General features: G+C 46.2%; 7 protein-coding genes and 2 pseudogenes across 13 annotated transcripts; 4 read left to right on the forward strand and 5 right to left on the reverse strand.

The window, feature by feature from the left end:
* Positions 1-2001: 2001 nt before the first annotated feature.
* Positions 2002-13042, reverse strand: LOC120646468 (annotated as a pseudogene).
* Positions 13043-13058: 16 nt separating this feature from the next.
* LOC120646017 lies at positions 13059-21206 on the forward strand. The gene is made up of 15 exons (XM_039922720.1): positions 13059-13074; positions 13685-13810; positions 17123-17211; positions 17297-17399; positions 17486-17616; positions 17709-17981; positions 18372-18553; positions 18891-18934; positions 19440-19499; positions 19593-19724; positions 19808-19962; positions 20037-20315; positions 20399-20529; positions 20677-20736; positions 20830-21206. The coding sequence occupies exons 3-15, from the start codon at positions 17179-17181 to the stop codon at positions 20951-20953; spliced, it is 1707 nt and encodes a 568-aa protein (XP_039778654.1). The 5' UTR covers positions 13059-13074; positions 13685-13810; positions 17123-17178; the 3' UTR covers positions 20954-21206.
* A 265-nt stretch (positions 21207-21471) lies between these two features.
* Positions 21472-29193, reverse strand: LOC120646018 (annotated as a pseudogene).
* A 1875-nt stretch (positions 29194-31068) lies between these two features.
* Positions 31069-32670, forward strand: LOC120646019. 2 transcript variants are annotated; one of them, XM_039922721.1, is made up of 5 exons: positions 31069-31486; positions 31684-31748; positions 31834-31918; positions 32099-32245; positions 32355-32670. In XM_039922721.1, exons 1-5 carry the CDS (start codon positions 31219-31221, stop codon positions 32480-32482), a joined length of 693 nt encoding a protein of 230 aa, XP_039778655.1. In that variant the 5' UTR covers positions 31069-31218; the 3' UTR covers positions 32483-32670. The 2 variants fall into 2 exon arrangements, with proteins under 2 accessions (XP_039778655.1, XP_039778656.1); XM_039922722.1 differs by having other exon boundaries at positions 31858-31918.
* A 6309-nt stretch (positions 32671-38979) lies between these two features.
* On the reverse strand, positions 38980-44545 carry LOC120646020 (putative disease resistance protein RGA3). 5 transcript variants are annotated; one of them, XR_005664256.1, is made up of 4 exons: positions 44244-44474; positions 44037-44095; positions 43754-43855; positions 38980-39246 (listed from the first exon to the last, which is right to left on the reverse strand). XR_005664256.1 is itself a non-coding variant. In XM_039922724.1 (4 exons), exons 3-4 carry the CDS (start codon positions 43787-43789, stop codon positions 42037-42039), a joined length of 1482 nt encoding a protein of 493 aa, XP_039778658.1. In that variant the 5' UTR covers positions 43790-43855; positions 44037-44086; positions 44244-44474; the 3' UTR covers positions 41897-42036. The 5 variants fall into 5 exon arrangements, 3 of the variants coding, with proteins under 3 accessions (XP_039778658.1, XP_039778657.1, XP_039778659.1); XM_039922724.1 differs by lacking the exon at positions 38980-39246 and adding an exon at positions 41897-43482 and having other exon boundaries at positions 44037-44086; XM_039922723.1 differs by lacking the exon at positions 38980-39246 and adding an exon at positions 41897-43482.
* A 1746-nt stretch (positions 44546-46291) lies between these two features.
* On the reverse strand, positions 46292-47089 carry LOC120646021 (40S ribosomal protein S16). Its single transcript, XM_039922726.1, has one exon. It carries the CDS (start codon positions 47009-47011, stop codon positions 46562-46564), a length of 450 nt encoding a protein of 149 aa, XP_039778660.1. The 5' UTR covers positions 47012-47089; the 3' UTR covers positions 46292-46561.
* Positions 47090-47523: 434 nt separating this feature from the next.
* Positions 47524-50247, reverse strand: LOC120646023 (probable arabinosyltransferase ARAD1). The gene is made up of 2 exons (XM_039922727.1): positions 49194-50247; positions 47524-48355 (listed from the first exon to the last, which is right to left on the reverse strand). The coding sequence occupies exons 1-2, from the start codon at positions 50082-50084 to the stop codon at positions 47843-47845; spliced, it is 1404 nt and encodes a 467-aa protein (XP_039778661.1). The 5' UTR covers positions 50085-50247; the 3' UTR covers positions 47524-47842.
* A 1352-nt stretch (positions 50248-51599) lies between these two features.
* LOC120646469 (gibberellin-regulated protein 5-like) lies at positions 51600-52330 on the forward strand. The gene is made up of 4 exons (XM_039923029.1): positions 51600-51677; positions 51819-51887; positions 52005-52041; positions 52149-52330. Exons 1-4 carry the CDS (start codon positions 51600-51602, stop codon positions 52328-52330), a joined length of 366 nt encoding a protein of 121 aa, XP_039778963.1.
* A 9814-nt stretch (positions 52331-62144) lies between these two features.
* Positions 62145-64007, forward strand: LOC120646024 (mini zinc finger protein 1-like). Of its 2 annotated transcripts, XM_039922728.1 has the most exons (3): positions 62145-62710; positions 62935-63011; positions 63210-64007. In XM_039922728.1, exon 1 carries the CDS (start codon positions 62326-62328, stop codon positions 62602-62604), a length of 279 nt encoding a protein of 92 aa, XP_039778662.1. In that variant the 5' UTR covers positions 62145-62325; the 3' UTR covers positions 62605-62710; positions 62935-63011; positions 63210-64007. The 2 variants fall into 2 exon arrangements, with proteins under 2 accessions (XP_039778662.1, XP_039778663.1); XM_039922729.1 differs by lacking the exon at positions 62935-63011.
* Positions 64008-64438: the final 431 nt, after the last annotated feature.

Genomic DNA, 64438 nt, shown 5'->3' on the forward strand with positions numbered 1-64438 from the left:
ATCAAACCTGCCGGCCGGTAACAATCTTTCATAGATAGCAAGCATGGCATGATGCATCATCTATTGGCGTGTGCTGCTACACGATCGAGTACTTCTACCCACCGTGTGTATTACGTATTGAACAAGTGGCGGCAGAGGCTTAAAACTGATGTAAGCTATGACAATGTTGGTCAAACAACAAAAGAGCAAGAAAATGTAGCACAACAGCAATGAAAAAGCAAGCAAAAGTGCTAAGGACGGAAGAGCAAGGAAAGACCTTTTACGTGCATCATCCCAGTGCTCCATGTGCTACAGCTAATGTAATGCTAAATCATTGGTTCCACGTATTCTATTGGCAATTGTAAATATTTCGTTTACACACTATTTTGCTAGATCATGAACATGATTACATAATATGTATCTGTCCGACTAAAAACAAATTAGCTAATCCCCCACCCCTTTTTTGTACCTATCACCCCTGGGGAAAAAAAAGTAGAATCTGATCTTCCAATAAATTTGCTACAGTACAGAAGACCGTTGTTCGGATACATTTACATCCAGTTACGAAGAAAATGAAACGAACATTTTATACATGCAGGTGTCACAAATTTCCAGGTGCTTCACCTTCAATGCTAAGCGAGCACAAACAAAAAACCCCACAACAATGACAGCATAAAGGACAAATTGACCCGAGAGAAAGACTCGGCTCGAACCTATTTTCAGAAGCAGATTACTATTGCGTCAAGTGATCACTTGCGCGCTAAGCTAGCCCTGACAGTAACCTCCACAGGTGAAAGCTACAAAAGTGGCTTTTATTTGTGTCCTAATCAGCCAAATAGATCGACTGAAATGGTCTAGTAGTACCTGTTGATCCATTACTAAGTAACGAAATGTCACGGACTATTCTGAACAGTAACTATGGCAAGAAAATAAGGAAACATCTTCATCAGGGACATGGACCATGGAGGTAGGTTACAAATCAGCTAGTGCACTTCACATGCACTGAATCAATACATTGGCGCAAGATATATATAGACATGACACACGTTTAAACACACTAACTTCTGATCTAAATAAATAACAAGATTCTGTTTCATTTGATGCACAGTACCATCTTATTGGTTACCTGAATTTCAGGTTATTCACAGAGAACAATGGAGGCAATGCTATGTTTGGTGCAACTACAACACAAGCCTCACATATGTATTTATTTGCCATATCTTTCCTACTAATTCTGGTGCATTCCCGTGCACCAGAGGGTGGCCATGTCACTCAAATCACCTCGGCCGTCGAATCGGCCGATCCAATGGCTAGAAATAGTTGGGGATGTAAATTTTGCAAAAAAACCCTCAAATTTTGATGAAATCAACCCGCAGTCCATCGATGGCAATTTAGCAAAAGAGCCCTTAGACTTTGTGAATGTTAATTTTACAAAAGCCCCCTTGAACTTGGACGAAATCGACACACACTCTATTGATGGCAATTTTATGAAAAATATCTGGATTTGGATAAAATCAACCGTCACTCTGCCTATGTCGCTTTCACATAAAACCTCCTAAACTTTGGCGAAATCAATCTGCACTCCACGAACATCAATTTCACAGAAACCCCCAAGAATTTTGCGAAACCAATCAGTGACAGGTTAAATCGCCAACACACATGCTTTCTCGCTACGAACGCATGGGGGCAATCCAATAGACATATTTCAACGCTCCACACCTCACACGACCCAAATCAAATTTGACTGAACCCGCAAACAAAACTTTATAAGCACTAGTATATATGTCGGGGACGGGCCTCTCATGGCGCCAACAGCATTGCATTTTTCTAGTCTCATCTAGATCTCCGCAGAACATTACAGCAAAAAATTGAGGACAATGTAAATAACAGTTGCCTCAATAAAATACACTAGGCACTTCCAAAGAGGAAACTAACAATATCCACAAGTGCAGACCAACAAACATCGGTGCTCATACTTTTTCTGCTTCATCGAGCGCTCCCATATCCTCCGTCAAAGTGAGATCAAGATTCCTGGGGAGCTTCAAACCTCGAGGGTGTGTCAATTCCCATCATGCACACGAGTCCTGATATCAAGATGATAAGAAGCACTATTCTCTGTGACATAGTAGACAAGTGTGAGAATATAATGCAAGTATTCAAGGTACACTGATATGCAACAATCAATCTACACGTAAGCCCACTTTCAGAATACAACTAGTAACAAGTAATGAAACAGACTACAAGTAACAACTTACCACAAATGTTCCTTCCAGAAGAGTTGATTTGACTAGGCACTCTCCATCACATTTGCCACGGCCAGTTTTTGTATCATTAGTCTTCTCTGCAAGATGCCTTCCTAGTGGCACGCTGGAAGGGTTCTCCAGTAAACCAGATGGTTAAGAAGCACAAAGAATCGTGTATTTAGCCCCCAAATTCTTCAGCATCGCAATTAGCTGAGAAAGCAACTCTCCTGCCGAGTCATTGTAGAAGTTTACCTTTCAGCAGTTAAATTAAAAGCGAAAGAAAAATGCTGGTAGCCTTTAATCTAACCTTCTGATTTTGCAGGGTCTAAATTCTTGAAACCACCACTACAGAAGATGATTAGATCAGTCTGTCCATCTCGGTTGCTACTCCTGTACCTTACCAAGTCCTGCAACACATGTGCAGTCAAAATAGGGAGCAAATATAGAACAGAAGCAGAACTAGAAAAATATATAATAACTTTCATTGATAGCATCCATGTTAGTATATTTCTCCAGATCTTGACCACTTACACTACACGTGTCTGTGTAGGTGATATGGTTTCTTTCAAAACCATTGTTACAATTCTCAGCAAAGCCAGATAGCAATGAGTTCTCCAATTTCTCATCATCTGATGTGGAAACATAGGGGAATGCCATGGAAAAATCTGAACTTGTGAAGGAAAGCCAATAGAAGCATAATAATTATAATAAACTGAGGACCAATGGTGGTCCCCCTTTGTCACACCCTGAAATTTTTGAATTTCAGGATGTGATTAGAATTAAAAATAAATAAATAATTTTCTTATAGTTTTAAAATTTTCCCAACATTTATTTTTCTTTACAGAGAATTTGGTGTAAAAGAAAATAAACATTGGTTGTTTCCAAATTAAATAAGGTTGTTTTTTTTAGTGTTGCATTCATGCTGCAATGCATTGCTTTATTGTTTGTTGTTCGGTTCAAATTTGAATTCTCTGAATTTGAGTTTGAATTGAATTGTTTGATTTAGTTTCAAAAATGCAAAGTCTTTTCTTTTTCCTCCCCTTGTTTTCAGCCCAGCCGACCCAGCCCACCTCCCTCTCCCTTTCTTTTTTTTCTCTTCTCCCGCGGCCCAACTCCCCCTCCCGCCGGCCCGTTTCGTGTGCCAGCCCAGCCCGCGCTCCCCCTCTCTCCCTCTCACTGCCACGCGGACCCCGCCCGTCAGGGCCTTCTTCCCCGCCGTGCCCGAGCAGGACTCTGCTCCGAGTCCGGCGCCCGCGTGCCCGCACCTTCCTTGGCCGCACGCCAAGGCGGCCCTGCAGCCCATATAAAAGCAACGCCCGCGCACCCCTGGAACCCCAACCCGAGCCGCAGCCGCCGCCCAGTTCGCGCAACCAAGCCGAGCCGTCTCCCTCCAGCTGAGCCTATCCGCCTTCCACCGTTGGATCGAGATCCAACGGATCCGATCCACCAGAACCAAGCCAGATCTGAGCCGTCCTTGGTCTTTTGCAAAAGAGCCCCTCGGTTCTTAGAAAATCAAACCGCAGTCCATATCTACTCAAAAGAAATTCCAAAACAACCCAAAACTTTTCTCTTAAACCCCTGATCTCTTCAGAAATCTAACCCTCCGTCCCAGCCCTGCCGTTTTGCATGTTAGCCCCTGCATTTAAGGTTTAATTATGTTTAGGCCTCTGGTTTCTTCAGATCTAGCCCCTGGAAGCTCTGTTTCTTCACAAATAAGCCCATAGAACCTTGTTTTAGCCATATCTTTCACGTTTCAACTCCGTTTTCAGCAATTCTTGCGCTCACGTGATCCTTGTGACGTGTGCGATAGCTTTATAACCTTTTTATCCTCTGTGAGCACACTTTGTTGTGTCTTACAAATATTTTCCGCTAGCTCTTAACTCTATAGTTAATCGCGACTAGATCCCTGAAGCATCGTTTATCCCATAGAATCGTCGTTTTAGCTCCGTTTTTCGTGTTTCTTGCGCTCTCGTAACCGTAGTAGCGAGCCCTATCTTTTAGTACATTCTTTTAAAGCCTTTCTTTTGTTATGGTGTAATGTTCTTAGTTGTTTTTTTTTTTGTTTGCTTTGTATGATTGCTCCGAGTAGAAGGATCGTTGTTCGAAGATTAAAGATCAAGAGTTCCAAGTGAGCAAAAGCTGAAGAGCAGTAAGAGTAGCTTTTCGTTGGAGAAAGGCAAGTGACCCTAACCATCTTTCTATCTATGCTTTATTTACAAGAGTACTATGATTTAATTGGAACATGGAGAACCACCCAAGAAAACCGTACAACCACAATACTAATGGGCTCTGGTCTTGGCTAAGTAATTAGATGAACTATATGTTGTGTTGGGGTTGTTCCGCTTGGTGGTTATGAGTTTGTGTTGTGGAGCGGGTGAAGGAAGCTGCGTCTTCTGAGGGACCGCACGGCAGGGACCAACACATACATATAGGAATTCTTTGTAAAGGCCTCGTAGCGTTCCTATGCAATCACACCTCGGAAAGTGTGGTATTGTGCCTGATCAGCACATATGCGTGGTTGGGTTCAAAGTTCTTCGGAACTTTTACGCGAATTGTGGTGAAAGTGTACAACCTCTGCAGAGTTAAAACTAACCGGTTAGCCGTGCTCACGGTCAAGAGTGGCTTGGACCCTCACATGATTAATAAACTTAAAGATGGATATAAATCACATTCTGGTTATTTCTTGTGGCCTTGCTGAGTACCAACCATAAGTGTACTCACCCTTGCTTACTGCTGCTCAGAAGGAAAGATGTGTGAAGTCTTTTGAAGATGATGCTGAGTTCTAGGCGTGCGCAACCCCCAGTCGATTGCCTGTGAGGTTTGAAGCCTTCGTTTCCAGGATAAGCTGTATAACTCTGATAGTCTTTTATTTGTTGTATTTCTCTTTTTCGTGATACTATTACTGATTATTCACTTATGATGTCTCTATATGTATGAAACTTGATCCTGGCATACATATAGCTATACATTCGGTTTTGTCCTTAAAACCGGGTGTGACAGAAGTGGTATCAGAGCTGTATCGACAGTAGGACGTAAGCCTAGATAGTAATGATCGCTTCCTAGGGCCTTTTATGTCACCAAAACAATTCCTACCTTATCCTTGACCTCTTTGGTGAATATTCTCACTCCTTAACTATTTTTCTTTCCTCAGTCAATCTTGACTCTTTCTTCATTTGCACTTCATTGTTTTGCAAATGTTAGGTCCTCAACACTGTCTATTTATTTTCTTGGATCACTCCTTGATTTTGATCATACCTCCCCTTTGATGTATGATTTTCTAATTTCATCCAGCTCACCTCCTTTTGATATGCTGGTGAAATTGCTCCTTAAAATTCTTTTAACTCATTTTTTTTATCTATCTTCCTTTGCTTTATTCACAATGTGCTTAGTGCCTCTCCTTTCTTTCTAAATAAATGCCGCTTTGGATTCATCCCTTGATTCTTGATTCCAAAGAATCTCTTCTGATTCAAAAAAAATAAAAATAAAAAGATGATCCGCGCCATTTATCCTAATGTTTGTCTATCCAAATCATCTGAAGAATGTGACCGCTAGTTCATCATGTGGAGCCAAGTCGAAGCAATTGGATACTATACCACCTGCTCATATTTCTGTTCATGTTGGATGAAGAATTCAGAGCACTACCATAGAATCAAGCCTGAGCAAAGTTATGACACTCTCACTACCACTACAATCATGAAGGTGAAGTCAACGCTGAAAAAGTTGAAGGAGGCATGTGTCATCAACAACGAAGCTAGAAGATATAACCATGCTTAGGAGTACCCTTTGAAGCCCTATTAACAACGTTTAGCATCGCTCTTTGACTATGTTGTCTGGTGGAATTCTGTGTTTGCATGATGATGTTTGTTTTTATGACCTTGTCTGATTCGCTTCTTTGTAATGATTGTTGGTATATTGTGGGTCTTCTACCTACAATGACATCAGTTGTCTCGATGGGTTCTTTTATACCTCCCACCTCCTTGTTATCCTCTGTCTTTCTACCTAATCCTTTAATGGATGACAAGAAGAAAGTTTATGGCAACACTCATCTACAATGATTGACAAATGAAAGAGGCTGAAGACAAGAATGCTCTCTTTTCCTTTCTGTTACTCCCATATCTTTCTCACCTCCTCCTTGATTTATTTAAGTTGCAACCACCAAGAGTTTGTGAAGATGATAATATGGACGTTACCTTGATACTCGTTTTTTCTTTCTCTCTACTGACCTTATCCTTACCACGCAACTAGATGGTGAGTCCCAGCAGAAAGGAGAAAGAAGACCTCAACATCCCAGCACAAACTCAAGGAGTACAAGCAATGGTTCCAATCAGAGTCAACAACCAACAGCATGTTACAGAGCAAGCCTCCTCTCGTAGGAGCCACAACCCTGTTAGCAGTGATAATCAAGTCCCAACCAGTCTGCCAGCGTTTGATAAAGAGAAGCTATTAGCTATGCAAGCTCGTGTCCTACAAGGAAGGTTGCAATCTACAACAACATCCTCGAATAACATGGAGATGACCAAGACAGAAGTCCCCACTGGACCAGTGAAGAGGCAAGTTGCTGAAGCATGGAACAATGAAAAGCGTAAGAGAAACTATGAAGCACCAAAGCCATAGATAGAGGAACAACATGAGATTAGTAAGACGTCAGAAAAGTGCCAATGTTGTGAGCATTATGGCCGTCGATGTCTACAAGAAGATAGCTTAATGACAACAGAAGCAAGGCAACGTTATCATTCAGATATCAATAGAAAGTTATCTATGCACGTTCCAAACCTAGAAGGAGTTACTCAAGCTGAAGATAGAAATCCGACTATAAACCTCGAGGATTGGAATATCACTTTCAAAGAGTTTCAGCCTAAAAGAAGCAAGCAGCCTAATAAACAAATTAGTAAAGTAAGCCAAGAGAAGATGGAGTTACCACAACCATTGGCAGATAACGGTACTCAACTTAGTTTCAATCAACCACATCCAGAAGTTGTTCGATCTCCATGTGACCCCTCTGCCAAAAAGGATCCTGATGTACAAGCCATTCCACCGAGAGTTGTGGAGGAGCAGAAAAGTAGTCGGGATGGACGTATTAAAAGAGTAATGTGCTATAAATGTGGTGAAAAGGGCCATTATGCCAATAGATGTCCCACAAAACGAGAAAATCGAAATGGGTATGCTAGATGGGCCAACAGAGCTAAGGAAAGAATGGATAGCTAAAGAATGAGTATCCATCAAGTGTTTGGTGTGAGTTGCAAAAAAAATGCATGTTTGAGGACATATTGTAAGAAGGAATGATCAGGAAGACAGTTAATGTGTCGGATGCTACACACCTAAACCTTTGTCTCTTGCTAACCTTGTGAATCTCGGGACGAGATTCCTTTTAAGGGGGTAGTTCTGTCACACCCTGAAATTTTTGAATTTCAGGATGTGATTAGAATTAAAAAATAAATAAACAATTTTCTTATAGTTTTAAAATTTTCCCAACATTTATTTTTCTTTACAGAGAATTTGGTGTAAAAGAAAATAAACATTGGTTGTTTCCAAATTAAATAAGGTTGTTTTTTTTAGTGTTGCATTCATGCTGCAATGCATTGCTTTATTGTTTGTTGTTCGGTTCAAATTTGAATTCTTTGAATTTGAGTTTGAATTGAATTGTTTGATTTAGTTTCAAAAATGCAAAGTCTTTTCTTTTTCCTCCCCTTGTTTTCAGCCCAGCCGACGCAGCCCACCTCCCTCTCCCTTTCTTTTTTTTTCTCTTCTCCCGCGGCCCAACTCCCCCTCCCCCCGGCCCGTTTCGTGTGCCAGCCCAGCCCGCGCTCCCCCTCTCTCCCTCTCACTGCCACGCGGACCCCGCCCGTCAGGGCCTTCTTCCCCGCCATGCCCGAGCAGGACTCTGCTCCGAGTCCGGCGCCCGCGCGCCCGCACCTTCCTTGGCCGCACGCCAAGGCGGCCCTGCAGCCCCTATAAAAGCAACGCCCGCGCACCCCTGGAACCCCAACCCGAGCCGCAGCCGCCGCCCAGTTCGCGCAAACCCTAGCCGTCGCCATTGGCGAGCTCGAGCTCGGAGCCCGCCACCGCGCCGCCGTTCCGCGTGTTTGCCACCGTCCCCGAGCCGTCCGAGAGCTTTGCGCCAAGGTTGTGGATCTCGCCGACCCCTTCTCTCCCTCCCTCTCGCTCTGCTCCGCCCGGATTTTGCTCGCCGGAGCTTTGCTCCGCCCCGCCGCCGTCGCGCGCGCGCTCCGCCGCCTCTGCGCGTCGCGCAGATCCCGCCATCGGGTTCGCGACATCGCGCGCTCGCTCCCCGTCCCAAAACCCGAGCTAAACGAGCCCGGATGGCCGTTTTGGCCTGCGCCGGCGACCCCGCCGCCGCCTAGCTCGCCGCCGGCCGCGCCCAGCGCCGCTCGCCCCACCCCGAGCCACTACCGAGCCAGCGCCGAGCCGTCAGCGGCTCCCCTGTGTCTGAGCCGCGCAACCAAGCCGAGCCGTCTCCCTCCAGCTGAGCCTATCCGCCTTCCACCGTTGGATCGAGATCCAACGGATCCGATCCACCAGAACCAAGCCAGATCTGAGCCGTCCTTGGTCTTTTGCAAAAGAGCCCCTCAGTTCTTAGAAAATCAAACCGCAGTCCATATCTACTCAAAAGAAATTCCAAAACAACCCAAAACTTTTCTCTTAAACCCCTGATCTCTTCAGAAATCTAACCCTCCGTCCTAGCCCTGCCGTTTTGCATGTTAGCCCCTGCATTTAAGGTTTAATTATGTTTAGGCCTCTGGTTTCTTCAGATCTAGCCCCTGGAAGCTCTGTTTCTTCACAAATAAGCCCATAGAACCTTGTTTTAGCCATATCTTTCACGTTTCAACTCCGTTTTCAGCGATTCTTGCGCTCACGTGATCCTTGTGACGTGTGCGATAGCTTTATAACCTTTTTATCCTCTGTGAGCACACTTTGTTGTGTCTTACAAATATTTTCCGCTAGCTCTTAACTCTATAGTTAATCGCGACTAGATCCCTGAAGCATCGTTTATCCCATAGAATCGTCGTTTTAGCTCCGTTTTTCGTGTTTCTTGCGCTCTCGTAACCGTAGTAGCGAGCCCTATCTTTTAGTACATTCTTTTAAAGCCTTTCTTTTGTTATGGTGTAATGTTCTTAGTTGTTTTTTTTCTTGTTTGCTTTGTATGATTGCTCCGAGTAGAAGGATCGTTGTTCGAAGATTAAAGATCAAGAGTTCCAAGTGAGCAAAAGCTGAAGAGCAGTAAGAGTAGCTTTTCGTTGGAGAAAGGCAAGTGACCCTAACCATCTTTCTATCTATGCTTTATTTACAAGAGTACTATGATTTAATTGGAACATGGAGAACCACCCAAGAAAACCGTACAACCACAATACTAATGGGCTCTGGTCTTGGCTAAGTAATTAGATGAACTATATGTTGTGTTGGGGTTGTTCCGCTTGGTGGTTATGAGTTTGTGTTGTGGAGCGGGTGAAGGAAGCTGCGTCTTCTGAGGGACCGCATGGCAGGGACCAACACATACATATAGGAATTCTTTGTAAAGGCCTCGTAGCGTCCCTATGCAATCACACCTCAGAAGTGTGGTATTGTGCCTGATCAGCACATATGCGTGGTTGGGTTCAAAGTTCTTCGGAACTTTTACGCGAATTGTGGTGAAAGTGTACAACCTCTGCAGAGTTAAAACTAACCGGTTAGCCGTGCTCACAGTCAAGAGCGGCTTGGACCCTCACATGATTAATAAACTTAAAGATGGATATAAATCACATTCTGGTTATTTCTTGTGGCCTTGCTGAGTACCAACCATAAGTGTACTCACCCTTGCTTACTGCTGCTCAGAAGGAAAGATGTGTGAAGTCTTTTGAAGATGATGCTGAGTTCTAGGCGTGCGCAACCCCCAGTCAATTGCCTGTGAGGTTTGAAGCCTTCGTTTCCAGGATAAGCTGTATAACTCTGATAGTCTTTTATTTGTTGTATTTCTCTTTTTCGTGATACTATTACTGATTATTCACTTATGATGTCTCTATATATATGAAACTTGATCCTGGCATACATATAGCTATACATTCGGTTTTGTCCTTAAAACCGGGTGTGACACCCTTGGATGATGAGTGATTGACAATATTGTGTGAATTTGATGTATCTCTTGGCTCGTGATGTGCAGGTGTAGGATGCGGCATGGCGGTCGACGGCGCGTGGTGAAGGTTAGGTGAAAGATTCATGCTGAAGGACCGCGGTGAAGGATGGACGCGAGTAGGCTCGGAGAAGAGAAAGGTTCATGCCGAGGGGCCAAGACGGGGAAGGGTGAATGCGAGTAGGCCTGGACCGAGGGACCCGAGGAAGTTGTGCGGAGCCATGGGCAGTCCACATGGTGCACGGAAGAGCAAGAGTACATGGTGATGAAGACGGCGTCGGCCAAGTCGGTGAGGACGATGGCGAGTCAAGTAGGCGGCCCGTGCGGCGAGCGCGCGCGAACGACTCGAAGGCGTCAAGGCTCGGCGGGAGGTCGGAAACACGTCGACATCGGCGGTTTGACCGGTTTGACCTCAAAACCGGGGAGTCATCGTGCGGCGGCGTGCGAGAGGGTTTGACCGGTTTGGCCTCAAAACCGGGGGGAGTCGGATTTGACCGGTTTGGGCCTTAAAATCGGGGGCGGAGGACACATGGCATCATCGCGAAGCTTGCGTCGAGGCGAAGCAAAGTCGTGAAGGCGGCGTGTCCGTCCGTGGCTCCAGTAAAAAATGGACAAATTTGCTCCTACGTGGGCGGTTATTGTAAATAATAGTGTAGGGGTATTTCTGTCTTCTAAAAGAAATTTGAAGGATAAGAAGAGGGAGATGGAGTCATCCAGCCCTTGGTCGACCAGTCCAGTCGCCCCCTCCTTCTCCCTCTCAGTTATCTCTTTTTTTCCCCTCCTCTTTTCCACCTAGGGTTGGGGATTAAGATGGATTTTTGAGTTCTTGTATCTCAAATTCATGGAAAAGGAGGCCTCCTAGTGCTGTCCGGACTTTTGATTTGGAGTCAATCTCTTCTACTCGTGGTTGGATTTGATTTGTTCAGTTTGTTTTGTGGGTAGAATCGGGTTCCCCTTTTGCTTGTTCTTTTGCGCAGGGGGAGCGGGCGCCCGCAAGGCGCGGCCACCGGCGGCGCGCAGAGGAGTGCTGCGCGTGGCGGCGCCAGGCTTGGCCGCAGCCCAGCCAGCGGCAGCTCGCACGGCGCACGGCGGCGTCCGTGGGCCCCTCGGCCAGGGGCGGAGGCGCTAGGCGCTCTGCAGCAGGCGGTGCTTCCCAGGGGCGGGAGCAGTTCGTGCGGAGCACGTCCGCCCAGGCCAGCAGGGAGGCAAGAGCCGCGCGGGGGACCTGCTGCAGGCGGACCCAACCAGCAGCAAGCACTGCACACAAGGCCGGACGCGAGCAGTCATCCCAGGAGAGGCAGCGCTCCTCCAGGCCAGATCGAGCAGGCCGCTGCCCACACACCTGTGCACGCTAGCAGCACAAGGCCACGTCGGGCAAGCAGCACAAAGGGACGCACGAAGCAGACCAAGCAGCACTGTGCATGCTCGGCATCTCAACGACAGCAACCAAGGTGAATTAATTTTGATGTCCCCTTCATGCTACATGTTCAATGATTATGCAATCATTGCTAGTTTGTTTTGGCCTGTAAATTGAAACGTGTTTTAGCTAGTGTAAATTAGCTTGCTTGTTTTTGCTCGGCAATTGGTCAGATCTTTTTAGCTTAAACTAAATGCTTTGTCTTGCGAGCTTTGTATAATTTGTCTGCAACTGTTAATTAACCTCAGCTTTTGATCAGCTTAATTTCCAAGGATTTAATTATGTCTTCATGTCTTGGTTGATTAAATCTTGCGGCCTTAGTTAAGTGAAGCTTTTGTGATAGTGTTGCTCGAGTAGATTGCCTTGAGTTTTGCTTCCGCTTAGTCTCGAGCTTTCGGCATTCGCTTCCGCTTTGCATCGAGCTTTTCCTATCCGTTCCTAAGGTGAGCTCGTCACTAGTTGGCTTGTGTCACTTTGGCGGTTAGAAGAGAGGTGCGGCGGGTTGATTTCAGAACATAGGCTTTATTCTCTTAGAGAATTTTTAAAGGCTCCCATTCACCTCCCCCTCTGGTCGCCTGTCCGGTCCTTCATAAGCAATTGAAAATTTGATGTTTCACTGTTTCAGTTAAACAATAGCTGAGAGAAAAGAAAACAAGTGCTTATGATTACCTTCAATGTATCTGCTAATGTTGGATCAACTTGCTTATGTTTAGATATGTCTGACAATTGCAGCTAAGACAAAAAAGAACAAGTTAATGGTCAGTGACAACAGAAGCAATGTCTGTCTCAGTAATTTTTTACCATATAGATTTAAAGGTGGAGAGTTTACTAGTTAGTTTTATATATTTATTTGGAATCAACAAACAGTATCTATCAGAATACAGACTTTTAATTTTCGTATTTATACACAACCACTGCTTCAGTTTTGAAAAAAATGTATTTAACTCAAATAGTATTTGCACAAGCAGATTACTTCAACCATTAAATATTATCTGAGTGTTATATAAGTACCTTTGAGCCAATAAAAACAATGGCAACATCAACATTCTTCTGAGCATCCTCCCTTGAACACTAAGAATAAAATCATGACATCAGAGAACTTATTATACTTGTTTCAATGCACGAGCTCATAATTGAAAAGTTGCATGAGAGCTTAAGTTTCACCAATGAGATACTTACAATCAAGCTTGACCAGCCACCTTCCTCAAGAACAGATTTAGCTAAACTCTTTGGAGACAGGGTCTGATAGTGGACTATTTCCTTAGTGGCATCAGAATGGAATCTGCAAGAAAAAGGTCCATGGAATGAAGGTAAATTCTAAGGTAGTGAACTGACATGTGCTTGCTAAAATAATCATTTGAAGGTAAAATAAATATTTAAGATGAGCTAGTAAGTTTGGCTCAAGTCAGCAACTAAGTAGACTGATTAGACATCAAAATTGAACAGGGTATCACTGGATATAGTCAGCAAGCAACTGAACTTAGATCACTTAGTAAGACTGATGGCTAATTAGGAACCAGAGTACTGGAAAGAAAAGTATGGCATCTATCACATACATCAGAATCCAGGTCCAGCATGGATGTAAAAATTCTCTGATAAAACAAACCTAGACAGCGAGGCTTGAGTAATGATTGAGATGTATTACTGCGTGGATGTAAAAAATTCTCTGATAAAAGAAACTCCATACTGGTAAAAACTAGTCATTGTTTTGTTTAATTGAAATCATGGCTTCAAGTTTCATTGCAATTAGATGGCAGAGATGTCCCTGAAAATGTAAGAGCCAAAAGTAATCCCAGGCTCATACTCTAGGGCCTAGGCACCAAAATAAGGGCACCATACAATAATTTCAAGCACAAGCTATACTATGCCACAATGTTCAATGTGTGACATCAAAGAGATAAATTTTCCATTACTTTTCAGCGCTGCTCCACCCCCGCCCCTCTCCACCTGCCGCTTGCCGCTCCTCTCCAGTCTGTTCGCCGCCAGGGAGCAGTGTCGCTGTCCTTTCCATCCGGCCGCGGGAAGCAGCTCAGCCTGTGGAAAGAGGTGCTGCCAGGATTGATCCGGCGCCATCCACTAGCCATTTCTTCATGGGTTAATTGGGTTTATACCATTACAATTTCACGTTTCAGAGTTATACCATTACTATTCACGTTTCAGAGTTATACCATTACTATTCACGTTTCAGAGTTTAGCTAAATCTGTTCTTGAGGAAGGTGGCTGGTCAAGCTTGATTGTAAGTATCTCATTGGTGCTCACCCTAAACCTTGAGGCGTCGAGAGGGACGCGAGCGCGAGGGAGAATGGAGAGGTCTGAAGCACCGAATCCTGGTTGAGGAATGGCAACGGAGAGAGGTGATGGGAGGAGGAAGATGAATAGATGATGGGGGTATTTCTGTCTAGATATTTTTATAAACACCTCGAAGGGGTAAGTAATGGCATATCTTCAAGAAATGTGAAATTGTAATGGTATATTTGCAATATGATGAATAGTAATAGTATAACTTCAAAGCGTGAAAATTGTAATGGTATAAACCCAATTAACCCTTTCTTCATCCGCTTGCAAGAATCCGCCGGCCCTCTCCAATGTATGGTGCTGTGGCTTGAAACCACCTCCATCCGATCTGCCTTGTGCCTTCCTGTCAATATTGTAGCGTCTCTCCGCTTGCAAGCCCAATGGATAAGCAAGTCCAAAGCATTTCGGCACCTAAAAAAACCCAACTTTCGACCCATTGCCCATTTGATATTATTATCCATATACTGTACATCGGACCGACTCAGCTTGCACGGCCTATTCGACCACCTGAAAGGCCCGCCTGCCCTCGTTACAGGGTCTCCCCCTTGCACGGCTGTGTCATCAGATTTAACACAACTAGACAGCCCTTGTTTCATGTTCCATGTAAATCGATCTAATACTTTTTGCTCCTCCTTCAATTGGACCCACTATTGGTTACTTTTTGCTCCTCCTTCAATTGGACCCACTATTGGTTCATCGGATTGCTTCTCTAGCGGTTCAAATCTGTAAAAGTCAGTCTCTGTTTTTTGCGTGCTGAAAAGTTTGATGGCTTTTGTTGCCCCTCTGAGATATGGGTTTTGCTAGATGGTTTGCTGGGTTGGATTCTATGTCTATTAATTCTTCATGAATCTAGTAGGTAACACACCCGCCGTCAAATCTAGGTCAGCTCCCCATTGATCCTCGTTACAATGGAATCTGCCTTGTGTTAGGATCTCCAGAGAACCGGATTGCTACACCGACACGCCCCTGAAGTCACGTGTCGGAGTCGGACACCGTGTCCGACACTGATACGGCGTCGGTACGTGTCGTAGGAGTATCGAATAATCGAACCTCTAAAATAAATAATTCTGCTAATGTCAGTTGTTATGAACCTAGTTCATAACGGGGTAGACATCCGCCGGGAAGATAGCCGGACGGCGACGGCTGATTAGGATGTGATTGGATCTTGATTGGGGAGACGAATTGGGATTGAGACTAGACTGATTTCTCATAATTCTTTCCTGCCTTGAATGACATATCTCCTCTCTTTATATAGAGAGGGTTCCTTGACCCCTAAGTAAGACCTAATCTGATCCCTAAACCTAACCCTAATGGGCCTGACCAGCCGGCACATAAGACCTCCGACTGCCCATGACAGCTAACCGATACTTCAGCGACACGGAGCCGATACTTACGCGATACGGCCGCCCACCAAAGCTGCCCCTCCCTTAACCCTCCGCTGCCCCATTATCCTTCACGCCCGCCTTCCCTGTGCGGGCCTCCACCTCGCGCGCGCAGCCCGGCTGGAGGCACGGCACTAGCGCGCCCACCATCGTCGCGCTCGCCGCAGGGACTTGTCCTCGTCGCCCCTCCTGCACCAGCACAAGGGAGGCCGTCGCACAGCTGCCGAGGTCCACGTCCTCGCCCGTTGAGAGCGCGGAGGGAGGCAACGAGCGGGCGCTCGGAGGGGAGATGGCCAAGCTGAGCGCCATTGGTGAGGTTGAGTGAGGCGGCGGCCATGTAGGAAGGGGTGGAGTTGGAGATGAGCAGTTTGTGTGCGGGAGTAAAATGGAGCCCTAGCTCTAGTGGGCTGCAATGGGAATAAGGGAAGGACTGGGCTGGTCTAAGTTGGGCTGGACCATTCCGTTCCCTTCTATCTTTCCCCCCTTTTCTTTTCTATTTGCTGAGATTTGGTGTCATGATTATATATTTATATATATGGTGCTGTGTCGCCATTTTTAGGGAAACAGCGAATCGCCGTGTCCGACACGTATCGTGTCCGACACGCGTGTCGGAATCGGTGCAACATACCATACATGTTAAACTAATTCTTCCTTCTGGGTATTAAAAAGTTTGATTTTCTTCTACAACATTTGAGGTATTTGAGTTTTGGTGGTTTATTTCCAATTGTACTTAATTGCATTTATTATAGTTCTTCCTGAACCTAGGTCAAACCGCTATGTTTTCCCACTGTTAGATCTCAATATGATCCGTACCGACCAAGCTAGGACTTGGTTTTCTTGGATTCTTCATGGGATTGCTTTTAGCTGTTTGATTCTGTTGAGAGTTGAGACTTTGCTTTTTTCTGTCTTTTGTGGTTCATTTGCAAGAGGGTTGGACTTGCAATCCATTGATGGTTTTTTAGGCTCTATCGCTTTTCTGTGTATAAGTCCTAGGCAACTGATTTTAACAGCTGGTATGGTAACAATGAAAATAGCTCCATCTTTAGTGTGATTGTATGAGCAAATGCCAGAACTGAAATATGTCATTGCTACAGCTGCCTGTATACACTGGGGGAATGTTTAGTACGAATTCCTATATTGTTCGCGGAGTTGATAAGTTATCTTGTGGATGTCTACCTGCCAGGTTGCCTGCCTAAACCAGAGGCCTGTATGGATGCCCTAACAAAACTTCTTAAGAAGATATCGCGAGAAATAGTTGAGGATCGAATCAATGAAACCTTTGGATTGTCTTTAATTGGACGGGAAAATCCAATTAACAGCCTCGACTCATCCTAACTTGTCTGAAATCTAGCTTCCCTTTAGCCAATTCTTTCGCTATTATCTTCGTACAAAGTTTATGAATGTTTCAACGTTGATCCTTATGAAATTATAAAAGTAAAGGCTATATATTTTACTGTACTGCTGGCGATTTTACTTGAGAAGTGAGAAACTAACAAGTAGCAAGTTGGTCCATCACTTGTTTATTGTTAGATTTAGCCTTTTGAGGATGAGTGAGGCTTACATCTTTTCTGTCAGATCAACAAGCATCAACAGACATAAGACTTGCATTAGTTGTTCTGTGATAGTTTGGCAACATTGCCTAGTTTGTGACCCACATTGACCCTCTTTATTTCTGCTTCAGCGTTGGAAAGATGTTGGCAACTAAAAGGGGTGGTGATAGTCTTACAAGAAGCTCAGATGAGAGTAAAAGAACCAGGTCATTGGTTTCAGGTCTGCCTGCTGGTTCGTCCTTCTTTTTTAATGTATTTTTACAGCTCCTTTTGAGCATTCACAGCTGATCTGCTTTCTTTACTAGGTGACTCAAATTGGTACCCTGATGAAGGTATCTGGAGTGGCCTGGGTAAAGAAAGGTGTTTTGAGATTGTCCAAAAGTGTTGTCTCGCTTGCTTTGTCAGATGGTGATAATGCGCTTATGCTCTTTTACTTGTCAAAATATGTGTATGAACATCATTAGTCATGTATGATAAATTATGATGTTGTGCAGGGGATACAGTGCTATTTTCGTGCTCTGGCATAGCTATAAAATTCATGATGAATGCTACAAGGTTTCTGACTTCAGCAAGTTTGGTTCGAGCTTTCGAGAGTTATAAAGACAAAAACCATAATAACCTTAAGGTTTGTGCTGCCAATGATCAGTTACTAATCTTGCTCGTTTACATAAGATATTTTTTTGATCATTCTGTACTTTCCTTTGCTTTATCTTTTAGATTGAAGTGCGCCATGAAGGAAAAGTCGCCACTGGATTTCTGAAGGAATCTGATTTGGACCTTGAGATTGCTATTGTCCACATCGATTCCTCCTTTGATGTTCGTCCCGTATTTCTCTATCATTGGAATCAATTTATGCCCTATTGCGATGTAGTATCATTAGGGCGTGACACATCAGGCAAATTAATGGCCATAACTGGGAAGCTTACTCGTGACCGGAGTGGATCTAATGAAAGTGAATATCTTATGTTCTCTTCTTGTAAATTATCTGAGGTACACTTCCATTGTATTTTCGGAGTTGAAATATGTTTTTGTTACTATATGCACTGAACTATGTCGCATTTGACTACACTGTGCTAACTTTGGCTGCTAATGTCTTCTGAATTGTTCAGTAAGATTGAATGGATTTGGTGTTGTTAGCTTTATAACATAAGTATATTTGAATGATATTATATATTTCTAAGTATATTTAAACATTATTAATTATAGATTAGCAATGAATTTTGTATCACGAGATTTTGTATATATAAGTATATATACGGATTATGAATGAGATGTGGTTAAATTTTGCACAAGACAATTGCAGTGACACATAAATGTTCCATATCCCTTTATTTTGTTTTGTAACCCTTAACCCTTGTTTCTTGTCACATATCATCCCAGGTTTGGGAAGGTGGCCCTCTTTTTAGTTATGATGGGGAGTTTGTTGGCATGAACCTTGTTCCAAGTATGAAAAAATCATTTTTCTTGCCCACGAGTTTGATTATTGAACGGCTGCAGCATTTCTGGACATCTCTGGAAAGGAATGCATTTCTGACACGGGTAAAAGAGTTAAAGAAATTGAGGTATGCCTTAAAATATTCTCAATTTGCTTATTTAAATTTGTCTTCTAACTGGTCACCCACTCTCACGGTCTCACCTATCCCACTTCCCCATTCCTTGCATGAGGATATGATGTAATCTGTCTCGTATGTGAGGCTTATTGAATTTGAAATATCCTTTTATTTTTAGCTGTCTTCTCTCTCTCTCTCTCTCTCTCTCTGAAAAAGTGTCTTTTGTAGTAGTATTAAATGTTCTCCCGTCCTAACAACATTCCTGTGCCGAAGTTGAAGGTGTTGTGCTGTATGTTGATGTTCTTCCACATGTGTTTTTTTTGTAACCTTCTTTTGTAACATTCCACAGGGTTGGAGAACTGACAGATGATACACAGGACTCACAATCTGAAGGTGAGTACAGAGCCACTCAGATCATTTAAATGTTCTTCATCATTGTAAAGGTTTTTACGAGTGGTGCCCATTAGTTTTTTTTGTACTTATATAAACCTCTAGCCATAAATCCATGGTGTTGTTGACTTTGTATAGCTTTTGAGGTATAACTTTGCCTACTATTTTCTATTGAAATATTAGATATTAAAGGTTGACCAGATTTTGGTCAAACTGCCAAGTGTTAGTGACTGGAGCCTGGAGGTAGCTATTAGTTGTTAGTGCTAATCAGTTATAGCATTGTTGCACTAGCATTCTTCCCTACTTAGCTTATTTTATTTTTTAAAAAAAGTTGCATAGTGCAATTAGTGCGGTGCTTTGTTAACATAAATTACTACACGCATATGTCTATATAAATCCATCCACTGAAGATCTGGGTTTGAGGTTGGCATACCAAGACCACCATTCACTATTTAGTTATTGCACACATTGTCTATGGATAGAAATCATTGATACCATGTGGCGCCAGGTGCTCCGAACAAGGATCATCTAGAAGTGGTGGGCTATCCCAAGCCAACTGGCACTGGCAGTAAGTCATTTCTTTTCTATTTTACTTCACTTAACTGAACTATGCCCTTTTGCAGTTCTTCAGTACCTGTAACAACTACGTATCTTTGACCAGGTGGAATGAAATTGGTTTATACTTTCGAAGAGCCTTTTGGTGATGTTTACCAAGATGGTATCTGGAAGAAACTTGGTAAAAGATTTTGTCGGAAGATATGTCGAAGTGTTGTCTCCCTTGCTTCATTTACTGGTGATTATTCAGTTTAATGCTTCTTTCTACTTCATTTTTGAATTTGGTTATCACTTGCAAATGATCAAAATAATATGTGCCAGGAGATACAAGGTATTTTGCATGTTCTGGAATTTTTATTGACTGGGATGGTAAATGCCGAGACAATGAATGCCAGATTATTCTGACTTCGGCGAGCTTAGTTAGAAATCCTGATTATCCCTATGATGATGGAGACAAGATTGTTGAAGGATTGAGTGTTGGTGCTCCTAGTTATTTTGTGGTCCTTGTTTCTCCAAAGATATTGCTGACAGCTCATTATATCATTTGCAGATTGAAGTGCGTCTTCCGAGCAACAGACGAAGAGAAGGGACGTTAATACATTACAATTTGCAATATAATGTTGCTTTAGTCAGTGTCCAAGAATTCTGTGCTGTCCCTCTAGCCATTTCTAAACACGGGTCACTAATTTGTTCTTCTAAGTTAGTAGCTGCTGTTGGGCGTTGCTTCAAATCAAATGATTTGATGGCTTCAAGTGGGCAACTGGTTCCCTCCTGGTCGGGTCAATTTGATTGCAAAAAGCTTCATTACTCTACATGTCGTATCACTAAGGTATTGTTGAATTTTCTTTCGTACTCTTTCACGAATTTTAACTTGTCTTGACAAATGACAACTTCTCAATCTAACCTGGCTAGGCCGGGATTGGAGGGCCCCTTGTTGATTATGATGGGAATTTTATTGGCATGAACTTTTATGATCCAAAAATGGGCACCCCGTTTCTGTTTTGTGATGATATTGTTGATATCCTGGATTGTTTTAAGAAAAGGTATTTCCAGATTTCATTTGCCTATTTAATTGCTTATCATTGAAGTATTCATTAGATTTGTACCTAGCTATAAGTTTAGCATGCATATTTTGTTTATCTAAGTAAAACATGTTCTAATATTCTATTCAATCTATTCTTGTTTGATAGGACTGGTGCTGAAATTGACAGTTTCCGTGTTGATGGAGATGACACTGTTTTTGTGAACAGGTATGATGAGACATTCCTTTACTAATGACTGCAATTACAATGTTTTGCATAAACTTGACCTCATTACATTGTGGGGAAACTATTGAATGACAGCTGGCCAGTGCCTCCTCCATATTGGAGGTGTCCAGGTGATCCAGATGGTTTTAGCGAATATGAGCGTAAAGTCCTAGCCAGCGGCCGCAAGTTTAACTACTATGATGGGCGGGTTTGCAAGTAGTACCCTGCCGAACTGCTGTCTCGTGTCTTAGCTGGTGAAACTTGTTTGAGTTGGCTTTCATAATTATGTTTGAACCTATGTTTGTTGTTTCTTTTTGTAAGACTGAACAATCTATTACTATTTATTGTTCCTGGAGTCTACAGAGTTTGTAAGCTTGTAAGGACTTGGTTGGTGTACACTTAGTGTTTATTTGTTGGTTGGTGTCTGCTTGTTATCGAGTGAAAATGAGCTGTCGTGGCCTTTACTGCAACAAGCATGATGTGTATCTGAACCGTAGCAATGAGACGATCCGTTGCTGTAGCTGTGCTTGCTCTGCCCATGTGGTGAATTCCTTTTGCTTTTAAGCCTTTTTGGACGTGTAAAACTGCCTTAATTCGTCCTTACTCATGAGCAATGCATCGGAAAGACATTGCTGTCCCAGACCATAGATGTTGACAGAAGAAACAGACACAATTCACAGCTTCAGTTGAGGCACAAGATGTATATAGACACGACACACGTTTAACCACAGTAACTTCTGATCCAAATAAGTAACAAGATTCCATTTTATTTGATGCACGGTAGCATCTTATTGGTTACCCGAATTTCAGGTTATTCACAGAGACACTGGAGGCAATGCTATGTTTGCTACAAGTACAACACAAGCACATGTATTTGTTTGCGATAGCTGAGCTAGATCTTTGTAGAATATTACAGCAAAAATGGAGCACAATGTGAATAACAGTTGGCTCAGTCAAATACACAGGGCACTTCCAAAAAGAAAACTAACAATATCCACAAGTGCAGACCAACAAACATCGGTCGCCCATACTCCTTGTGCGTCATCGAGCTCCCATATACTGCGTCAAAGTGAGATCAAGATTCCTGGGGAGCTTCAAACCTCGAGGGAGTGTCAATTCCCATCATGCACGAGTCCTGATATCAAGATGATAAGAAGCACAATTCCCTGCACATAGTAGACCAGTGTGAGAAAATGATGAAAGGATACAAGGTATACTAATATACAAACAATCATTTTACAGGAGAGCACAAATTTAAGAATAGAGTTAACTAGTAACAGAATACAAGTTACTTACAACAAAAGTTCCTTCAAGAAGAGTTGATTTGACTAGGCACTCTCCATCACATTTGGCCCGTCCAGCTTTAGTAGTATTAGTCTTCTCTGCAAGATACCTGCCTAGTGCCAGATTGGAAGGGTTCTCCGGTAAACCAGATGGTTGAGAAGCATAAAGAATGGTATATTTAGCTCCAGACTTCTTCAGCATGGAGACCAGCTCAGAAAGCAACTCTCCTGCAGTGACATAGAACTAAATTAGCTTTCATCTGTACAGTTAAAAGTAAAAGAGAAATGCTAGTAGTAATATCCTAACCTTCTGATTTCGCAGGGTCTAAATCCTCAAAACCACCACTGCAGAAGACAACCAGATCGGTCTGTCCACTTAGGTTATTTCCCATCCGTGACGTCACTAAGTCCTGTAATGTACAGGTTGATTGCTGCCAATGTACAGAACAAATATAGCATAGAAGAACCAAAAAAAATATTAAAAACTTACACGAATAGAATCCATGCTGCGATGTTTCCTCAGATATTGACCAATACTGTACATGTGTCTGTGTAGGTGACACGATTTCTTTCAAAACCACTGTTACAGTTCTCAGCAAAGCCAGACAACAATGAATTCTCCAATTTCTCATCATCTGACGTGAAAACATAGGGGAATGCCATGGAAAATTCTGAACTTGTGAAGGAGAGCTGACAGAAGCACAGCGATTATAAGCCATTAAAAATTTGATGCTTAAGTTAAACAATAACCAAGAGAGAAAAACAATGAGTGCCTACGATTACCTTCAATGTATCTGCCAAAGTTGGATCAACTTGCTTATCTTTAGATATGTCTGACGATTGTAGCTAAGGAAAAAAGAATAGGTCAATGGTCAGTGAAAACTGGAAGCAATGGCTGTCTTAGTAATAACTTCACCATATAGATTGGAGAATTTGCTAGTTTTATGGATTCATGGAATTAAAAAAAACTATTTGTATTGACTTTCAATTTTCTTATTTATGTATAAGCAATGATTTAGTTTAAAATATTATTTAATTCATATATATTTGCACAAGCAGATAATTTAAAAGTGGTAAAAGAAAATAGATGAGTATCAAATAAGTACCTTTGAGCCAAGAAAAACAATGGCAACATCAACATTCTTCTGAGCATCCTCCTTTGAACACTAAAAACGAAATAAAGACATCAGGGAACTGATTAAACTTTGTCTCAATGCAAGAGTTGACAAATTAAAAGAAGTCGCGTGAGAGCTCAAGTTTCACCAATGGGGATACTTACCATCAAGTTTGACCAGCCACCTTCCTCAAGAACAGACTTAGCTAAACCCTTTGGTGACACTGTCTGATAGTGGACTACTTCCTTAGCATCATCGGAACGGAACCTGGATGGTAAAGGTTGATGGAATGCCAGTAAATTTTAGAGTAGTGAACTGACATGTTCTTGCTAAAACTAATAATTTGAAGGTAAAAGAAATATTTGAGATGAGCTCGTAAGTTTGGATCTCAAGTCAGCAACTAAAGGAACTGGCAAGACAACAAGGTTGATGTCACACCCGGTTTTAAGGACAAAACCGAATGCATAACTATATGTATGCCAGGATCAAGTTTCATACATATAGAGACATTATAAATGAATAATCAGTAACAGTATCGCGTAAAGGAGAATTAAAACAACAACTAAAAGACTATCAGAGTTATACAGCTTATCCTGGAAACGGAGACTCCAAACTTCACAGGCAATCGACTGGGGGTTGCGTACGCCTAGAACTCAGCATCATCTTCAAAAGACTTCACAGCAACTTTTCCTTCTGAGCAGCAGTAAGCAAGGGTGAGTATACTTATGGTTGGTACTCAGCAAGGCCACAAGAAATAACCAAAATATGATTTATATCCATCTTTAAGTTTATTAATCATGTGAGGGTCCAAGCCGCTCTTGACCGTGAGCACGGCTAACCGGTTAGTTTTAACTCTGCAGAGGTTGTACACTTTCACCACAATTCGCGTAAAAATTCCGAAGAACTTTGAACCCAACCACGCAATGTGCTAGCTAGGCACAATACCACACTTCCGAGGTGTGATTGCATAGGGACGCTGTAGCGAAAATGGCCTCTCATGCCATATTTCAATATAATGTTTTGGCGATTGATGACACACGCAACACTTGAACTAATGTGTTTGCTTAGATGATATACTCAGGCTTTTAGGTTCAAGTGATGACAAAGAGAAGAGAGGCGAAGCTAGGCCCGAAGGGCCGCCCCTACGGGGGTTCCGCTACCCGGTTAGCGGACGGGGGTCGAGGGGGAGCCGCCCCTCGCGGGTCTCAGGGCAGCGCCCTGAAACCTAAAAGAAATCAAGTCACCGGTTGAACCGACGCCAAGCAAATTACACACGTCGGTGCATTGACTTGAGCACGTCTGGGAGTTTTAGTATCACCGGTTAAACCGACGTAAGGCAAAATGTACTCATCGGTGCAATGACAGAGATGGCCTGCGGGCTAGGGTTTGGCACCGGATGAACCGACGATAGCAAGTTTGAATACGTCGGTGCAATGACAGAAGCAGACCAAGAAAAATGCATGCATCGGATGAACCGATGATGCACCGGTTAATGGCATCGGTGCAGTTGTCCAGAGAGTTTGTTTTTCAAGGATCAGAGGACAGTTGCACTCACCGGTTAAACCGACGCTAATATTACATACACCGGTCGATTGCGTCGGTTGATTGCCCGTACACGTAACGGCTAGTTTTCAGTGGGCAGTTTAGTATCACCGGTTAAACCGACGATGGCATTTTGGGGAGCATCGGATTAACCGGTGTTAAGCACATTTCTGGCAGCTTTTCTCCAACGGCTATATTTGCTTGTGCTGCCTATATATACCCCCAAGGCCGGGTCATTTGAGAGTGCTGGAGTTCAAAGAAGTATACTAGAGCTAAAGATCATCTCCAACCACCATAGAGCTTCATTGTACATCATATAGGCTTAAGCACACTTGTTAGAGTGCTTAGTGCTTGATTAGGGATTAGTTCTTGCGAGAGCTCCCTTGAGAGAAGTCTTGCTGCGGCAAGCAAACACTTGTACTCGTCGTGTGACCCTCCGACTTGGTGTGGAGTGGCAACGACACTTTGTGCGGGGAAGGAGGCCCCTACTTGGTGTTAAAGCTCCAAGATAGTGAAGACGGTGCCGTGGTGACGCTTCGAGATAGACGGTGGCGGTGACCTCGTCTTTGTGACTTGGTGTCACTTAGCCTTTGCTTGTCGGGAGCCTTGGAGGCGTGGCAAGACGGTGATCAAGCGAAGAGACTCGGTATCACACTTGTTCTTTGTGAGCAAGTGGCCGTGGACGTAGGGAGGGACTTTGGTGTCCTAACCGAACCACGTTAAATCGTGTGTCTTGGTGTCTTCACGGGAGTTTGCATATCCTCTCCCTTACCGCTTTACTTACCGCATTACGTTTCCGCATTTACTCTTTCTTGCTTACCTTTACTTTCCTAGTTAGTTTGATTAGGATTGACTATAGGTTGCAAGTCTTTTGGTGTAAGTAGAGGGTAGCATAGATAAACCTTAGTCATAACTAGCATGTGTAGGACGTGTTAGGTTTATCTTATGCAATTAGATTGAGCCCTAGGATAGAAAAGCGATTAGCGACCCTATTCACCCCCTCCCCCTCTAGGGTCGGACACCCCGGTGATCCTTACAGACGCTACGAGGCCTTTACAAAGATTCCCTAACCCATGACAATCCGCTAAGGTTTCAAGCCAAAGTGGTCATAACACTGCCCTAATAAGGTGATACCTTGCCAAAGGATCATAAAACAATATCAATCGCCCCAAGAGGACTGAGCTATATCCCATCAATGCGTCCCCTCTTGCCCTTTCGGTAAGATTGTCACAAGCTAGAGTCTCTAATTAATCAGCCAAGACCAGAGCCATATAGTATTGTGGTTGTACTGTTTTCTTGGGTGGTTCTCCATGTTCCAATTAAATCATCATAATACTCTTGTAAATAAGCATAGAAAGAAAGATGGTTAGAGTCACTTGCCTTTCTCCAACGAAAAGCTACTCTTACTGCCCTTCACTGCTCTTCAGCTTTTGCTCACTTGCAATTCTTGATCTTCAATCTTCAAACAACGATCCTTCTACTCGGAACAATCATCAGGCAAATATACAAAGCAAACAAGAAGATACATCTAAGAATAATACACCAAAACAAAAGAAAGACTTTAAAAGGGCGTACTAAAGGATAGGGGTCACTGCTACGGTTACGAGAGCGCAAGAAACGCGAAAAAACGGAGCTAAAACGGCGATTCTATGGGTTAAACGGTGCTTCAGGGATTTATTAATCACGATTAACCAAAGGGTTAAGGACTAACAAAAAAGATTTGCAAGACACAGAAAACTGTGCTCACAGAGGATAATAAGGTCATAAAGCTATCGTACACGTTGCAAGGATCATGTGAGCGCGAGAATCGATGAAACGGAGTTAAAACGTGAAAGATATGGCTAAAACAAGGTTCTAGGGACTTGTTTGCGAAGAAACAGAGCTTCCAAGGGCTAGATCTGAAGAAACCAGGGGTCTAAACATAATTAAACCTAAATTTCAGGGGCTAACTTGAAAAACTACAGGCTAAGGACGGCGGGTTCTATATTAGAAAAGCTCAGGGGCTAAAACAGAAAAGAAAAGGGCTCGTACGTAATTATTTTTGAACTAAAGTGGACGGCGGGTTGATTACTAGAAAATCGAGGGTCTCTTTTGCAAAAAGGCCAAGGGTTGACCGTTATGGGTCTGGTTTGACCCGGGCTTGGACCGGATCTGGATCGTCGGATTCAGATCCGACGGCTCTGAGCGGATCGGGCGGTGCGGCGGCGGCGCTGGCGATGGCTGGCGGCGGCGCACGGCTGTGAGCGGCGGCGGGGTCGCCGGCGTCAGCCGAAAACGGACTCCAGGGCACGGATTCGAGCGCGGGTTGGCCTGGGAGCACGCGGCGGTGACGGCGAACGCGGTGGCGAGCTCTGGACGACGACTCGGAGACCGCAACAGGGCCTGCGACAGTGCATGGCGGAGCAAGAGCTCCGGCGAGTGATTCTGCGAGAAGGAGAGCGAGGGGGAAAGGGAAAACGGGGCTGCGGCGATCCTTACTTCAGCGCGAGACTGCTGCGGTGGTCAAGCTCGTCGGGAAAGCGGCAAACGGCGGCGCGATGCGAAGCTCCCGAGCTCGGCAATGGCGGCTCGCGAGCTAGGGTTTGCGAGGGCTAAGGCAGCGGCTGCGGCTCGGAGGGGGCCCAAGGGGGTAGGGAGGCGCTTAAATAGGGGCCGAGAGAGTCCTTGGCGTGTGCGCTAAGGCGACGGGCGGCGAGGTGTAGCGTGGCCGGACTCTGGCTCGAGTCCGAGCCGCGCACGGGAGGAAGGAGACGGCCCCGACGAGCGGGTCCCGCGCGTCAGCGAAAGGAGGGGGAGAGTGGGGCGCGAGCTGGGCCGGGGAGGGAGAACTGGGCCGGCGGTGGAGAAAATTTGGGCCGCGAAAAAGAGAAGGAAAAAGGAGGGGCTGGGCCGGCTAGGCTGAAAGCAAGGGGAGGAAAAAGAAAAGACTTTGCATTTTTGAAACTAATTCAAACAATTCAATTCAAACTCAAATTCAGGGAATTCAAATTTGAACCGAACAACAAACAATAAAACAAATGCATTGAAGCATGAATGCAACACAAAAACAACCTTATTTAATTTAGAAAGGCAAACGATTATTTTCTTTATACTAAATTCCCTGTAACGAAAATAAATGTTGACAAAATTTTAAAATTATGAGAAAATTATTGTTTTATTTTTTTTAATTTTAATCACATCCTGAAATCCAAAAATTTCAGGGTGTGACAGTTGAGGAAGGTATTACTGGATCTAATCAGCAAGCAACTGAACTCATGTCACTGAGTAAGACTGATTAGGAACATCATCAGAGTATATGAATAGCATCCAGCATCCGCATCAGAAACCATGTATGACACTGACATGTAACCTAGGTAGGAAACGTATGGTGCTTAACATGTGTAAAATTCTCTAGTAAAAGAAATTCTGCATTGCTAAGAACTCGTCGTTCTCGTTTAACTGAATTCATGGCTTCAAGTTCCATTGCCATTTAGTGGCTAAAGGTGCTCCAATAAAAATTAATAGGCCAGAAGTAACCCTAGTTCATACACCATGTGCCAAAATTAGGGCATACAGTGTTTTCACACCCGAGTGATAGTATCCCACAATGTGCAGTGTGCACTGTGCAACATCAAAATACAAAAATTCCCTTAATCTTTCCACTTTTGAGGAGGCCATTCATTTTTTTTTGTTTTCCCTAGGCCTAAAATTTCAATCTTGATTTTTCATTGATACATTGGAAGAACATGCTTTTCTTTCCAAAATAATAGAAAAAAAAATCATCTGATACAATGTGAGCATGCACAAATCAATCTGCACTAAACAGTTGTTTCCTCCCAATAAGATGATTCTATGGCATAGAAGCAGACAGGCAAAGTAAGGCCGTAAATACATGAGCTAATTAGCCCACTGGCTGGACCATCTTCCATTTATTTCACAGGGCAATAACGAAACAATCAGCAAATAAAGAAACTATTCCTTGAAAAAAGAAAATGAAAATACATGTGTCATGACAATGGTTTGCATACCCATGCACAATTGCTTTCTACTTTCTAAGTGAAGCATAGCAACCAGAATCCCCAACATTAACATCATATCTAGCACGAGATCTCAAGCTATGGACGGAAAAGATAAGTTAAGAAAGCTACCCACCCGTCGTTCTTGGGCGCCCAGAGGAACGCTGGCGCCACCACCGGCGCCGCCGACGCCGCCTGCGCTGCGACGAGCAACACCGACAGCACTGCCCACGCCGCCGCCATCTGATCGAATCGAATCCGGCGGATCGACAAAAGAGAGGCCAAAAAGTTGAGGAAAATTGACGAAACAAAAAAATCGATCCGGACTATTGAGCGCAGAGATCTCGGAAAAATCTTACTTTTGGGTGGAGCAGGGATCGCAGATGGGGAATTTGTGCTGCCTCGCTCGGTTGGTTCCTCTCTGGGTCGCCGCGACCGCGATCTGAATCGGTATCGCTAAAATTCTGGAGGCGACGGGGGGCAGCACGTTGTGGTTGCTACTAGCACGCTGAGGCTGTCTCATCGGTTCGAGTTCGTGTCGTGATTCAGATAGGCTTCACTGCTTCAGCATCACAGCATACAACTGACTCTCAATAAAAAAGAAAGTTGGCGAGGTCGTAGACGCAAATTATACACGATGACACCAGATGAGGGGATTTTAATTTTATACCATTATAACAATCGCCACCTCTTGAGATATCATCTTTATTTTTGCAATTACAGAATCGGGAGAGAGAAAATCTTTACATTTTTACCACTCTTGCTCACGTGGACGCCAGCGCGTCGGTCCAACTAGGATCCACATCAGCTCTCGCCCGCCACATCCTACCCGAGCCCCTTTTGTCTAGCCCAAGCGCCCAACCCAGCCCATTCCACTCTGCCCCTCCTCTGCTCCCGACTGCCACCGCCCCTGCGACGCCGCCGGGCGTCCATACCGTGCATTGTCGCGCAACGAGAGGATCTGGAGTCCCTGCAGCCCCCGAGCGTGCCCGGCGGCACGCTGCCGATGAGGCTGATGCCCGGGAGGTGGAGGTCGACGACCGTGGCATTGGCTGCGTCGCATTGGATGCCCGTCGAGGCGCAGGCCGGCACGGACGCGTTCCATGGTCTTTTTCCTCCGACCAGTTTCCACCTCCAACCATGGGCGAAGCTCTGCATCGAGACCGTGCGCGCGCAGCTCGCCCTGAGAGCAAGCTCCGCGACGAGCGTAGACCATAGAGTGGCCTCGCCATGCCGTGGAAACCAATTGTTATCATGATCGGGCGTACATTCTAACAAACAGGTTGTGTGCTCCATTGGATCAGTCATTCACAGGGAAACAAACAAGCAGAGAGAGGAACGAGAAAGCAAGATTTGATGAATCCTTGCATCTGAGTATGAAATAGAAGTCAATAAGCAGGAAAGAGGAAAGAGAATCGCTTGCAATCGAAGATGGAATACGGAATACTAGAGTACTAGACTACGAGGTGGTGGCCGCGCGTCGTCTGCGGCCGCCCCGTGCGCCTTGCTGGTGGCCGCGGCCAGCCCCAAGTGCCGTCTCCGACGAGCGCTAGCTCCGGGCGCCTCGCCGGTGGCAGCGGCCATCTCAATCGTCGTAGCTAGCCCCGCGCGCTTCGTGGCCGCGGACCGCGGCCAGCTCAGTCGCCATCTTCCGACGGCCACTGCGAGCCCCGCGCTCCTCGCCGGTGGCCGCAGCCAGCCCAGTCGCCGTCTTCGACGGCCGCAGCTTGCCCCGGCGTCGACGGACAAGCTCGCGAGCCTGGCGGCGCTGCTGCGGACGGCGACGGAGGGCTGCAGGTGTTCCAGCAGCTGGTGATTGTGGGCATCGGCCACCAGCTCGAGGAGGACGACGCCGTCGTCAAGCAGGTGGCCGCGCACTCGTGCGGCGAGCCCGCGAGGAACGCCTGCAGCGCCGACTGCTCCTGCAGCTGCGGCTCCGCGGCCGCGCAGGCGAGCACCCCCAGCAGCTGCTTGGGCCACGAGCGGGCCCATTCCGGGCCGCGCCGGATGTGTAGGACACGCACGTCGCGGCGGCGGCAGCAGCACTGCAGGGGCGGGGGGACGCCGTCGCGGAGCAGAGGAAAGGAGAGTGGAGGCCGGATTTGGATGGGCGTGCTGGACGGGTCGGGCGCGGAGGCCAGAGCTGACGTGGATCCTACTTGGACCGACGCGCTGGCGTCCACGTGAGCAAGAGTGGTAAAAATATAAAAATTTTCTCTCCCATGTTGATTCTGTAATTGCAAAAACCAGAATGATATATCAGGAGATGGCGATTGTTATAATAATATAAAGTTAAAATCCCCCAGATGAAGACGCAGGGAGTAGCAGCAGATGGCAAGGAGGAACGATTGGCTGCGAGGCCAGGTAGAGGATTGTGCCCAGGACAAACAGCAGCCTCAACTTCATATCTCCAATGATCCACCCACCAAGAAATTAACCGAAAGCAACAGGCAAGGAACAATCCGATTCGCAAACAAATCCAAGGCCTCTCGAGACGAGCGAACCTGTCCCCTCCATTCCCTCCGCTGCTGCGCATCAACGCCCGATCTGATGGAAGCTGCAGCGGCTACTACCTCCTCCCTGGTCCTCTTCTCCAGTCCCAGGAGATCACTCACAAGCTTAAACACTTCCTCCTCATTGCTTCGGCCCTCTTGCAGCAGCTGCTCCGTGCCCAGTTTCAAGCAGCAGCATCCGGTTTGCCTGGATGTGCCAAGGTTACACAGCAGCAAGAAGAAGAGCATCCTGAGGTGTTCCTCCAGCCTTGCTGATGGTCCATCCACCGTTGGTTCTTCAGTAAGATGGGTTCTTGATCCTGCAGGTTCATTGATTCCCCCATTCTTCTAGTAGCTCTGCCTCTACATCGTGTCCATCTGCAATTTAGCACTAGTTGCGGTCCTGAACATCCATCTCGTATCCTTTGATTACCCACTCTGTCATATTATTGTTCTTCCCCAGCGTTGTCAGTATTCAATGGATGGAATTATGCTCAGATGCACTTTGCATTGTCGATTTCAGGCGACGGCGATTGGCGCCACATCGGCTACAAAGTTGCACGCCCCGGCGCGTTCGAGATAGCCTCCGTATGTGCTGTTCACCATCATCATCCTCTTTGTGTACTCAACAACTAACTGACAAATGTTATTGAACAACCTCGATGACGGAAAGAATTGTGGTGTCCACATTGTCCAGGATGCGGTGACCGTTGGTCGGGTCGCTGACAAAGCTGACATCGTCCTCCCCATTGCCACAGGTCATTATTTCTCGCAAAATTGCAGTCACTAATTAATTCTCACATGTCCGCTTATCTGAATTTGGTAATAAGCAATCATGCATGGAATGGAATGTATGCTCTGTCAGTTACAGCAACCAGGAACAGATAAATCTTTCACAATTTGATCTTGCATTTCCTGGGCGCGTAAAAAAAATGCAGTTTCTGGCACGCACGCTCGGCTGGAGAAGAAAGACGGGAGGCTGCTGGTGACGGACCTGGGCAGCACCAACGGCACCTACATCAACGAGCGACGCCTCAACCCTGGCTTCGCAATTCCCATTGACCCCGGCAGCCTACTCATCTTTGGTTTGCACCAATGACTCCACCCGATTCAGTAGTTGGACAAGAAAAAATAAGGCTATTGGGTTCTGAACAGTGGAATTTGCATTTTTTTTTTTGCATCGATCTATTGCAGGTGACATCCACCTGGCGATGTTTCGTGTGAGGAAGATGATAGTTGAGGTGCCCAGCGAGACGGATAAAACCCAACAAGAAACCAAGACCGAGGTAGTATCAGCTGCAGTTGAAGATACTACAAGCTAGCAAGCTCTGATGCGTTCCTAGTGCCCCACTAGCTACTAGTAGAATGTTCGGAATAAAAACCTACACGGTCATGGACTCATGGTGGCCGCGTTATGACAGCTTCAGCAGGAACCAGGAATTATGAAGTAACAAAGGCACCAATTGTCCATAGTCCGAGTTTCATATCATAAACGGAATGTGTTAGAGGAGTCAAGGGACTATTGGGCCTTAGCCCATTCGGATTAATTAGTCGCTCGCTTAGAGGTCAAGTAAACCTCTCTATATAAGGAGAGGAGATATATCAATCTAATCAAGCAAGAGATTATAAGAAAATCCCTTCTCTCTTGCCGGCCCAAAACCCTAGCCAACATCTCGTGAACAGTACCTGCGGGTACTGTAGTGCAGCAGCCCTCAGCCGCACCTCTCTTCCTCCTCAATCCCCTCGCCCCAACAGCCACCGTAACATCTGGTATCAGAGATCAGGCCCGATCTTCCCACTCTACTGCCTCTGCTGCGCCGTCCATGTTCCCCACCACGGCGGCCATGGCTGGCCCTTGTTCACCCGCCGCGCCGCTAGTTTTCAACACCGACACTGTCACCACGCCACCGCTGCCTGCGCAGCAGTCTGCGCCGCCCACGGACGCATTGGTGGCGTTGGCGGCGGCAATCTACGGCCTGCAGCGCCAGGTGGACGACTTCTCTGCACGGATGGCGGCCCTAGCACCAGTCGCGTGGCCACCCTTGAAGCCCGTATGGTCGCCGCCGTCGCCGCCCGTATGGTCGCCGCCCGTCTGGTTGCCGACCTCGACGCCCGTGTGGTCGCCGCCGTCACCGTCCGTGTGCCCGCCATCCACACCCAGGTGGCCGCCGACGGCAGCCCTTGTGTCGGTTGAGTGCCTGCCGCCTTCCTCCATCGTGGCGACCTCTCACCAGTTGACGCAGCTGGCGGCGGTCAAAGGCACGCCATCACCCTCAGCGCAACCGCCTCTGTCGTTAGATCCGGTTATCCCGGAGGATTTCTTTGCGCCGCAGGTCCCGCAACCAGCTTGCGGGCTCCTGGCTGCCGCGGAGAGAAGCAGTCCGGCACCGTTGTCCTTCCCTCCTGCGCCAATCCCGCCGTTCACCGCCACCAGCCCCGCACCACCGCAACAGCACTGCGCAAGCGCTTTCTTCGGGGGGCGTGAATGGCATCCAGGCATCGGCGACGGTGCGGCTGCAGGCTGCAGCACGCGGCCTCCTAGCGCGGCGCCGGCTGCAGAAGATGCTCTTGGAGATGCACGAGGCGTGTAACACCCCGGGTGTCTGCACAGTAATTAATTAGGTGTCTGCACAGTAATTGTGTAGGTTTGCTTTGCATCATGTGCTTGATTTACTTAAAAATGATCTTTTTGTAATTATGAAAGGTTATATGTGTAATTATGATTTTATGCAAGGTCCTTTCTGCAGTTGTGTTGAATAGGTTGTCTAATTATAGCTTTAGTGGAGGGTGTTTTTGCAAAATTTCAGTGCATTTAATGCATGGCAGCCATTTTTGCTTTTGAGTCTAGAGTTGAAGTGAATTTGCTTTGAAAAAGACAAATTTCCTAGAATTTAAAATCTCTTCAATGATTTTAATTTTAGCTCTTGAATCTTTGGTCAAATAAATTTTTGCACAACTTCAAAGTTGTAGATCTTGAAAATTTGAACAACTTTCATGTTGGGCACTTTTCCATTTGAGTTTTGGTTTAAAAGTTATCGTTGGTTTACAGATTAGTCCCTGGAAGTTTTGGAAATTTCAAATCGGCCCTTATCACCATCTCCCACCTCCCTGCTCTGTTCTCGCCGCCGACGCCACCGACAGCGCCGCCCGCCGGCGCCTTCCCGGCCATTCCGGCCATTAATTCGCCGTGCGCTGGCACCCACGTGTCGCGGACGACCTCCTCCACCGCCCTATTGCCTCGCGCTGGAGCTTCCCGGCCGTGCCACGCGCGCCGCCAAGTCCAGAAGCGCCCGCGCCGCCGCCACCTCGCCGTCGCGGTGGAGAGCCCGCTGCAGTGGCCGCCGTCCCCTTCTAGCGAGCGCCCGAGCCCTACAAATATCCCAGAAACCGATTCCTACCGCTCTTTTGCCCTCTCCTCGCTCTCACACCGCAGAACGCCGCCGCCGCCCCGCTTGAACCCCGGCGAGCTCACCCCGCCGCGGAGCCGTCTCACCGCCGCTCCTCCGCCCGCTCTGACCCCGTAGCTAGCGCCGCCTCGCCCTTGCGCAACTCCCAGGCCACTTCCCCTCACCCGAACCCCACCGGAGCCACCCCGCCGCCGTGCTCCGAGCCCGCAAGCCGCCGCTCGCCGTCGACACCCCATCTCCGACCACCCTAGCCTCGATTCCAAGCACCCAGAGGTGCGCCTTGAACCCGTGAAGCTCCCACACCCCTCCACCCTCGCCGCCGGTGAGCCCCTCGCCGGGAAACCGTCGGTCAAACCCGCGCTCCCCCTCTGACCCGACCCGAGGACCTCGGGTTTGAATTTGAAAAACCCCAGGGGGTTATCTGCGTAGTCAGTGACTCATAGGAATAGTGCCTTAGGGACTGCTTTGTAATGTTTTTCAGTGAACTTTGAAATTCTAGATCAATTCGTAGAAAATTCGTAAAATAGAAAATCTTGATGTTTTGGAATCCTCTTGAAGAGCTCTATGCAGTAGAACCATAATATGTTAGGCTTTAGTTGCAAGTTTTTGCTGTATAAATGGTTTTGTGTCACTAGGTAAATAAATACTAGATGTTTAGTCTTTTTCTTATCTAATACTTGAAAGCTGGTCTTGCTCTGAAATTTTTGTGGTAGTTTACTCATGTTACACTAGCTTTGCTATAAAAATTTCATGATCAGTTCTCTTGTGTAGTTATTTATTTGGTTTAATCCTTGTTTAATAGACTTTATTTATGATAAATAGTTTCTGTTCTTGATAAATCCTGAATTTATTTCTGAGTGTTCATCTGAAGTATCTTGGCTTGTATAGGAAGTTTGAGCTTCATTTTATGGCTAGAACAGGAGTTAAAATTGAATCTTGCTAAACTAATGTTTGTTTTGTTTATTTTCTCAGAATTAATTCTGTGTAGATAAAATCATGAGAAATTCACAGTAGGTAAATCATCCCTGTGTAGATCTCCTGTTAAAATTTGAGCTTCTGTTTGGCTCTAGTTTGATATGTATAATTCAAGCTTTTACTAGGTGTTGCCTGCATAAATGATTTATTGTAATTAAATGGTTACATGTCTTGGCGTGATTTTTATAGGGTAGATTAATTTGTTCATGTTCTGTTTAGTGTAATGTTTTTAGAATTTATTACTATTTGTACTCTGAGTTGTTGATTTATTTACAAACCATGACTTAATTGTATAGGAAATCACCACCACTCATTTTATGAAGTTAGTTAACTTCTTTTGTGCTGTTGATCATGATGCCTTGTGTAGTTAAATTTGGTATTTAACTACTCTATAAACGATTGCCCATGTGTGTTTATAATGTTGTTCTTGCATTACATATAGACACGACTGCCTTATCGGACGGGACGTACGAGCTGATTCCGGAGTCTGACGGAGGTGATCTCGAAGCTCAAGTGAACACTGCTGAACTAACTGAAGCCCCGGACCAAAGTTCGGAAGAGCCTAGAGCTGAAATAGTTAGCAATTACCGAGAAGGCAAGCCCCGGACATAACCTATACTTCAAATTAATATCATTTACTGTATTATTTTACTTGTGCATTTACAGTTCTTAGGAGTTGAATTGAAACCCTAGATGCATGATCCTAGGAACCTATGTACTGAACACTAGACTTGAGTTCGAATAATTGCTAAGCTTATAGGACCGGTAAAAGTCGAGTGATTGCCTGTCACTCGCGAGCTTTATAGGAATTGCCTGTTTACTTTCTGTTATCAATATAAGGACGACGGACGGGGTTGTGTTCGATATCATGACCTTATGTGAGACTCCGTCTGTGTTGATGAACTTGCTAAGGTCGCGGTGTGTGGTAGTGCCGGTTAAGTTTTTGAAAGTACTAGCCACATGCCGTAAATATGGTACGCGGCAAGCCTAGTAGCCGATTGGACCGGGGAGTGGATATACCTGACACTCTCTCTTAGAGATAGGTTTTAGTTTATGTTGCGCAACACTACGACTTCTAGGGACAAGGGTGGACCGGGCATGGGTGGACCTTGGAGCCCTGTAGTCGGGGAGAGTGTTCCTATCCATGAGCCGGAAAGAAAGGCAAACGGTTGTTTGGAAACGACCTGACGGTGTTCCAAACGTGTGTGTTAGGTTTTCCTTGCAAGGTTGAATTTCGATTCAGAATCGTCCGCCTCTCACGATGAAATGAGACTGCTTGATTGATCTTCCACACAGAGTAATAAGAGCAACAATATTATGATCAATCTTGATGTTTGCTTAGAAGTTCCACCATGATTGGATAGTAGTTGCTTACATAGAATGGTTAATCTACTAGAATCTTGAAAGCTAAAATTTGAAAGTAAGGACCTACTCTTTATTGCTTTTCAGCAAAGGAAAACCAGAGCATTACAAAGCCTTGCATAGTCTAGCTAAGGTAGGCTACTTATACCCGTTGACGGTTAAATCTTGCTGAGTATTAGAATACTCAGCCTTGTTGTTGAAACCCTTTTTCAGGTATGACTTTTGAGAATCAGATCGCTAGCTTAACCTATCCTTACCCATTGCCTCCTGGCTGGTCCGTAGAGTGGGATACGTCTGCGACCGGCAACGACTCTGACGAGTAATACCATGCTTGGGCTAGCCTGGTATTCTTTTGCGACGTGTTGTAGCCGTCACATTTTATCTTCCGCTGTTTAAAACTCTGAAGTTTTACCATTATGGCTTGTATAACTGTTTTACTTAAGTTGGTTTTGTAATAATGTTTTGAACTGGTTTGTAATCATTACTATGCATGTGTTGTAAAATTGTGGTTGTAATATCTCTGAACTCGCCCTCGTGCGGGGTATGCTTGTTCGATCCGAGAATCGGTGGTTGTATCGGGACGTTACCCGACAGACAAAAATTGTTCTATTTGAAGTGTGTTTAAGCTAATGTTGCCTTTATGGTGATGGCCTGCGCACTTGAGCCGGGATAATTTAGGCGGTTCTGCCACAAGGCGGCTTTGACGGCGATCAACCTCGGCAAATGGGGGCGCGACCTCGCCCCGTCGGACGGCCACCAGCGCTCGCGCCAACTCGCCGCTGTCTTCAAGCGCGCGCATGGTAGCGAGCTCCAATTATACAGCAGCGATAGGGGAGGCGTTTTCTTCCTTGTCATCGGCGGAGGCACATTGCCTAGCACCATCACGTTCCGTCACCGGCCACCACGAGGACGTCTCCGCTGGTCGCTGTTGCGACTAATTTCCGGTGGCCATACCTGTCCTCCCCTCTCGTTCCGATGGTCTCCCTGGGATCCAGGTGGCTGTAGACGTACAGGTCCGGTTTGTAGATGGTGTCCACCTTCTGTTCAGGAGGCCACAAAAATAACGAGTCCCAGTCTATTTCAGGTTGAGAGTAATAAAATAAGCCGAGATGTAAAAGGCTTGTTTTTAGGTGTTAGGTTTATATCGAGTCGAATCATCAGCGTCATCATTAGGTTGCAGCTCGAGGACGAGCTGCATGTCCAGGTGGGGTGTAGTGTTAGAGGAGTCAAGGGTCTATTGGGCCTTAGCCCATTAGAATTAATTAGTCGCTCGCTTAGAGGTCAAGTAAACCTCTCTATATAAGGAGAGGAGATGTATCAATCTAATCAAACAAGAGATTAGAAGAAAATTAGAAGGAAATCTCTTCTCTCTTGCCGGCCGGCGAAGCCCCGCGGCCGGCGTTCCTAGCGCCCCTACAGCCCCAAAACCCTAGCCACCATCTCGTGAACAGTACCCATGGGTACTGTAGTGCAGCAGCCCTCAGCCGTATCTCTCTTCCTCCTCAATCCCCTCGCCCCAACAGCCACCATAACAGAATGAAACACTGTTTGTTCTCAGGAGCAGAATCTATGAAATGCGTGTTGAACCTGATGACGTCACGAAACATCATAGATTCATAGGGTGATTCGGCAAATTCCTCCTGGGTGGAGTATCAAAAGGTCATACAAATTTGCAACAACTCAAAGCAGCAAAAGCAAGGTGGAAGTTGTGAATAGTAATGCATTTGGTCATGTCGATGCTGATATTAGAAAATGGACTCGCACTTGCACTCTCACAGCCATATATGCATTGCTTCTTGTTTTTTGGAAAGCTGGAGAGGTGATGGAGGGGGGACATTTTTTTTAGTAGTTTGAAGCTGCGCATAATGTGCAATTCAGCGTAGGAAAAATTCAAATAAAATAACAAATTCACAGAAAAGTAAGGAGAGCGGTGCCGCGCAAATCATGCTTGAACATGTTTCCCCCGTTGGCCACTAATGATAACTACTCTGGTAGCACAAATGCACATACAAGCACAACCTGCGCAGCGTTATCAGTTTGACAAATGACAATGCAGCATCAACCGGAACAGAAAATAGTAAAACGAGGCATGCAATCATAACGGTGCAGTCTGAGAAACACCACAAGATAACTGCATTGTGTACAAGCACTGCATTCTTCATGGCAAAAGCAGTGAGCAGAGCAGACTGTATGAGCGTAGCTCCTATCTCGAGTTGGAACAATTTGCAAATAATGAAACAAAATCCAGAAATAGGTTCTCTAGTTAATATAATACACAAAAAGGGGGTCTCATCGCTAGAGGGTAGTTAAAATCCGGAAATAGGTTCTCACGCGTATCAGACCTGCAATGATTCGGCAATACTCCATCAGTTAAATCGTTCAGTGAACAAAGAAAAATAAAGTTTTTATCTTTTCCTTTTGACATGTCCATCAGCAATAGTACATACTAAACACGATAACTGCTCAAAATTCTGTTTCGCAGCACGCCCACAGCATCGAAAACTCAAATTGGAATTTGGATGCTCACAGCAAAACAAAATCCTATCACGAGTTGGAATAATTCGCAAATAATTAAAAAAAAGCAGGAATCAGGACATAGGTTTTCCTGTTAATATAAGGCCAGTCTCAATGAGAATTTCATAATGTTTAATATCATCAATTTTGCTAACATGGCAAGGAGAGAGAATGATGGAGTTTCATGGGACGTGAGGAGAATTTTATCACTATAAAACTTATCTGGCACAGTTACCTAATTCTCAATCTACATAACTGTGCCATAAAACTTCCACTAAGACTGGAGTCTCACTGCTAGAGGTCAAAATAGAAGGACGACAAACTCACCTGGGGAAGGTGAAGGGCTAGCACCTAGCGGAGCAGCGGGCAGTCGCCTTAACCCTTAAGAAAGGATCAGAGCAGGGATGTGGGAGATGAGATGCCAATCCTCCCCCTTTCTTCTCTTGCACCGCCTGTGCAGATCAGGGCAGTCCTAGACCACCAATTTCCGTAGAGAGGTGAGGCCCTTTATCCCTTCCGGCAAGGATTTGATGCTCGGGCAGTCCCAGATCAGGAGTTCTTCAAGGGAGGTGAGGCCGCACATGGATTCGGGAAGGCGAGTCTGCCCCCACAACCCAGAAATTTCGAGTTGGCGTAGACAGCGGAGCTCTCCCAGCCGTTGGGGCAATTCTTGAAATACATTGCACCGGATTATACGGAGCTCCCGGAGGGATGTGAGGCGAACCACTGATTGTGGAAGACCACTTAGGCTTTTGCACTGCATGATGGCCAACTGTTGCAGAGACTGGAGTTCCCCTAGCGATCCGGGCAGCATGCAAATAGCAGAGCATCCGCTCACTTGTAGATATTGAAGGGAACCGAGACTCCAGAAGCACTCCGGTAGCTCGGTTAGCTCATCACAGTCGAGAATCCGCAATGACTCGAGTGCCGTCATGTGTTGCAGCAGCTCCCACCCACGTCCACACCCTGTAATCCCCCGTAGCAGAAGCTTCTTCAAATGACTAAAACCAGAGAACGAAGAGGCAGACCCGTTGCACTCGCATGGCGACTGCAGCAGCTGTTCATTGCTCCGATCAAATTCCAAGTGCTGCAGCGATAAAGGCAGGTACGGCTTCACCTCCAACTTAGGACAATCAGATATATCCACATTCGATACGCAACTGCCCACTGTGAGGACTTGCCCCCAAGTGAGGTGTGCAATTGTTGCAACCATCCGGCATGCTCTTCTCGGCTACCATCCACACCTCTCCCAGACTAGGCAGCTTCCACATAACTAACTTCACCAGAGAAGGAAATGGGCCTCCGCTTATGCTCTCAAGAGAAGGGATCTTCCACAGCTCAAGCTCCTCCAAACAAGGTAGCTCCGCAAGCCCATCCAGATGCTTCAAATTTGGGAACTCGTATAGCTTCATCACCCTCAAAAATGGCAAGTAAGGAAGCCTCTGTACTCCGCCACCAACATGATTCTGCATCCACCGGGCACATTCCCTACCTGAATACCCATCAATTTCTAGCTCTTTAATCCCTGGTGGCGATTCCAGACCATCAAGCACAGCCTGCTCCAATTTAGTGCTCTCTTCACCCCTGGCACACCTCCTCCACTGTAGCTCCAACCTTTGTAAGTCTGCCTTCTGTTTCAAGCATGCCTTGTGTGCATCGTCCGGCTCCATCACATTCTCAATACCTCTTATTGTTAGAACCTCACTAATCCTACCTACATTTCCAAGCTCAGAAATTGCTGCAAACTTTTGGCCCTCATCCACAACAAATAAATTCAACTTTTGTAGCCGACTAAGCTGTCCTATGCCAACAGGCATGCCTCGCAATCTTTCACAACCTGTAAGCTTCAAAACTTGAAGCTTCTCCAAGTTGATGATGCCTTCAGACAACTCGACCAGCTCACAACATTGGTGAAGGTCTAGACACTCCAGATTTCTCAGTGTTGTGATACTTGACGGTAGCCTCTCAATATTGGTGTTACCTAGTCTCAAAACTCTTAGCTTTTCGATTCTGCCAATAGATTCCGGCAACACTGTGAGATTCTCGCACTTGCAAAGATCAATGCTTTGAATCATTTCACAATCACCAATAGAATCCGGTAAACACTTTAGCACCCTACACCGGAATAGGTTCAACTTCCTTAGCTTCTTCAGCTTACCCATGGATTTAGGCAACTCAAGAAGATCACTAAATGAAACGTGAAGAGCTTGTAAACTCCAAATATCTGAAATAGCTTCTGGGAGTGCCTCACATCGCAGACCTGAAATCACAAGGTACTTCAGATTTTTTTTTACCTGCAATATGGCAATGGGTATTGCACTAGTTCTTATGGTGATACTGCGCAAGTGTCTTGCGTTCTTCAATGCCCCAAATATTGCATCACCAAAATTATCAACATATATAGAACGTGTTTTTTGAAAAAGATTTTTGCGCGGTCGATTTTGTGCCCGTTTAGTTAATGAAAAGTATATGTTGCTCTTGGTACAACTGGATGGATCCTTTGGCACATCAAGTGAAATATTGTCATCCAATATGGACCGGGCCAGATCATGAACCAAATCATGCATGCTGCATGTCACTCTCCCATCAAATTCATTCTCAACTTGTAGGAAAGACATTTACACAAGAGAATTGAAGCACTTGTGGCCGATATAGTCCAAGTAATCAACACCAGGCTCAGACTCAGGAGTGATGATCATGTCATGAGCAATCCATAGGTCAATCAATTGCTCTTTATCAATCTTGTGACCTTTGGGAAACAATGAACATATTGTGAAGCACTGCTTCAAATGAGATGACAAATGGAAATAGCTCAGCATCAAGCATGCAGACACTGATACACCACGTTCTTCACCCACAAAATGCAACAAGTTGTTGTCTCTCATGGCCTGCCATTCTCCTATCAGTTCCATGCCACGAAGGACACCTGCGAGAGCTTTAATTGCTAGTGGAATCCCACCACATTTTTTCACAATATCTTTTCCAACATCTATAAATTCAATCCCCAAACTTTCAGGGTGCATTACTAAGCTTTGCTGAAATAGTTTCCAGCTGTCATTTGGAGATAAAAATGGCAAGTCAAATTGGTACGCGGATCCCTCTACTTCTGCAAATTTTCCACTACGGGTAGTGAGTAAAATCATGCTTCCATGTGCACCAACCTTCAGATGTACCATGAATTGTTCCCACAGGATTTGGGACTCAGTCCAAACATCATCCAATACAAGCAGAAACCTCTTTTCAGTCAACTTTTCTGAGATTGTTTTGCTCATATACGGCACTGCATGCTGTCTGGGATTGTTATCAGCAAAAGCTTCAAACAGTTTCTTGATGAGCTTTTCAACATCAAATTCTTGTGACACATGAACCCATAGTCTGACTTCAAAATGCTTCTCTATAATGCTACAATCATTAAAAACCAGCTTAGCTAATGTAGTTTTTCCAGAGCCACCAAGCCTGATGATGGAAACAGTCTTGATTCTTTGTTGGTCATTAGTCTCTACCAGTTTAGATATTATTTGGTGCTTCTCTTGGTCTCTTCCGAGCACTGATGCAACATCCACAGTAGGCAATGACATCATGTTCGCAGTATTATGATTCATATCACGAGCAGGATGATTAGCTAGTAAGCTGTTTGCTATTGTACTGAATTCAGTTCTTTGCTTCATAACATCATCAAATCTCTTTTTGACTGCCTTGAGCTTGCTGGCTGCCTTGCATTGAAGTATAAGAGATTTTGGTTTTGCATACAAGTAGTTGGACACAGCACCACCAACACCGTGGGCATCATGCCTCTCAGCCTCCAGCTGAAAGTCATCAACGATATCATCAACATCATAAGCTATATCTTTCAACTTTCTTAGCCAATTAAGTGCTGGACCATTTCGCGTAACTTCATCTCCTACTGTTTCCAACCAACAATTGATCTCCTGAACTTGATCGTTTAGCTCCTTGAGATGCTTTTGGACACCGACTATCAAGCTGTACTCCTTGATTAGTAGTGGAGCTAGCTTGCTGCCGACAACCTTCAATATTCCAGATACTATAGCAGCTTCCATACCGACCTGTTTTGTTAAGTGTCTTTTTCACTCAAATTTCCTGTGAAAAGAATTTCGAAATAAGCACATATGCTTTAAAAGCATAAAATTTTGCGAAATGAAATGCACTTTTTCTCGGGGGGGGGGGGGGGGATGAACTATACAAGTACAGATGTTTATCAAGTTGCAACTAATTGGGTTATGTAGCACTTTGATGCGTCTCTATGCTATCAGTGTTACTAGTGCCAATAAAGACCTGACAGAAGTGCATGAAACAATGGTTGATCAGATATCTGACCTTAGGAAACAAGTGTAGCTCTTTACTCTTTAGCATCTGTTGCTGAAGTACTACTTCTTTGCTAATTGCTATTGCAGGCAAACCCTTACAGCCTTCTGGTTCCTATAGGAGACAAAAGGAAACAACATATATCATTGAGGCTTGAGGCTATCAGGGAGCACCGCCATGGTAGATTGGTAGCCCCTGCTTTCATTAGTGGGGCTGTTTTGCAGAAAACACAGCAAACTAGAGAAACAAAAGTATGAAACGATGCAAACAATTAATGATGAGAAGATTAACATACCACAGCTTAAAGCACAAAAGAATAAACCGCGTCGTTTAGACCTTGGGTACCTGAGCATGCTTGGGAGTTGGGATAAGGACCAAGTTATTGCCCAAGGAAATTATCAATCAAAGCAAGCAGATTGTGTACAACGCAGAGCACAAATGGAACTTAGGAAGAGTAAAGAAGCCAAAGAATAGGATCTTGGTTAGAGGTAACCTAAAATACCTGGAGCTCGGATGTGCGGCTTCTGCTGTTTGTGCCATCTCCAAATGTTACCATCCTTTCATCCTAAAACAAGGTATGCAAATCAGATGTTCCAAGACCTCAGATGTACTGCCTTTTGATTGTGGCAGCTCCCAGTGCGAGTGCGGCCCCTCTTGTTGTTGTATGCAGTATGCCTTGGGAGTATGGGTTGCTTTGAGCCACACCCGCGGATGAGGTCCAGCTGCCCTGATTGCTAGTACTACTGTTAATAAGGGTGGACGGGTGGTTGACTGACTTTGAGTCAAGTGCCAAGAGAATGGTCAAGCAAGGCTGCTGAGATGGAAACGCGTACCAGGAGAGTGCCTTTTGGCCTGTCTTTGGGAGCTAATTACTCCGTGTGCAGGGTACCGTGTGGAGTCCAGTTTTTGTTGTAGCTTTCCACTACCTTGCCATGCTATGCCACGGCAGCGAGCGATGCTAGAAAACTAACAGCCCTACTTAATGATGGTCTATGATTCTGGATTTTCGGCCTCATCAGAGGATTTGCACAGAACCAAGCGCCACATTGATCGGTGTTCTCTAGGGTTGAAAACGGACTGAAATATTCTCGTTCCGACCCGTTCTATTTTCTATTTTTGTCTGTCCGTTTCCGTATTTGTGAGATTCCGTTTCCGTATTTACGGAAGTAGAAATGAGTTTTTTCCGTCCGTTTCCAAGGAACCATGTTTTTACATGGAATTGATCCGTATTTATTCCGTTTTCCATCCCGTTTTTAATCTACATAAGATATGTCTAAAAATTGATATGTTCAAAAACATACCAATCACTAAGTATGTATGTTAATATATTAACACATGGCATACTAGTGAATATTGGACTAATAACTTCATACATGTATATTATTTTGTGACTTTATTAATATATACTCGAGAATATTTGATCGTGTTATTCTTTCCGACTCAATGTCCGTATTGGTTTGTTTCCGTACTTTCATGTAATCCGATCCAGTTTCCATACCTGTATTTTCCGAACCGATCCCGTTTCCACCAAAAAAAATATAAAAACGAAAATAGAAATGATGTTTTGTCCGTTTCCGTCGCTAGTGTTCACCACCCGTCGCCGCAGAGGATTTGCACACGGCGGCATAAGCTGTAGTATTGTGATCGTTGTTTTAATCCGCTAGCCGCGTTCGCCGAGGAAGGGGAGCCAGCCGAATGCACAAACATATCAACTGCAACCAGATAAACTCTTCCTGCAACAATGATTCTCAAAGCATCCAAACCTCAAACCGACAAACATCAACGCCACAACTTGCCCAAGATAAGGTTTGTACATCACGACACACGAATCAACAAACCACAGGTCATTGAGCAGTGAATATACATTCTCAAGTGAGCAACCTCAGAACCAATAAAGGGGAATAGTACTAGAAAGATCGCATTCAAGGAAAACTTAACCTGACAAAGATGAAATCGGCCTAAAAATTCTACGGTGAAACTAACATGCCCACTCAAATGTCACAACTCACAATCATCAGTGAACAAGTAACAAAAGGAAACTTTCAATATGGAAGTAAATGACTGAACTGAATGCAAAGATGTAACTCAACAGAACGACATTGGCAGATCAAAATATTACTGTCAGTCAGTAATTGAGCGGTTGAACTCAAATATGACATACTGTATTGACATGTCATAAAATACCCACATGTCAGCAAGGGTGATAAAGCACCCAAAACAACAACATTTGCAGAGGATAATAATTACATATAAATTAGTAAAGTGCAGATACCTATCATCATGATGCATAAGTGAACAAGTATCAATGCTAGACAGACTTCACTTCTATCTAATTAGAAGACAGATTTCCTTTGCACTGCTTAGTTGGGATGGATCGCACAGCCTATTAACAGAAATTACCCTGGAATGGACGAACTAAATTTGACGAGTGTGGCCAACACAAGTTCTCTGCAGCCATATCATCCATTCAACCAAATTGCTATATGCAAAGAAGACAGCTTAAATAAAAAGCAATGGTGAGCATAAGCATGAAACAGGCACACAGTAAAATTGATTGAAATACTACTCTTGCATAGCATAAATAGAAGGAAACCATATCATAAATTCATAATTCCTGGACATAGGTACCAAGCAAAACCATACTTAAGAGACTACAGAATAGCCTTGAATATCTCTCACATTTCATATCACAATGTCAAAAAAGGTCCGACACTAGGCTTAAAAGTCTAAACTTGGAGGTAAAGTAGCCGCTAGATATAGAACCAGATAAGTTGCTCCCATAGTGATCTGGCAGATTGTGACGCGTCAAGCAATCGCTGCTTAACGGTACGATTTCTGGAACCTGGCGCGGGCACCGCGACCACCGAATTTCTTGGGCTCGCAGCGCCTGGGGTCGGCGACGAGGAGGGTGCGGTCGTAGCGGCCGAAGATATCCTTGACCTCCTTCTTGGCGGCCTCGTCGACGTACTTCTGGAAGTAGGCGACGAGCGCCTTGGCGACGGCCTGGCGGATGGCGTAGATCTGCGACGTCTTCCCTCCGCCGCGGACGCGGATCCTCATGTCGATGTCCTTGAACCGGGAGCGGCCGGCGAGCATGATGGGCTCGAAGGCCTTGAGGCGGAGGATCTCCGGGCGGATGAGCTCGATGGGGACACCGTTCACCTTGATCAGCCCGCGCCCGGGCTTGGTGTAGGCCACGGCCACGGCCGTCTTCTTGCGGCCGAAGCACTGGACGGTGCCCGCGGCCGGGCGGGTGAGCACGGCAGCCATGGTTGCGGTGGCGGCTGCTGGGATCGCAGCGGCGGCGGCGCTAGAGTTTGGGTGGGGGCGGCGGAGGAGACGGGAGCGAAAGGGTAGAAGGCTTATATAGCCTGGAAGCGTTAGGGTTTTGAGTGATTGCCACGGCTCTGAGGATGACATGTGGGGCCTAAACGTATGGTTGGGCCCAAATGAAACCCTATGGAATTTGTTATGGGCTGGATTAATGGGCCAGAGATAGGTTGTTGGGCTTGCGCGGGATGGTGACACGGCTCGCTGGGCCGGCAATAGAGCTGTGGTCCTATCTATTTGTTTGCAAGTATTTCTGAAACCTATTAACACCCCCTATTTCAGTGTTTTTCAGAGCGAAACCATGTCTTTGCATGCAGCTTCTCTCAAATAAACGCCGAGGAATTCAACACATAGGACCTCCTCTATCATGTATTTCTTCATTTTAGAGATTGAAATTAAGGCACCACCACATGCCTGCCGCAATATGCCAATAGTGGCCGAACAAGCTAGAGAAAATAAAATCCGCTACATGATGAGTACATGACAGAAGAATGTGGCTTGATCCCACAATGTTCAGAAACAGAAAAACTATGTCTCCCTTTCATGATTACATTGAATACACGTTACAAACACAAGAAACTTACTCGCCAGTATACGCTTCAACTGGACCAACAAATCCTAAGTTACACGCCTTTTCTAAGGATAACCTGAACATTACAATCTATCTGTTATGTGCAACTGAGAAAACCTGTGAAACTGTGTCAGTGAGATGTTGATTTCATATAAATTAGATTAGCCAACAGAGACAATACAGACACACCCCCTTTCTGTTTATTTTCCTCTGTCAGATCTTGAAAATCTACTAGATCTATGCACCTTCAGCTGAATTGCTGGCACCCTTCTAGCCAGTGCTTGCCAGATCATCTGGACTGCATCATCCTTCTGGGATGGATACTGATACTCAAAATGTTTATCCACCTCTTTGAGCCTATTCCACATCCTTGTCCATTGCTGCTTGCTCACACCACTAATCAATCTCATCAGGTAACCCTTTTTAACAGCATCAGACGATCGCACAAAGATGGAGAACTTTGAATAATCCAACACATCCTCGTAAGGTAGCTCAATGTCGTCGCTGATGATAACAGGGACACAGTGACTCACTATCGCATCAAACAGACGATTGGAAGAAGGGGTGTCCCCGGCAATGTTTAAGCAAAATTTTGATGAGCGCATTCCTTGGCTGGCTTTGCTGGCCCCATGGTCCTGGACATTTCCAAAGGAAAAGTAAACGTCTTTTTCATCTTTGAGCATATAATATAGCTCCTGTCGAATGCTCCCTCCCTGGGTATGAATGATGCAGAATGTTAGCTTATGAAGATCGCCAATTGTCACTAAACAACAGAGCCGCTAAAAACTGGTACCATGAAAGTTCTTAAATAAGAAAATCACAAGTAGCTAGCAGTAATCAGAATTGGTTCACAGTCTTTTCCGAACAGAATTTTTTTCTCATAGTACTTGGCATATGTAGACCAATTGTCTGGTAAACTCCTGTACTATATCGTTTGTTAAAAAAAATCGAAGGATTGGAACAAGGGGCATGTGCTAATCTTTAAATATTTAGGACTTAAATAGCTTGAGAAAACAAACATAAACCAGGAGCCTTTCCAACAAAGATGGAAGATCAAGAAATCCTTGTGTAAACCTCACTGGAGATTATCAAATTACACAAACTTCATCCAAAGGTTCAAGTGTTCATATAAGGTGATGATCTAGATTAAGAGCCTGTATGCATAAGTCTAACCACCTTGATGAGTTAATATTACATATAAGATTCTGGATAAAAAACAAGCAACAGAACTTGTATCCATTTATGCTACTCTCAGTGTACAGTTAATTTCACCCAGTTCCAAATTATGCTACTCTACAGTTAGCCAGTTCCTAATGTGATTTATGTTTGACAAGTTTTGCTATAAAAAAGGAGTCTTTAGCACAAAGAACAAGTTTTTGTTACTGTTCTACAGACTGCTACTCCTAGTATAATGTTCAATACTTGACAGCTTTATAATCACTACCACATATAAACAACGAAGTTAAATCACCAAACTACTAGTATTTTACGATTGGCACCAAGTAGAAATGTAGAATATAAGGTTCCAAAGTCAGCAGCAAGCACAATTACCTCCTTCCTGTAAATGGCTCCCCTGAAGTAGAGCAATGTTGGTCGGTGATCAAACCCGGCCGAGTCATTGACGAACGTCTTGGCCATGTGTTTGTATGGCGCAATGACATCCTTCTCCAAGCTGGCCACCCTGGGGTGGTACCTCCCGAAGTCCGACAGGACGAAGACCGCCGGAGACAGCGCCGCCCGGGCATGCACCAAGCTGTTGGGGTGGTGAGCGACGATGACGTGGTCAGCGCCACCGTACCTCTTCCACTCCGGCCGCGCGCTGAGGTACCCGACGAGCTTCTCCTGCAGGGCCTTGTCCCTGCTGACCTTCTCCGGCGGCACGGGCCTGGAGTGGCGGTTGTAGCTGAGGGAGGCGAAGAAGGGGACGAAGACGAGGTCGGCGTCGCGGGAGTCGGCGACCCGCACGGCGGCGCCGCAGGGCGCCGAGGACGAGGAGAGGAGGTCGAGCGTGAGCCAGTATGCGACGCTGTGATGCTGGTTGAGCCCCCCGGGGTACCGCGGCGGCGGTGCGGCGGCGTCGTTGGTGAGGTCCGGCCAAACGGAGCCGGGGGAAGGCGGCGACCAGCCGAGGAGGCCGAAGTGGAACTCGGGCTGCAGGTCGTACATGAAGACCCTGACGGCGGCGGCGCGCGGGTCGCATGGCGCCGCGCCGGCGCCCGGGTCGTCGGGGCCGCCGTTCTCGTCAAGAAAGGAGAGCTCTTTGCGGGCGCCGGTGGTGTTGGAGGAGGCGCTGGCGGTCACGGGGACGTAGACGGCGCGGGGCGGGACGGGGAGGCCGGTGTCGGCGGGGCGCCAGCGCGCGCCGGCGGCGGCGAAGAGGAAGATGGTGGAGGCGACGAGGACGGTGGCGGCGGCGAGCGGGAGGAGGAGGGTGCGGGCCATGGAGGGGCGCAGGTGGAGTATGGTGGAGTATTTGGAGGGAGGAGCATGGCGTATCGATCTGATTCAGGAGGAGGAGCGGAGTCGCTGCAACATGTGGAGCGACAAGGGGGGAGGGAAGTGGAAGGTGGGGGAGAACTGGAGAAGGAAGCGCTTGTGCTTCCAGAACACTTTTTTTTTTTTGAGGGGAGTCCAGAACACTGGTTTTTTTAAAAAAACCGGAATTATATTTCATACATAATTCTGATGGTTTACATTTCCACACTTACAAAGACACTCTTGAGAAATAAGAAAATTACAACCAAGTCCTTACAAACTTCTCACGGTTGAGCTCGTCGTCGATGACCGGAATAATCTCGTTGCAGCCGACCATCCTCCCGACAAAGACATACAGATTTTGAGCGGCACCCAGAGCAGCACACCGGCAACACCGACGCACATCTTACTCGTTGAACGTGCAGACCTAACAAGATGGCTAACGGCCATCACATCGCCGGAGAACCGACAGTCTGACGCCACAATCGTCGACGGTCCCAGATCGCCGAACGAAGATACACTCCGGAGGGAAAAGAAACCACCAGAAAAGGTGGAAGATGAAGACCAGTCCGATTCTACAAGCTGGTAAAACTTACCTCCCGAGCTTCCCGCCGGAGAATCCAACATCACCGATGCCGACATCGATGGAGAAGAGGGAAGGACAGTAGAAGAGCCGCCTAGATCTGGAGCACCCACTAGGGCTCCAGATTCGACAAACTCACACATTATTCTCCATGGACCGTGGCCAGAGGAAGAAGCTTCAGCTTTGACAAACCCAATGCCAGATCTGCCTCCACCGCAACCTCCGACAACGCTCCAGAGGAGCAAAACAGCCGGCGGCCGACTAACAGACTCCACCGAAAATCCAAACCCTACTATATAGCTACCTATAGCTATCTATATATAGGGAAAGCCAATCCGCCGCCGGTTCAACCAGTCCCCCTCCTCCTCCGATGCCCGCGAGAACGACGGAGGTGAGGACAACGGCGAACCGGCGGAGGAACAATAAAAACGCATGTGAGTCGCCGCTCTCTACTGTTTCACTCTGGTAGGAACGAGAAAGCTTCAGTCGTGGTCTGGTGGATTTGGTGCGTGGCACAATTCGTGTGGGCCCAAAAAGGCCCATGGCCCAAGCATACATATACGCATGGCAAGTCTGAAGTCTTGACATCCTTTCAAAAAAAAAAAGACTGGAGGAGTGCAAATCCGCAGAGACCCTGCAATGCTCAAAAAAAAAAGAGATATTACTGCAATGCAAGTCCGTCGATGCCACTGAATCTACCTATTTTTAGCTATTGCGTAACGGCGACGACCTATTATCTTTCATCGGATCTCTTGCCATCTCTTCTTCCCTCTGCTTGCTTCTTCTTCCATCATCTTGTTGGTCTGCACAATTGTTAGTTAACAGTTTGAGCTGTTGCATTATACTGCCTCGATTCGGGTCGTTTCAATCGGTCGCCCGTGCATCAGGCGCTCTAAGACATGGCCAAGGGCAAGCCAATGGCGGCGTTGCTCCCGATCTGCTTCCTCTTCCTCCTCGCGCTCGCTTGCGCCACCGAGGTACGCACTTCTTAGTTGACTAGGTGATCCGAATTCCCTTTGGAGGATTCTCTTCTTCATTCTGTGTAGCTACCATGCATTCTCAGCACGACTTGTATATAATAATAATTTATATGTCCATTGTTGTCGATCGATCTGAAGATCATCGACAATAATGGTGTCATCGGTGAAGACCTGAACAATGGTGACGACATCGACAACCACCACAAGGTAAAGGTAACCAGTCAGCATTCAGCGTTATTCCGCCGCCAAAGAAAAACGGACTCTAATCTAATCTATCTAATCTATCTGTTGCATTGTGTCCTGCGATACGTTGGCAATGTGCAGGGCAACAACGATGGCAAGGGAAATCTCAAGCCTTCGCGTAAGTCATGAGTAGTCGATATATAGTTCAGTTTGGATTGGCTTCTTTTTTTTTCAAAAAGTTTGGATTGGAACGAACTGAAGGCAAGTGCTATGAACTGCGTGCAGAGTGCGGCGGGGAGTGCAGGCGGCGATGCTCCAAGACGCACCACAAGAAGCCGTGCCTCTTCTTCTGCAACAAGTGCTGCGCCAAGTGCCTCTGCGTGCCTCCAGGAACCTACGGCAACAAGGAAACCTGCCCCTGCTACAACAACTGGAAGACCAAGTGTGGGACCGAATTCGGCGACTAGAGGGGGTGAATGGGAGCCGATCAAAATTTCTTCCGAAATTCAAACCGTCGGCCTATATCCCGAAAATCACCTGAGCCATCAAGCGTCCTGGCCAAAGTTTGGATTAGCTATGGAAAAGCTAAACCAACACAAAAGACCTCGAACGAGCGAGCGAAATCACAAAGCAAATCGGAAGCGAATCGGGAAAACTGCAGAACTGATCTGCCTGGACCGGTCTGACCGGTGCGCTGGACCGGTCTGACCGGTGCGCTGGACCGGTCTGACCGGTCGTGCCTACCGGTCTGACCGGTAGCACCCAGAAAACCCCCGAGAAATTGGATTCAAACGTTGAATCCCAAGCAAACGACCACAAAAACCGATGAAACTTGGGGGATTGCTTCGCCCCTACCCCGTGAACATATCCCCAAAAGACCTCGTCCCAAAGATCAACGAATCGTGAGAATTATGGGGGAGATCAAAAGGGATTGGGGTTTTCTCAAACACTTAAGAACTCGAATTCGAACACGCAAGCGATTCCAGAGGGTTTAGGTCAGAGTTGGGAGCACGGGAATCACAGCAAAGAACTCATGGACTCCTCGCAATCAAGTGCACCAAAAACGAAATCGAAATTTCATCAAACAAGGCACAAAACGAGGAGATGGATTGATTCAAATCGCCCAGAGGGCACGAGGAGGTTAGGGCCTCCTTTCCCAATCAAATCCACAAGAGTTCTCACACAAACAACATTAAAATCTACCCTAAAGAGATGAACTGAGGAGGAGGAACACAGGGGCGGCGGCCTAGGGAAACAGAGAGTCCACGAACAGATTACAAAAGCCGCTCTTAACCTAACACAAGTGAAGGGGTATTTATACCCGCGGGACCGGTCAGACCGGTGCACTGGACCGGTCGGACCGGTTGGTTAGACCGGTCAGACCGGTGCCAGGGACCGGTCAGACCGGTTGGCCTGCAGCACCCCCTGTACATGATCTCATCCGACGGCCGAGGTTCTTTCTTCGAAACGAAGTCTTCTCCGCGATGCCGCCGTCTTGATGAAGATCCAGTCCGCGGTTTTGGAGGGTCCGCGAAACCCGGGTAGGTGGCCGGTTTTGAGAAAACCGCCAAAACCTCACGCGCGGGAAGATTCCCGCCTCCACGCCGTGGCCCTAGACGTCGTTCCCGCCTCGGCCTTCTGACGGCCCTAGACGCCGCCCGACGCCCGTCACCTCCTCGCCCGCAGCGAGGCCCTAGACGCCGTCGACGCCCGTCGCCTCCGTCAGTCCCGAGACCGACGCCCGTGCCTCCACGACTCGGCGTCTTCAACCGCCGTCCGCCTCCTTGGTTTTGTGGCGCAAACCAAGAAACCCGCCTTCCGTCGCCGCTTGCGCCCTCAATCCAGGAGTGGACGCCATAGCTGCCGCCCGGTCCGAGCTCCGGCCTCGGCTGCCCTTCACCGCCGTCCACCGCACAAGCGAAGGTTGTGTGCTCGTGTTAGCAGTGTTTCCAGCAGCCTTGCCAATCTTACCATACAACCTGTCAAAGTCTGACTTCGTGTATGTGTAACCAACCCCAAACCCATCACCACGCTTGAACTGCTTGATCATCATGTCCAACTGTGGCTCACTGCTAGAAACCCAACTTAGAATCGCCCTAAGGTATGTGTTCTCATTCTCCAAGTTGGCTTTCTCTACCGCAAAACTATCCAAATCAGAGATTAAACTAGGGCAAACAGAGCAGTCAATAGGTGGGCTAGACTCTACGACCTTAGTCTTTCCAAAAGACTTGATCAAAGCGTTCTTCTCCTCTAGCTCCAACCTAAGCGTGGGACAAAGCTTACAAGCGCCAAGCAAAACTGGCCTAGACTTCATCTCCTCTAGCTCGCACACAACAGTAGCAAACTTAGACTGCAACGAAGCTAGATCAGACTTAAAGATAGGACACTCCTCACATTCAAGCACATCGCTAACAATAGGAGCATCCTTAGCCAGTTCTAGTTCATGCTTGGCCTTAGCGAGCTCATGAGACACGTCGGCAAGCGAAATCTTAGCAACATCTAAATTCGCGACGTTTTCATCATGCTTGGCACGGAGAGCAATAAGATCGTTCATGTGAGATATGCAGCCAGCGCACTCATCCTCACTAGACTTCTCCCTAGCACAAGCCAGCTCAGCCCTAAGCTTTCTACGCTCTCTAGCTGCTTCCTTAAGCAGCCTCTTCTGGTTGTCGAGAGCGGCGTACAACTCCCTAACCTCTGTATCAAGCAGGTCGATCGTGGAGTTTACCTCTGAATCGCTCTCGGATCCAGGAGAAGAGCCGGAGTGCGTCGGTGTAGCGTGTCCACCCGAAGACGCACGAGCACCATTGGCTTCGCCCGCCATGGTGCAGAAGCTCTTGAGCCGACCGGCCGCCAAGCAAAGGCCGATGAAGCCAGTGGCTTCCTTGTCCCGCTTCTTCTTCTTCTTGTCGTCGTCGTCGGAGGTCGGTGAAGAAGAGCGGTCGGTGTCGGAGCTCTTGTCAAGGTCGCTGAGCTGCGCCAGGAAGGCCTTCTCCCGCTTCTTGGCCTTGTACTGGAAGCGCTTCTTGAGCGACTCCTTGTCGAAGCATCCTCCCCGGTCACGACTGCGGTGCTTGTGGCGCCGATGCTCCTTATTGGAGCCTCCCTCGTCGCGGTCGCGGTGGCGGTAGTAGTCGAAGGAGTTGTTCTGGCCACCGCCGGACTTCTTGGGGCAATCGGCGACGAAGTGGTTCAGGTCGCCGCAGTTGTAGCACCCGGGGTTCTTCTTCCTCTGCCTGTTGTGGTAGACGCGCTGGAACTTGCTGATCAGGAGGCACAAGTCGTCGTCGCCCAGCGTCTCCAGCTGCTCATCTGAAACAGAAGGCAAAGAGGCAAGAGAAAAGCCAAGAGCAGAGTTAGCGTTAGAGCTCGATCCACCTGGGCCAGTCACAAGAGCGACGCTCTTGGAAGGAGGGGCACCATTGAGCTTGGCTCGTGTCTGGTTATCCACCTCCGTGACCTTGAGCTTGCTGAAGAGCTCGTTCACCGTCAGAGTCTCATAGCCAGCAGACTCAATGATGGTGTTCACCTTGAGATCCCACACAGAGCGATCAAGTGCGTAAAGCAACTTAAGGGCCTTCTCGTGCTCTGTGTACTCAAGGGCACCAGCAGATCTGTTCGCATTGACCTTGTTCACAATCGACTGAAAACGACTGAACATCAGATCAATGCTCTCACCCGGCTCCTGTGTGAAGTTCTCGTACTCACGCCGGTGAGTCTCGAACAGTCTGGCCTTCACCTGAGGTGTACCCTCGTGGTAGTTCTCAAGGCATGTCCAAATTTTGTGGGCTTCCTGAAAACCCTGGACGCGTGAGAACTCCGCACGAGAAACGCCAGCGAACAAGGCATTGACGGCCTTGGCGTTAGCCTCGTGCTGGGTCACCTGGAGAGGTGTGGTCCGAACAGCAAGCACTTCGTAAAGCTGGTTCGTGGTAATCTCCCAGACATCGGCTCCCATGCTCTGCAGGAAGGCTCTCATGCGAACCTTCCAGTAGGCATAGTCCTCGCCGGAAAACACTGGGATCTTAACAAGACTCGCCATGGTCGTCGAGTGGTTTTCGAACCGGTTAAGGTATTGAAAACCTCAACCAAGCTCTGATACCAATTGTGGGACCGAAGCCGGCGACCAGAGGGGGGGGGTGAATGGGAGCCGATCAAAATTTCTTCCGAAATTCAAACCGTCGGCCTATATCCCAAAAATCACCCGAGCCCTCAAGCGTTCTGACCAAAGTTTGGAATAGCTATGGAAAAGCTAAACCAACACAAAAACCTCGAACGAGCGAGCGAAACCACAAAGCAAATCGGAAGCGAATCGGGAAAGCTACAGAACTGATCTGCCTGAACCGGTCTGACCGGTGCGCTGGACCGGTCTGACCGGTGCGCTGTACCGGTCTAACCGGTCGTGCCTACCGGTCTGACCGGTAGCACCCAGAAAACCCCCGAGAAATTGGATTCAAACGTTGAATCCCAAGCAAACGACCACGAAAACCGATGAAACTTGGGGGATTGCTTCGCCCCTACCCCGTGAACATATCCCCAAAAGATCTCGTCCCAAAGATCAACGAATCGTGAGAATTATGGGGGAGATCAAAAGGGATTGGGGTTTTCTCAAACACTTAAGAACTCGAATTCGAACACGCAAGTGATTCCAGAGGGTTTAGGTCAGAGTTGGGAGCACGGGAATCACAGCAAAGAACTCATGGACTCCTCGCAATCAAGTGCACCAAAAACGAAATCGAAATTTCATCAAACAAGGCACAAAACGAGGAGATGGATTGATTCAAATCGCCCAGAGGGCACGAGGAGGTTAGGGCCTCCTTTCCCAATCAAATCCACAAGAGTTCTCACACAAACAACATTAAAATCTACCCTAAAGAGATGAACTGAGGAGGAGGAACACAGGGGCGCGCGGCCTGGGGAAACAGAGAGTCCACGAACAGATTACAAAAGCCGCTCTTAACCTAACACAAGTGAAGGGGTATTTATACCCGCGGGACCGGTCAGACCGGTGCGCTGGACCGGTCAGACCGGTTGGCCTGCAGCACCCCCTGTACATGATCTCATTCGATGGCCGAGGTTCTTTCTTCGAAATGAAGTCTTCTCCGCGATGCTGCCGTCTTGATGAAGATCCAGTCCGCGGTTTTGGAGGGTCCGCGAAACCCGGGTAGGTGGCCGGTTTTGAGAAAACTGCCAAAACCTCACGCGCGGGATGATTCCCGCCTCCACGCCGTGGCCCTAGACGCCGTTCCCGCCTCGACCTTCTGACGGCCCTAGACGCCGCCCGACGCCCGTCACCTCCTCGCCCGCAGCGAGGCCCTAGACGCCGTCGACGCCCGTCGCCTCCGTCAATCCCGAGACCGACGCCCGTGCCTCCACGACTCGGCGTCTTCAACCGCCGTCCGCCTCCTTGGTTTTGTGGCGCAAACCAAGAAACCCGCCTTCCGTCGCCGCTTGCGCCCTCGATCCAGGAGTGGACGCCATAGCTGCCGCCCGGTCCGAGCTCCGGCCCCGGCTGCCCTTCACCGCCGTCCACCGCACGGTCCATCGGCCACAGCACCTCCATGGCAACTCCCCGTCGACACTCGACGCCCGTGTACCTGCAATCCAAAGACCAAGCGCACGATCACACCGCACGGTTGACAATTCACTCATCACAAGCAGAATAGAGTACTCAACATTCCTCACCAAGAAAGGAGGGCCCAAGTGCCCTTGATGACCATGACCTCCCTGTTTTTTTTTTCTTTGTTGTTTGGCCCGGCCACAGCCCCGTAGGAATAATTTTTTTGTGTTAGTGCATGATGATTTGGGCCATCACTTAGGGTGCGTTTAGTTCCCAAAAGAAAAAAAATTTGGATGTCTCGTCAACGTTTGACCAGATGTCGGGAGGGTTTTTCGGACACTAATTAAAAAACTAATTTCAGAACTCACTTGGAAACCGCGAGACGAATCTTTTAAAGCCTTTGACCGTGACATTAGCACATGTGGGTTACTGTAGCACTTATGGCTAATCATGCACTAATTAGGCTTAAAAGATTCGTCTCGTCGTGTACATCCAAACTGTGTAATTAGTTTTGTTATTTAATTACATTTAGTGCTTCATATATGTGTTTAAAAGGGAGGTGAAAATTTTTGGGTGAAAATTTTTGGGAACTAAACGGGGCCTTACTTGGTGGGCTTCGGATTGTATTCTCCGAATTGAATCCTTTTACTAGTGTCAATGTGCGATGAGCAAAGCTAGAGTGCTAGACTGAATTATGAGACGTATTTCTTGATCCTTGCCTGGCAATCGCTTCTGAGTTCTGAACTTCTGATGAATCTGTTTTCATTCGCTTAATCTTCCCAGACACGGGTCGCTTTCTTGTCATCAAAGAGTTATAAGACCCATCACTAGGACTAGCTCCCAAAAACTTGCACACGATCAAATCATCGATAGACCAACTACCATCAAACAGGATTACATGAGTAACAGTTGACTTGTCACATAAATCAGGATCAGATGCCACTCCATTATTGAATACTGCCATAGGCACTAGCCATTGAGCAGAGATGGACGATGCCGTTTGTCCTCCAAGGGGAAGGTGATCCAGGCACTCCATTCACATTCCATCCGTCTGGTTTCTCACTTTCTGATTCGGTGTACCTGCAGTGGCCTGCATAGCCAATCAACTCATCGAGGCTTGTACCTTTCAGTCAGCCCATCTGTTTCCCGGTATCGCTGGTTGCAACGCCCGATTGGACGCGAACCGGAAAAAGGACACCATCCCCTCCACGAATGGCAGACACGCTGGCCCTAGCTAGCTCCAGTTGCCACCTTCCCCTCCCTGCGTTCACTACCTAATTGCATCGATGAATCGATTTGATGCCCTTGCAGATTCTCAACTAGTCATCACAAATATATCTGCACCCACTGCAAGGAAGGTTTCTGAATTCTTGCGTCTTAGGTTCCCGAGAACACAGCTTCTGAATAGTGAATTCTGACGATTTTTTCTTTATCTTTCTCCACAAAGTCACATTGCTGGTCTTCCTGTTCTTCACATCTCAAGTCGCTGTTGCAAAGCTGTTCATCCGATTGCTGCGGCAAGCGTGCACTCGTGGTGGATCTGTCAAACATCGATAGAAGAAGAGAACAGCTAAGCTCCCATCCAACCAAGTTTGCGGTGCTTGGAGCCAAGCTGGCCGAAAGGAAGAGGACTTCAATTGCACGCAACTCCTTCACATGCAGATTCACATCCGTCGCAAAGGGTGCCAGCCAATGCATCAACCACTGTTCCCCACGCCCACATGAAGCACACACCAACAATTGGTAGGGGACCTTCCTGCCTTCACATACATCTCAAATAGTGTCCCATTTGTTTGATGCTAGCCAGGGTGAGATTTTTAAACATGATAAGTAGCACAAGCTGAATGATTCTTCCAGTGGCTGACGGAAACTAACAGATACACTGTAGTACATCTGATCTTCGATGGCACTGGCCAGGAAAGCAGACATTCTGCTGGCCAGAGGACAGAGGGCAATGGCAGAGGCGATGAGGCTTCAGTGACTGTGTCCCATGTTGGCATTTTGTTGCATGATTTGATTTGATAGGTGGAGCCTAATATCACATTATCCACCAGCAAGTAGGGCCCTTTCCTTTCTCTGCAAATTCACGTGGTCAAACAAAGTGAGCCCCTATAATTGTAAAGACTATCAGTACTTGAAAATTGGCAATAAATCTAACCAAATGTACTTGCATAACTTTTCAAGATTTTGATCCAGTGCAGCTCGTGGGGTACCAAGGTACTTCCTAATATAATATACCATTTGTTCATTCTTGTTGCTTGCGATGAACAGAAGCAGAATTTTATGGTAGTATTTGATATTTAAGGCAGCTAATTAAGAGAAAGGATTGAGCTTCATTTTGTTAGGTTGACAGAAATCCATTAATTTGCAGTGCTTATGATCTTAATATAAAGTACTATACTGCACATTCTAAGGAAGATTAGTAAAATCATCATCAATGCTTAAATTAAAACATGAAACTAAGAAGAAAGATTTGGAACAGTGATTATGACGTATGTCAACCCATTCAGAAATTCAACTTTATACAACACAGCAGTTCAGCCAATTTTTTTTTGTATATATTAGTTTCAATCAATAGAGTAATCATTATCAAAGCTATTACTGTATTTTCAGGAAAATTAAAGGACCTCGGGTACTATCATCTAAGTTGCCTCTGTTTTCCAGTTACCTCTATTCCAAAAAAAAAAAAGATTTCCAGAGTTGGCTATAGGATCCTGAGAAACCATTACCGTGGTTTGCTGTTGATATTACAATTGTAAAATGGAAAAGTAATGCTTAGACTTAAGGCTGTACTGAGCAGGTGAAAAACTTAAAAAATTCAGTTCAGAATTTTCAAATTCAACTTAGTTGAACCTTTATTTTGTAACTATGAGATGATAAGCAATGGCATTTCCTACCTGGAATATTTCCCCTTTTACTCAGGAAAGTTGCCAAACATGTAGGAATATATACCATCTTTTTTGTGAATACAGCACTAATGCAGTAATGCTTGAATATATGCTCAGGGTCTCTCTTTTCCTGAGTGGACAGAACATGAATTGTTTGCTCACCAGTTCCACCAAGAAGACAAGTTTGTCTACTGAAAACGGTCATTTTACCACAGTACTGTAAATCATTTTTCCTATTCCCTGAAGAGTTCCTCAACCTTGAGTCCTTGACAGGTAGATATCACGGTATCTTTCATGTATCCAGCCTTAGTCTGTAACTATCACCAACCTACATTGCATTTCGTTCATGTCCATCTACCCAGTATGGAAGAATCTGCCTAAAGTTCCTAGCTATGTTGTCAGCATAGGTTTTAACAAGGGTTCAAAATTCAAATATGGGCAAAATAGTTACAAAATCTGAACTCTGAAGTAATGGTGTGCCCCACCCACAATGCTGTAGCTACCTCCAGGAAATGCATTGGACCTGCATTCCAGTAAGCTAGCTGCTCATATCACACAGCTATGTACAACATCACAACACATTGGCCAATTGTGACCTGATGAACTGGAGCACATGAGCAATAAATTAAACAGTTCAATTGGTCAGATGTCAATCAAAAAGAAAAACAGAGGGAAGGTGGCACAAGCAAGTAGCAAATGGAGAAGCCGGGGGGAGGAAGAGTCAATTGGAGAGGAGTGCTTCTCTGTCCAACTTCCAATGTGCATCCAAAGAAAACTTCTTTTCATGCCTAATTTCCTTCTTGTGTTCCGTGTTCCTAGTTCGTACACAGATCGTTGAATCTCTTTTTTTTTAAAAAAAAAGACAGGTCGTTCAATCTCCCAAAGCTGTAACTAAATTGGATGTGCAATTTCCCCTTCTTTTCATGTTTCTTCATCGAGTTGTCAGTGTCAGTACACGAAAACCTTTCTGGACATTAGCAGCTATACGAGTCTCAGTCAAGCTGAGACCTATTAGACGTTTTGTCAAGTCAATTCAGATCTAATCTTGTCCACTAATGGACCTACTAAAAATGTTTGTTAGTTGGCCATGCTGGTCTTTGGCAAATAATTATACTAGTCACCAAACGGCCACCTTTAGTGGTTCTCTGGTACCACAAGATAGGATATATAGCTTTTTGTTAGTGCAAATAATTTGGCACTGCCAACAGAAATAACGACCAGGTCATGCATAATGTGCCAACGTACTCACTCACCAGCGAGATGAATTGAAAATGAACAAGCACAAAAATAATATGTCCGTGCAAGTTTCCAATTGTTTCTAAGAATAGAACCCAATATAAAAGAGTAAAAAAAATGATTGTGCTAAACTTTTGCCCATCACGTGATTCAAAAGGTAGCATCAGATTACTACGCGACTCATGATCCATCTACAAAGTAAAATAAACAGAGTGCACGCATACCTACTGGAAAACAAATGGCCGTTCCAAAACACATAAGAATTGCCATAATGCATTATTCGTAAAAGTAGTACCCGATTGTGCTTCGTGACTCATGATCCAACTGGAAAGTAAATTACGTGTAAATGAAAGTTAGTGAAAAGCACCAATTTTTTCTCCGATACGTGACGCCTAAGAATAGTATTGGATTACTACGTGATTCACTATATACATCTTTTTTGGGGGAAAAAGGTAAATTTCATGTAAAATTAGCAATTAACAATACCGGAAGCGACAAATAAACAAAAGAGTGGACGCATTGTCATTTCAGTATTTTACAAAACAGAAAAGAAAGCCGGTTGCTCTAAGAAGATTGGTCCTTAATTAACCCGTGATCTCATCCACCTCTAGCTAGTAGCCCCCTCCCTGGCTCCCCAATCCCCATATAAAAAAGTCCCACCCTCCAAAGCAGGCTCCAAGCCGCCGTGATAGCAATAGAGCCCTTTTCTCCTCTTCTTTCCATCCCAAGTCTCAACATCTTCAGTTCATCACCAAACATCAACGCGGCCAACATATATATGGGTCCTCAGCAAGATCGGCGGCGTTCCATGGCGAACGGCACAGCGGCGAGGAAGGAGACGAAGGTGGTGCACGTGCACTACTGGGAGTGCCAGCGCAACCACGCGGCGGCCATCGGCGGGTACGCGGTGGACGGGTGCCGGGAGTTCATGGCGTCGGGCGCGGAGGGCACGGCCGCGGCGCTCATGTGCGCCGCCTGCGGGTGCCACCGCAGCTTCCACAGGCGCGAGGTGGAGGCCGCCGACTTGGACTGCTCCTCCACCACCACCTCCGGCTGAATAATCTGGATCGACGATCTGGTTTGCACATGTGATGCGTGAGCTAGCTGCAGATGGCCTGGTGAGGTCCGATCGATCATGGGTGGCAAAGGCATTGAAATGATTGGTAGGTGCGCATGCATTATATTCAACCATATATATATATATGGAATGGACATATTTATTTATTTTCTTCTTTTTTTTCTTGGTCTTGGATTTGCATTGAAACTTAATTATGTTTGTGTTGATCGTTGGTATATGGTGCTTGTAACTGACGTTATGTATATATATAGTCAAAGTGCTTTACTTGTTGTTGCCGTATAGAAATGAACACCTTGTTATATTTTGTAGATACACATCATGTGCTTCTTGAATTTTCCTTTGGGGATATCGATGATTCTGCATTACTTGGCGCTTTTGTTCTTGAGGTTTGCCTTTTTCTCCCTCACCGCTATATATAGTTGGTGCGGATTCTGGGAGCACGATTGATCTAGTAGTTATGCCTTTTTTTTCTTGAATGGAAAAGGAATCAGTGCACTTTGTTTTGTTTAATCGAATGAGATCACTACACTAATCTATAATATATATGTTATCCTCCCACTAACCTGGATGATATACATATACAGATGGTTCATCATCCTCATCTTCATGGTCATGGATGTGATTAAAATTGCGAGATCGAGAAATGCTATTACTAATTTATATTGGGACACATGCATGATTATTCTCTGGTCCAGCTGGGTCACCCACCTGTCAATTTCATCGGAGCTGTTGCTCTAGATAGATATATCGGGCCGGCCGGTATCCCTGCCTGCTGTTCAAGGTGGCTTACGATCCGGTCGAATCGAAAAAGTGGAGTACTGTGCTTGTGCCCAAGGCACTTGCATGCATGTTGCTGTCAGATAATATATATATATGTCAACATTATATCTTGGCATCATTTTCAGTGGTTTCACTGCTGTCGGCCAGTCATTGCTGCCTAGCTCTCGCTCCAGCTCCGGTGGAGTACTGTCTGGTATTCTTCGAGCCGTAATCTCACTATGCATGATCGATTCAGAGAGATTTTGCAATAACCAAGCAATTCAGTCTCAAGTCTGAATTATTATTGCGGCATTAATTCAGAGAGATTCGGATGCACTGCGCGCGTGGATCCGTATGCACTGCACTGCTAGATCGGATTCGGATTGCCGTATGCAGTGCATTCTGTAGTTGCCAGCTCCAGCTAGCTTGCTCCTCCTACTAGATGCCTAGTGTGTGTGCTACTGTGCTGTGCTGGGACTGGGACCCCGTCGCCCCCGGTGGTGCTGTCCATGCCCGCCATCTATCCGATCCAAATCGTCTTTATCTTCAATTTACAAGTGAGGCGACGTATGAAAGTTGTGAGCACAAGCATTTAATAACCATGGACTTTGAGAGCGTTTATCCCGAACAAGGTCAGCTGGTCGTTTTTCAGGAGTGTGCCAGCTAGTCTAGTCTTATTATTCATGCATGTGCCTTGCTGATCTCCTTGTCCAAACTGAAACGCCAGGTAGCGCCATTTGCACCTTGCTGGATCCAGGCGACGTATGTAGCGGAGCACCTTGCATTGCTGAGCTACCTGTTTGGTAGCGCCATTTCGCTTTCAGTGCATATGTGTCGTGCACTAGTAGCTAGGTCGAGGCAATCAGTGGAACACACATGTGTGGATGTTCTTGGACCTCAATATGTATGTTTCAGTGTAAATAAAATCGTCGTTATACTGTATTGGTAACACCCCCTCCCACGCGTCGCTCCCATGGGCGACTGGGGGGACCCGCGCCGCTGCCCACCACCCCTCCCGGGGCCGCCTCAGGGGGCCGCTGCAGCCTCCGGCAAC

This window comes from Panicum virgatum, chromosome 8K (genome assembly GCF_016808335.1).
Source record: "Panicum virgatum strain AP13 chromosome 8K, P.virgatum_v5, whole genome shotgun sequence".
Lineage (NCBI taxonomy): Eukaryota > Viridiplantae > Streptophyta > Magnoliopsida > Poales > Poaceae > Panicum > Panicum virgatum.

Excerpts from the sequence above, each read along its gene's own strand:
- LOC120646017 (XM_039922720.1), top strand. The coding sequence starts at position 17,179 with ATGAGAGTAAAAGAACCAGGTCATTGGTTTCAG. Across the intron at positions 19,725-19,807 it reads CTCCCTTGCTTCATTTACTG|GAGATACAAGGTATTTTGCA; the intron begins GTGATTATTCAG and ends AATATGTGCCAG. Across the intron at positions 20,530-20,676 it reads CTGGATTGTTTTAAGAAAAG|GACTGGTGCTGAAATTGACA; the intron begins GTATTTCCAGAT and ends CTTGTTTGATAG.
- LOC120646024 (XM_039922728.1), top strand. The coding sequence starts at position 62,326 with ATGGGTCCTCAGCAAGATCGGCGGCGTTCCATGGCGAACGGCACAGCG.
- LOC120646020 (XM_039922724.1), bottom strand. The coding sequence starts at position 43,789 with ATGCTAAAGAGTAAAGAGCTACACTTGTTTCCTAAG. Across the intron at positions 43,483-43,753 it reads AGCTACACTTGTTTCCTAAG|GTCGGTATGGAAGCTGCTAT; the intron begins GTCAGATATCTG and ends TTAACAAAACAG.
- LOC120646469 (XM_039923029.1), top strand. The coding sequence starts at position 51,600 with ATGGCCAAGGGCAAGCCAATGGCGGCGTTGCTCCCGATCTGCTTCCTC. Across the intron at positions 51,678-51,818 it reads CGCTCGCTTGCGCCACCGAG|ATCATCGACAATAATGGTGT; the intron begins GTACGCACTTCT and ends ATCGATCTGAAG. Across the intron at positions 52,042-52,148 it reads GGGAAATCTCAAGCCTTCGC|AGTGCGGCGGGGAGTGCAGG; the intron begins GTAAGTCATGAG and ends AACTGCGTGCAG.
- LOC120646021 (XM_039922726.1), bottom strand. The coding sequence starts at position 47,011 with ATGGCTGCCGTGCTCACCCGCCCGGCCGCGGGCACCGTCCAGTGCTTC.
- LOC120646023 (XM_039922727.1), bottom strand. The coding sequence starts at position 50,084 with ATGGCCCGCACCCTCCTCCTCCCGCTCGCCGCCGCCACCGTCCTCGTC. Across the intron at positions 48,356-49,193 it reads GAGCCATTTACAGGAAGGAG|GGAGGGAGCATTCGACAGGA; the intron begins GTAATTGTGCTT and ends ATTCATACCCAG.
- LOC120646019 (XM_039922721.1), top strand. The coding sequence starts at position 31,219 with ATGGAAGCTGCAGCGGCTACTACCTCCTCCCTGGTCCTCTTCTCCAGT. Across the intron at positions 31,749-31,833 it reads GCGCGTTCGAGATAGCCTCC|AATTGTGGTGTCCACATTGT; the intron begins GTATGTGCTGTT and ends GATGACGGAAAG. Across the intron at positions 31,919-32,098 it reads CGTCCTCCCCATTGCCACAG|TTTCTGGCACGCACGCTCGG; the intron begins GTCATTATTTCT and ends AAAAAAATGCAG.